A 62,200-nucleotide genomic window follows, 5' to 3' on the forward strand; every position below is an offset into this window, starting at 1 on the left:
ACTTGTGTCACAGCCACTTGTTTATGAGTGTAAGTGCATTATAGGCAACATGCTGAATTCTCTATATTGTAACATGGAAAAGGCAGGATTATGGAATAAATATGAAATTTGTGTGAAATCACAACATAAACATGAAGCTGGAACACATGAAGTGTTGAACACACATTTGTCACAGAGGTACTTTAGTGTCCTGTTACACACTTCCTTCTTTTCTTTATTTGGACTGTAGATAAGATAGATGAAGACTGGGTTGTGCAGACCTGAACAAAATATTAGAAATGAATGCATTTTTAAAATATCATGAAAAACAAATTTAGTGATGAGATTGGCTTAAAATATCAAATTATTTCGAAAACAGTTTTTCAAGTCCTGATTATTTATGAGTAACAATTACAGTTTAGTTGCCATTAAGATTAAGGTTTAACATGTCATAAGACTCATGTGGTCTGTTTTTTTCACAAACTGCAGCCACCCGTGTCTCTTTGGCTTTCAACATCGATATGACAGACCCTGATGTCTACACTGGTGAACAAAAAGATTTCTTTGGATACAAAGTGGTTCAGTTCATGTCTGGTAAAGAGAAAGGGTAAGTTTGCATTTACAACTTGGTGGTTCGGTTGATATTTAATATTGCTGTGTCAAAATCCTTATTACCCATCAGCCCAGTAGCTAAAATTTTTCATCAGTTAGGCAAGATTTCCTTTTGCGTGTAGCATGGATGTTACGTACTTGTGTCAGCCTGGCCACTGAAATGGTTAAGATTAGTGTCATCTTGGTTGTTCATCCCCAGGATAATTGTTACAGCACCTCTGCAGCGAAATGGATCTGGGGGAATATGCAAACCTGTTCATGTCAAAGACACCCAGTGCTTCAACCCTAAAGGTATAAGTGCAGTTTTTGAAGTAAACACTACACAATGAATCCCACTATTAAAAAGAGGAACAGTACAATTTCCAACAATGCAGAAAGATGACATCTAAAATGAAAAAATGTCATATTGCAGCCTAAAAACTTTGTGTATTTTAAATCAAATGCTACTCTTGCAGAAATTTCTCTTGGCAACACAACAATACCAGTCAAGTACCTTGGCCTGTCAATAGCTAAAGACACCAGTCGCTCCCAATTCACTGTAAGATAAAATCTAAAATACACTTTCTCTGTGACATTTTTTTCAAAGTTCTGAGCAAAACAATTTCATATGATCAAGTTAATTTCACCTCTTATGTTCTGATCTAGGTTTGCAGTCCAAGTGTAGCCCATGAATGTGATGAGAACTCCTATCTGAACAGTGTGTGTTACACGGTGACAAGTGATCTTCAGCAGATCTCCCGTTCAACACCTGCTTTCCAAGGTAAAAACATTTAGAGAGCATACACGTCTCCAACTCACTGTGGTCATAGCACTTGGTCCTGGCAGTAAGATATTATATTCAGTGTTTTGATCCTGACTAAACCTTCCTTACAAACGTTTCCTCTATTATTCTTTTCAGAATGCACAAAAAAGACAGTGGACCTTGTCTTTCTATTTGATGGATCACAGAGTATGACTGACGGGGAGTTCCACAAGAATAAAGAATTCATAGTGGATATAATGAAGAGCCTCAATCAAACATCAGTCAAGGTCACTGCACTACTGCAACATTACAGCATATATAGCATTTGTTTGTTAAATTGAAAAACAATGTTACGTGTCTCCTTTTTTCAGTTTGCAGCAGTTCAGTTCTCCTTTAGTGTCAGAAAAGTTTTTGACTTCAATGACTATCAAGCTGGTACTGCTCTTGAAAATCTAATGAAAGAAATCCATATGAAGAGTCTTACCAACACACACAAAGCCCTCAAATTTGTGATGTAAGTTCAGTTACATCACACAAACAGCTCTCAAACTCTCAAACAACTTAATAACTTTAAACAAACTGCCAAAGTACAACTGTAAAATTATAAGCATCTTCTTTGTTAATATATTCATATTTATACATAAAGTTTTATTCTGAGCATTACAGTTTCACCTGTTACATTTGTTTCAGGGATGAAATCTTTGAAAACCCTGGTGCAGGCGCCTCTCCTGATGCAACTAAAGTTCTGGTGCTGATCACAGATGGAGATCCTAGTGATGGTGACAGCGGCATTATTAAAAGATATGATGACAAAAACATTATTCGTTTTGTCATTGCGGTAAGCTGTCTTTGATATAACATGTTTCATTTTTCTATCTTATTTGTCCAACAGATCAAGTAATCACATGAGGTATACCTCAGAGATGTAAAAAGTTAGATAATGTTGCTTTAAGTAACAATTGTGCCAGAGCTCAGCTTAAATAGTGCAACTTGTACTGATTCAACATTTGAGTCCAGTATTGTACAAAACTGTCTTGTTAAAACTGTCTTGTTGACATCAGATGTCGAGGTACTTCATTATTTCAAGCAGCATTCTGGTTTCAGGTCAAAGACGTTCAGCTGGACAAATTTGAGAACATTGCTTCGGAACCAAAAAAAAAAAATATCTTCAAAATTGAGAACTACAATGGACTCACAGGAATACTGGAAAACTTTCAAAATAAGATATTTTATATGGAAGGTGATGTTGAATTGTATGGTTTTCTTTTCCCTCCTTGTAAAATAATATTTTGACAAAAAACAATTTTATCTAAATGGCATGCCCCTGCAATAGTAACATGAAATATTACTGCAAATTTTTATATAGGCTCCAGACAGGCTCTAGCCGGAGAGCTCACCAATGAAATGTCTCAGAGTGGATTCAGTGCCGTCTTCTACAAGGTGAGTAAAATCAGAAAGTCAAATGTTGACACATTTAAAAACTACATCTTTTTTCTTCACACATTTCTAAAAGCTGCAAAATTGGATCTTTAATTTTAGCACCAACATTTGGCCTGTCACTGTGGTGTCAGTTGTGTGGGATATTTACATTAAAACACACTATCCAGGTAAATCTATAAATTAGTTTAAATATTAACCCAAAAAAAAAAGAAAAAAAATTGGCAGTAACTGTGAATGATTTTTATAAAATAAAACAGGTCCCAGAGTCCCATATAAAATCACACATGTATTGGTAGCACACGTGCCTTTAGCAGCTACACAGAAATGTCAGATAAGCAACAGAAAATGGCAACTTGTGTATGTTTGCAGCAAAGTGTAAGCTAGGTAGGAAAGGCGAACTTCACCAGTAAGAATGAAGCTAGACGTAATCAGCACAGTGGAGACAATTCAAGTGATGAGGTTGAATCTTTGAAAAATGATCTTGAATTTCAGAAGATCATAGTATTTGGTTCGTCCCCCTGTTGCTTTAATGACAGGATGCACTCATGCTTGCATGGCCTCCACAAGTTTGGCAAAACATAATGACTCATCTTATCCCATAATGATTTATTTAAAAAAAAACAAAAAGAAAGAAAGAAAAAGAAAAAAAATGCACTACAGTTAACCAAACCACACCTTTAGGCTGTGTTCAGACCAAATCTGGTGGTGCAGCGAAACGCCACAGGGTTGTGTGACAGTTTACTGTCACTCCAAGGCCACGTGTGTCACACGTTGTGAACTTTAACCGACCTCCGGATCAGTTTGGTAATAATAATAGTAATAAAATTAGCTTGGCTTTGTATAGCGCCTTTCACAGGACCCAAGGATGCTATACACAGTAGGATCAATGGTACACAAACAGACAAACAAACAAACAAACAAACAGAAACAAGTAACAAGGATTAGAGTCTGACAGGGAAGCAGAACTGAGAGAGGTTGTAGACTGTAGTGAACAGGTGGTGTCTGAGGAGTTTTTTTTTACACATGTAGAGATCCAGATATCCACATCCAGAGATGAAGCGTTACAGTACAGCACTTATGCTACTAGCACTAGCAGTTGTCCTACTTGTGATCATTTGTCCACAATGTTTGATTAAAAGTAACAGTGAATAACCAGGACGCGAGGTATATTGTTGTGTTGTGTTTCAAACTGGGGCACCAAAGACCAAGACCTAACTGAGTGATCACAGGTGAACATCGTGCTACACAGAGAAGTGTCTGTTGTTTTCCGTCAGTTGCATTTAGCCAGACTTAACATTCACAGTCTAACATCATCGGCATCAACAGATGAAAAGTGCACAATGCCAAACTGAGTGAAAACACATGACACATTACGTTACACTCAACTGTGGTTTCAGTCATTCATGCCGTTAGTCTGATCGCCAGTTTATGTGATTGGCCAAACCACGCAACATGGCGTCGGGCTTGAGTCTGTTTCAACTTTTTTGCCACAGCTGTTTTTGTTGTTCAGAAGCCCCTGGGCTCAAAACCAAAATGGACTACCTTCATTAAAATTAATGGGAAGACATGAGTTTTCACCAGATTGACGGATTTGGTGTGAATGTAGCCTTAAGGTGCTGACCCCGCCCTGTCTCACTGGACCAAGCTCACTGGATAAAGTAATCTGACTGCTGCTAGTCAGACTAGGCAGTTGATCTGTCACCTCCCAACATAACTACTGTTGTTGGCTGCATTACCCTTTGTTCACTGACCAGTCCTGCACATTTCTGTCAACAGGATACCATGATTCTGGGTTCAGTGGGAACCAACACATGGCGTGGTTCTCTCCAAGAACTTCATGAACAAAAAGAAACACAAATTCAAGATCCTCTCATGAAGAACGACTCCTACATGGGTAGTAAATTTATTTATTTAGTTTCATGTTTTCTGCTTCTTTAGTAACAGAATTTCTTGTTTGACTTGAGATACTAATGTTTTATTTTTAAATGATGCTTGGCAAAAAAACATACACGGATCAGCCACAACATTAAAACCACTAACAAGTGAAGCGAATAACGTTGATCGTAGAGGTACAATGCAATGTTCGACTGGATAACCTTGGCTCTTGGGATGCCACTTGACACAAATGACACACAGATGATGATCACACATGATCACTGCCATCAGGGAGCGCCATTGCCAATGTGGGGGCGTGATTGTTCTTTGACGATCAAAATGGATCCCAGGACCCAAGTTTTCCCAGCACAACATTGCATTGAAACAAGATAATCTAAATCATTCACTTACATGTTAGTGATTTTATTGCTGTGTGCTTAAGTCTTATTAAATCAGTTTCCAACCTCAATTATGGGTTAAAAATAGCTTTGTACTGAAAAAGTAGCAAATACATAAGAGGGGATCATAAACTGAGTCAATGTTCATCTACAACCCCTTCAAAATTAGAAAAAACAGCATTAGGTTTCATGAAAATTAACATAACAGTGAATTTATGAAGTGAAGTTATTTGTAACTTACTCTGTTGCAGGATACTCTACTTCTGTTGGAGAGAAGAATGAAGCTCTTCTGTATTTCACTGGTGCACCAAGATTTGAACACATAGGACAGGTCGTACTTTTTAGACATGATGGCAAGAGCTGGACCACAGCCCAAAGAATAAATGGGGAGCAGGTTGGTAACTCTCTTGAGAAAGAAAATGGCTTTACATATGCTTAACAGAAATTATTTTTGTAAGTTTGCCTTAAAGCAACATTACGTGGAAATTGGCAATTTGCGTGATTTGGTACCCCAATCCACAGTTTCTGAGTGCAACACCACTGTCATAAATACAAACGCTAGGCCTGTAACAATTTGTGACAATGACATAATGTAGATGCTAAGGACAAACAAAACTCATTACGTCATAACAATGTTGAGTCTTGAAAACTTGTATCTTGAAGTAAACATGAATGAAACGTTGTGATCCTACCCTCTCACTGAAGTTACATAGGAGGCAGGTTTACTTTTATTTTTGGGATCACTTTCCTTAGTAATACCTAGAAACCCCTCACATTTACATCTTAGACTTGGCCGAGGAGGAAATATCTTTTCATAGCACTGTACATGTTAGACAGACAGCACATAGAAAAGACAGTAATCAAAAACAGTACACACACTGGAACACAAAAGAAATGCCATTCCACAGATAAACTAAGTTAACCTGCATCTTGGAAAAAGCAGCTGGACCCTGATTCCCAGATTGTATCTTTGTCTTGAAGAAATCTAGCTGCCTTCTTTGATCAAATCTGCTGCTTTACTTTCTCTACATTTAGAGATGCAAAGTGCATGTTGCACCTTTATGAAAATGTGCAAAGGCACATCGTTTCTGTGGTTGCAGGGAGGAAACCAAAGAACTTCCTTGTGCTGGCACCATTTTGTAAGTTAAATGATATAAACTTCACTTTTCAGATTGGTTCCTACTTTGGTGCAGAGCTGTGCTCAGTAGATATTGACTCAGATGGGAACACCGATTTTCTGCTGGTGGGAGCTCCCCTGTTTTACCAGGAGAGGGAGAAGAGAGAGGGCCATATATACGTCTACACACTGACTGATGAGGTGGGATCAGATTTAAATGAGATTACATTGAGATATTGAATGCGTTTATTGATTGTCTTAGTCAATGAACTGGTGTTCTTATATTCACAGATACGGCTGAAAAGAGAACAGAATATGACTGCACCATCCATGGGGAGATTTGGCACCACTATATCCAGTCTTGCAGATCTGAATGGAGATGGACTCCGAGACGTTGCTGTTGGAGCCCCCCTTGAGGATGATAACAGAGGGGTTGTGTACATCTTCCTTGGTGACAAACATAGAGGGATACGCAGCACTTTCAGCCAGGTGAGACAGAAAAAACAGAAAAGAAACACAATATCCTGCATTGTTGTTTTGTTTTTAAAAAAGGTAACCCTCTATATGAAGAGAAGAGCAACTGACTGGTTGAGTGATTACTATGCAAGGAGCAGACGAAACTTCTTCTTCTATATCAATCAGTAGTGCATCACGTCAGCCCTGTGGCTAAGGGATTAAGGGCCCTGACACACCAGGCCAATATCGGGCTGTTCGTGAGCGTAAACAGCGCCTTGTTGTCCCGTGTTGGCTTTTTGGCTGACCGAGCATGTTGAGTTGGCAGCAAAGCCCATTGGTAAGAGAAATGACTGTTTGGCCGCTAAGCAAGCCAATCAAAAAAGTTCACTGTAGAGAAATGGAAAAAGAAAGGGAAAGCCCCTGGAGCCCATCACTAGAATCGATCGATTATTTAACTAAGTTAGTGCGCTTTCTTTTTATTTTTTGCCTCTGCACCAGTGCCATTTGCAACTTTTTATCAGACGTATTTGATAAAAAGTCATCGCTGCTTTGTCATAACAACAGTTATTTGTAGTTCTGAGTCTTCCAGTTTCCCTTTTTGATGAATAAAGACTCTCTTGTGGTATGGAGAGTTATTTCCTTTTACGCAGGCGCAGAAGGCACAAGGTAGCTGGCAGTGGGCTGCAGTCTTTGGGTTATGTCAAGTGCAGCCTTTTGGCTGAGACACAGGCAACACAACAGCCAGTCTCTTGTCACTGCTTGCTCTTTGTTGTCAGTTTGGTGTGTCTGGGCCATTAAGGTGTTGACCCTAAACAACAATGTGTTGTTAGGTCGTTGGGTCAAGTCATGCTGGAGACGCATCAAATGTCTCCCAACATACTTTTTTTTATAGTGCATCATCATCAGGAGGGTTAGGCAAATGTGCTTGTTTGCCAAAACATCGGTCTAAAACTGGCATTTGAATAAAATTAAAAAGTCATCCATGGAATTATATAACTGATTACGGAATATGATTATCGTCAGGGTTTTTTATGATTTTGGTATTTACCTTCAAAACCTTTATTTGTCTCACCTGGATAAATCACATACTGTTTCAGTTGTCATATCTCTATCTATGTTATTCCAGAGAATCTTGGGGAAGGAAATACAGCCTGGGCTGAGATTCTTTGGACAGGCAATCTATGGGGAAATAGACCTTGGAGAGGATGGACTCCCAGACATTGTGGTCGGATCACAAGGCATGGCTGTTGTCTTGAGGTATGGATACTGTGTACATTAAGTAGGTCAAATTACTAACTCTCAGGCTGGAGATATACTTCATCTTAACAAGTCGCATGCACATGATGACTGTCTCGTGTTTGGAGCGTTGCTTGTGTGCATCATCAAATAATAAACATACGTGTAAATGTCATGAAATATGCAGCTTGTCTATGTCAAAGCATGGTTAAAAAGCAAGTCTACCGCTGGCCTTAGCCTCTCAACGCCGAATACATCTCAGAGTTCAGTTTTCAACAAGAGTGGCACACATTACCAGAGAATCTACCTGCCTTCACTCATCATGTACAATAAACAGTACACAATGAGTGAATGCAGCATTGCAAACTGTACAATAAACTAAGACATAATACATTTTCTGACTGGGACAGATTTGATGATTCAAGGGCAGCAGCCATATTTTCTATATGTTGAAAATCAACGCAAATCACCCCATCCAGCAGTGTTTTCAACAAGTCAAATGTGAAGAAGAACTTTGTGTGAATGTGGGAGGGAACTGTCAATTATCTCACATACAAACTCTCCCATACAACCCAAGGATAAAGTAGTTTGAAGTCATTTTGGCTTTTAGCTTTGCCAGAGCAGAGTTGCAGAGGGTAGTGATATCGTGGACTGGTGTCTTGATTACCTAGCTTGCCTGCTTAAGTATACAATCATCCTAGAGAAAAGATCCTGTGCAAAGTATAATAATGCCTTTTTAATTATTATTTAATTTGACGAATGTCTTTCAGGTCCAGGCCAGTATTTAATGTCACGGCTCATCTGTTTTTTCAACCTGAGAAGATAAGCACTGAAAAAATCGGCTGCGTGGGCAACACAAACGAAAATTTACCAATGGTTAACTTGACAGCCTGCTTTGAAATGGTAGAAACAACAAAGAGCAAAGCAGGTAAGGACTTGTCTCAATAATGTATGCATTAACAGCTGCTGATGCTGTTCACCCTATCAATGTGTTATTTTAACCCTTCTGGATGCCTTTACAGGGGCGATGCACTCTGGACTAAACATCTCGTACACGCTCCATGTGGATCCAACAAGAAAAATCATTCGAGGTTTCTTCAGTCAAAATGACAGGACAGCTAAAAATGTTACTTCCACCTTTGAGCTGAGGGATAAACACACCTGCTTGAACTACCCCATCTACATGCCAGTATGGAGACCAATGAATAATATTAACCATACTTATAATACTACTACTACTACTACTAATAATAATAATAATAATAATAATAATAATAATAATAATAATAATAATAATAATAATAATAATACATTTTATTTGTATAGGGCTTTTCAAGAGACTCAAAGACACTTTGCATGTCATCTAAACCATCACATACTGTTTAACTATCTGTACTGTATATGAGCATATCTCTACATCTGGAAATATTGTCCATGTGTCTGTATATAAGCTAGTACACCTCAAATTTAAGATAGTTTCATAAAGCATGTCAAGTATATTGATCAACTTTTGTTGGTTATTATGATGAACAATTATAGACTATAGCCCAAAATGTGTGCTTTGGGCTCCTCTTCTTTTTTTCTGCATTGTCTGAACATTTCTTAAACAATGTCCAGATGACTCTTTTTTTTTCTTGCAGAAATGTGTGACAGACACCTTATCACCCATCAGCATCAGAGTGAACTTTGGCCAAACTGACAGTGCAGGTGCCACCCTGAACGTGGACAGCAGAAGGACGGCTGTTGTTGAGGTACACATTTGCATCTATACAGTTTTGTCTTTTACATGTTTTGATAAAGGAAGTGATCAGCGCTCTGCACACTACTAGGCAGACATAATATATGAAATGCAATTCTGTTTAAGGATGTGATGATGACTTTGTGAATTTGTCTTTTGTAACACTCTTTCCTAGAGGGAACCTTTACCTTTGACACAGATAGCAAAGACTGCCTTTAGGACATATTTGTCACTAAAGATCAAAATGAGCTGAAACAGTGACTTTCTAAAATCTATGGGATGAGTGGGAACTAGTGGGCCAGCGGAAGAAACACTACTGTGTATATTCATACCCATACGTCTTGCTGCAGTGGCACATCATCTAGAGATTTGGTTTTCGCCTATTGTTATCTGTGTGTTTCTTGAAAACTCCATGTAAAAAGATAGGGCAGGCAGGAGCTTCGCTGCAGCATCAACGCTGCCTGTCTGGACACACTATACACGAGTGAGCTGCAGCAGCTCAGCAACACAGCCGCCACACATTACACAAGCAGGCTGTGTGGACCACGGGTTACTGGCTGCAATCTGCGAGTGGCTCACTTCAAAAGGAGGGGGATCCCCGATAGGGGTATCTACAACAAGGCATAAACAACTAATGTAACAACAGCAAATAACACTTAACTAGAGTGCAGTCAATGCAACAACTACTATCCCTAGCTGAGACAACTGCAGCAGCAAGGTGAACAGGATGCGTGCCTTCAGCGTAGGCAATCAAGAGAGAGCTGAGATGACAACTATGCGCCTTCATAAAATGACCTCCTGCAGCGATTGGCTAATGAGAACTGAGTAGATGAGAAAGCAGAAAAATACAGGCCACTTTACAAACAGGGATACACCATACATCATGGCCCACATATATCATTCTGCTACACTAACATGCTGTTTAGCAGGTATATTGTTTACCATGTTCACAATCCTCTATTATCCAGTGTTGTCCAAATGGTTAAAGCTGCTAGTGGTGATGTAATGGTGTCGGTAAGATTTTTTTTGCCGCACATTGTACCAACTGACTGTGTAGCATTAAACTGCTACAGTAGGGGTGGGTAGAAAAAAATCAATTCACATAAGAATTGCGATTCTTATCTCCCACAATTCAGAATCTATTCACAAATGTCAAAAATCTATTTTCAAAGTGTTTGTCAAGTGCCCTCACTGTTGAAAGGTATTGGTGCAGAACTCCCCACTTGAAAGGTAGCTAATCTCGGGAGGATTTCACAGGATTCCACTCATCACACCTTTGCTCTTTTTACTTCTTTCTTTTTATTTATGGAAGTTGGTTGCAATTGTGAATAGTGGTCAGGTGAAAAACCTTTAAACACAAACAAACACCATGTTAAGAAAATGAAACAAGATAAACATACAAATTCTTTATATAACCAGAAATAAACCCTGTAAATAAGCAGCAAATAATTAATCCCAAATAAATAAGTTAAACCGTGTACAGCTATCACCTTCAAACATTTGATTTAACCTTATGATTCTAAGATTTTAACTTTGCAATAAATCAGCTCTCCAGGATAAATCCAAATATGTGATACTTTAAACTGCATTTAACCATAAAATATTTTAATTTCATTCATTTAACGTGATCCCAACCATATCACCCAAGTGCTCACCACCATTAAGTGGACACCAGCAGTGCAACAAGCTCACCGGCTGCATCTCCCCCGAAAGCCCAGCTCTGCACAAACAAATCTTGGTAATCTGGTCCAAATCTCAGTCACCTCTCATGCTGCGTGCTCCCACTGCTGCTCTGTAGTGATTGTGAGTGTGTGTGTGACTCCAAACCCAGCTAATTAACCAACCACCCTCACCTGGTGCACTCAGCCTGCTGCATTCAGCTGCGAGAGGCACTCAACCTGGTGTATCCAGGCTGGAGGGGCGTGGCCCACAGTTCAGCTCCACAGTGTTAATTAGTGTCGTGATGTTGAAAGGTGGAACTAGACTGTGAGGCTAGTGCAGCACGCAGACAATTTACAGCATGCAAATGCTAGTGTTATGTTGCAGTTTATCTTCAAACAAGGCAGCAGTTGCAGGCTTTAATCTTATTTATTGACTGGATAATTACCTTTGGAAGACAAATGTTAACACGTTTGTGAACACTTTTCATTTTGTCATAAGATGTCTGACGTAACGTTAAAGAGCGGAGGAGTGGACAGCTGTAACAAAACAGACCAGCTTGACAACTGCTAACAAGCTAACAAACACACAGCATTCAACATGTTAAACAAACTCTGTGGTGTAGAAAATACCTCTGCTTCTGCTCAGCGTCCTGTACAATGATGGATCCCCCGGAGCTAACAGTGCAGCAGAGTGGCTGGTCTCACTATTGGACTATAGTTAATAATGCAGCAGAGAACTACACCTTATTTTGTTGTCCACATACACACATGCATGCTTTCACATTAATTAGCATTTTAAAATAAAAAGGCTGCAGATCGTTTATCTTAATTTCCAGTTGTCTCATATTGTATTTCAGCAGATTATGGACCTCAATGGTTCCTAATGGTTTAGCACACAATAAACTCGAGCAAAAGACTTTCTATTCAATCAATAATTGAATCGGATAACCAAAAAACGAAATCAAATTGAATTATGAGAGTGACAAAGATTTACACCCCTCTGCTAAAGCCTACTGAAGTATTTCTGCTGACCATTACTAATATGCTGATTAGCAGGCATAATGTTGACCATGATCACAATCTTCTATTAGCATGTGTGTAAGCATGCTAACATTCAATTATTAGCACTATTAACAAAGTGCAACAAAGACTGATGGGAATGTCATTAGTTCTGCAGATATTTGGTTGTAAACCAAAGTATTGGGGAAACTTGGATTGAATGATGGCACGAGATGAAAAGTCAGGAGATCAAAGTTATTACAGTTAATATGGGGACAAAATGAAGATCTATACCAAATTTCAAGCACTCTTCTTCATTTTTGTAGTTGCCTGGTCACAAAAACTATAATGTTGTTTTGTTGTGTTCCAGGAATCCTGTTTTGATTTTCTGGCTTTCTCTGTTTTTTCAAGCATGACATTAACTTTTTTTTTCTTTTTTTCCGTCTACAGGTTCCCTTTGAAAAGCAATGTAGAAAAAATGACTCCTGTATTGCTGAACTTGAGCTCGATTTCAACTTCACGTATGTATATCTGACAACCACAGCGTGGCAAAAGTAACATCATTTGACCAAATCTAAGAAATACTCTCTTTCTCTTAGGACCCCAACATTATTAGTGGCAGAAAAGAAATACTTCACCCTGTTCGTAAAACTGTCCAATCATGGTGATGACTCATACAACACCAGCCTTTCAGTGGAACATCCTCTAGGCCTCTCCTTCTCTTGGATGACTTTGGAAGAGGTGACTTTAAAATCAAACTTCTATATCATGTCACCTTCAGTGGCCACTTTGTACCTCAGTACCTGCTTTTGTTAAAGGGGCACACCGCAGACTTTACACATCAAAGTATGCTCACAGTCACAACTGAATACGTGAAAAAGGTTCTATTAAGCCTTTTGTGGCCCCAGAGGGAACTGCATGAAGTCTGATAAATAACCTCAAATGATATCACTTGAGTCTGGGTCTGCTAGGCCTACAATAGTGAGAATGATACAAATCTGGTGTGAGGAGTTAGAAAGAAGTCCTCAACTCTGCTTGAGGCTAGTGGCTCAAGGGGACATTAGCCGCTACGAGCATGAAACATCTAAATTTCCAAACTGTTGGTGGCTGAGTTGCATTTGAGTAATGTTGGTGCCATGTTCTGACAAGGAAGAGCAATGATTGGAATGAAAAGGACAGTATTTCTAGTTCTGCTGCACTGATTTTGATCCTTTTTTAAAATCTGTCCATCATGAATCAGACAATGTTACAGTAGGGCTTTGCTAAATTGGTGGGGTGGTGGAGAATGCAAACTATTTGGCGTAAACAACACAAATAAATGGATCCATCCATTGTCCCAATGGTTACAGCTGCTCGTGATGATGAATGGTGTCAGAAAGATTTTCTGGCACATATTCCACCAACTGACTGTTTAGCATTTAACTCCTGCAGGCTACTTAAGTATTGTTGCTGAATATATGCACTAGGGGTGGGGCATCTCAGTTCAAGTCAAATTCTGTGAACCTGACACCACAATGCAGTGAATAAATACACAAAATCCCAACATTCCAGAAAATGTCCCATTTGACCCAAAGCCCATTTGTGCAACAGCCCGTTAAACAAAAAAACGAATCTGAATCCCTAAAGGAAAGACTTGATCAATTAGTCTCTGTTGAACTGTCCATCCATTTTAAGTGTGTATCCACTACAACGCTTTCTTTCACACTTTGTGTGCTACTCAAACAGTAAAGGAAACTGAATGTGGATGTGTGGGGTGTCAGAGGCGGAACTGTTCTCAATCACAATAAATGACTCTGAGAACTAATGCTGTTTGAAATCTCTCTCTTTATAATTACTGAATATTTAAACTTAAACACACAAATGGCTTAAACACAACCATGTACGCACACACATCGCAGCATTCGAATTGAACTAAAAGCTTTTGTTCTAGAGGGTCTCAGTTCACATGTGTTTGTGCGCATTCTTCTCTTAAAACAGGCAACAAGACCAACGCTCCACAGCTGTGACCACACTCTTGATAAAACTACATGCGGCATCAGCCTTCCTGTGTATCGCAGCCGATCAACTGTGAGTTTCATAAACCAATAGCTATGACCAACTGCCTGAGCCTTCTCTAATTGTCCCTTTCTCTGTGAGCAAAATCTAACATAACTGTCTTTTTCCTGTGAAGGCAACATTTAAAACTTCTTTCCACATCAATACTGAATATGAGTGGAATGACACTGTTTCGATGACCATTATTGGAAAAAGGTACACAGCTCCTCTTTTTTTGTATGATTAAAATATGATTTACTCTCATTACATATTTCATGTTTGATATTCACTACAAATGCTTTTTACATCCTCAGTGACAATACAAACTCCTCCAGGAACAATTCCCTGACCAAAAGCATCCCAGTACAATATGAAATTAAAATGGTAGTAACAGTGTAAGTGACAATTCACATAAATCATATTTCTATAACTGCAGATCTTAGATGTACATTTTGACCATCCTGCTTTCTTTCCAGGAACGACGACACCATCACCTATCTGAACTTCTCAACAGAGGATGCAGCACCTAAAAAAATGGTTGCTATATACAAGGTGAGGCTGTAAATTATTTTGCAACAAGCAACCATCCAGTCCCATAGCAAATTTTAACTAATCATGAACAACTAATCAATCTGTAAAGATCTGCATTAACTGATTTCTTGGCTACTTGGGGGCAGCTGATCAAGCACCAAACACAACACTGACACATTAGCATCTCATAAAAACTCTAAGGTGAACTTGTTAGCTAACAATTACCTATTTACACATAGCAGACACATAGCAAAATTAGTATTCATTTGCAGTCATGTCCCTGCAGATCTTTATCACTCTACTTTTTGCTCTGTTTTCATCCTCACCAACTTGGCCTAAAAGGTGATTTATCGGGCCCATTAGTTGCTAAAGGCTCCACTGTGTTTACTAGCAAGTTGCCAACTTTGCTTGTCAGATGTTTGCTAGAGAACAGTTTGTGTGCAGTCGAAAAACTGAAGTGTAACACATACTTTTATGAGGGTTTGGTATGGACAAAGGAATGAGACAGGATATAACATAACTCCAGAAAAAGCCATTAGAAAGTCAAGAGCTTAACATAAAGGCTGGAAGAAGAATGGAAATGGCTAATCTGGCTCTGTCCAAAGGTTAAACAAAAACAGTCTACTAGCAGAAAATAGTCTGACACATTACCACCTTAAAACCAAAACGTAGTTTTATATTTACCATATAAACAGGAAAGTGGTGTCAATCTTCTCATCGAACTCTCAGCAAGAAAGTGAATCGTTGTATTTTACAAAATGTTGAACCTCTATGAAATGGACCAACTGTCTCCCACTGTTTGCAGATAAGAAACACTGGTTTCAAGGCTTATCCTATCAATGTGTCCCTGTTCTTTCCAACTAAACTGGAACATAACTTTGAAATGGAGAACTATCAAGTCTTTGTCCAGCAGGTAAGCAGAAACAGGACTTATACATACATACAAACTGCTGTTTTGAATAAAAAATCCTTAATTCTTACCAATTACTTTCTTCTTTTTTTTTTTTTTAGAACAAAACCCAATGCACAAGCATTACTGACAAAAAGTCTGAAGTAAGTACAACATATTTAGTATCAAAATATTCTCATTGAACATGTCGTGAAATTACAAATCCCAAATAAACTGTTGCTGTGTTACAGTACTGCTCCCCAGAAAAATACTGCAAAAACATAGCGTGTGGTAGTTTCATCCTGGACAAAGAATCAAGCACGGAGATTAGATTGTCAGGAGACGTACAATTTAAGGATCTCAAACAGCATGCAGCGGTACGTAGCAGACAGGATACACACCACATGTACCATTGACAGTGGTAAATATATCAGTAATTTACATACTCTTTTACAGAATATTGCCTTTCTTAAGCGATACACTGGAGAGGGTGCGGAGGTCAAATTTAAAAGTTTTATACATGTCAGCTATGACGATCAACGATATGTGCTGGATTCTAAAAAAAAACAGGTATGTTGTTGTATGTAAGACCAAAGTAATGCCATTTAAAAAATAATGCTTTTTAATGTTATTCAGTATACGCAATTTATCATGTTTGTCAACCACAGAATAAAGGGGGTTTTAAACAGAAGTCTGCTGAAACTGGCTTGTGGAAAGACAACGATCCAACAATGAAATGGGTACATACCAGTCTACACATAAACAGCCAAAACCATTTTGTCTACAAGAAATGTTAGATCCTCGTTCAAATAAGCAAAGGTCCCACAAACCTTTTATTCTCTCTGCCAACAGACTGAAGTTCAGGTTGAGTTCATAATACCCCCGGATGAACTGCTGATCATTTTAACTGGAACTATTCTGGGATTTTTGCTTCTGATCATAATTACAGTCATCATGTTTAAGGTGAGAGTCAAAACATCTTTCTACATAAAATACAAATAGAAGACAAATTTCTGTCTTCATATGTAGAACTGTTGCCTGAATGTTGAACTGAATTAAAAACATATACATGATTTTTTTTTTCTCCTGTAAAATGGGTCTCCTTGTCTTTTCTTAAAATAACTTTTCTTCTTTCTTCTGTCACAAGTTGGGTTGCTTTAAGCGGAAAACGCTTGAGTATTATCAAGAACAGGAGGAAAGAGCTTCTCTTCAGGCTTGTGCCGACATGGCTTGTGCCCCTGCCCTCACGGAGGGGATAGCCAGCCAATCACAGACTAATGGCAAATCTGATGAGGAAGAAACGCGTCTTGATGATGGTGAGGCAGACGGTGCCACCCGGCCGGCTGATACAAAGGAACAACTGGATTAAAGTATGAATTTACCACTATCAAAATAGGCTATGGCCGTTTATCAAGATATGATTAGCTTAGCTTACCATAAAGACTGGACACCATGGGACAACAAGCTAATAAAATCCACCTGCCAGCACCTCCAAAGCTCTAAAGTGGGCAGATATATTTTCCCTTTAACAGAGCCAGTCTAGCCATTTCATCTCTTCTTCTAGTGTTTATGTTAAGCTGTCTCCTCGCTCCAGATTCATGTCAACTGGTCATCGGCAAGGAGACACTGGCTTCTCATGTTAATGGCTTCTTTTACCAGTTGTCCAAAGAGACAGGGCTAACAATCTTCTGTTGTCATGTGATGGATGTTCATTACATACAGTCGGTCACGTGATGACACCTGAGCATACTCCATATGCTAAGGAAGACATTGAAGCTGAGTCACATGAAACAAACGTGGTGAAGCCTTTTTCTTCTTTTTTCTCTTTTTAAAAAGTTTTCTATGTAAAAGGCACTCTGATAGAGCAGGTGCAAACTTCTCCCTCAACATTGTAAATACCTGAGCTGTAAATCCTAGTAATGTTACATCTGGTTTAGTGTGACCCTATCGACCAGCCCAGTCACCAGGATAAAATGTTTGCATACGTTATAGCATAACGTTCACATTTGTGTGTGTCATAGGCAACGTACCATATAGACTTTTCCACAAATCGTGTCATATCACATTCACATGACACATTTATAACCTGACTTCCATGTAGGGAGGTGGAGTGGAGGGTGGTGGTGTTACAGGTGAGAAGGCTGTCAAGCCAGTGACCGCTGTTGGAGACTTTGTTTCAACATTTGTCAGTGTGAAGCAACCTCCGGACAATTTCCAGCCATGTTTGCTAACGGCATCTACTGCAGGTAATACAATGACTAGGGATAAGTGCCTCATACAACCCCACACCAAAATACCTGAACTATCCCTTTAAGCCAGAAAGTGATCTTTTCCGAACCCTAACCTAAGCCTAGCTAGGGGATAAGTACAGCATTGTTGCAAGATTAAACTGAAAATTAAACCTCAAGAAACAGTAAGTTGCATCATTAAGGAAATTACAAGTTTCAGTATATCCATGGTTCGCAGAAACATATTGCCACAGTTTGTTATGTTCGGTGGTTTTAGACTCAGGAGCAGAGACCAGAATGAGTGAAAAAATAAGAAGGTTTATTGTAGAAATGACAAAACGTGATGATCCAGGGGAAGGAGGCGTGGGGGTGGTCGTGAGGGGGAGAGAGCTGTGGGTGGTTTCCTCGGGAAGGCACTGGAAAAAAGACATAAGAGGGCATGTGAGAAACAAACACAAAATACATCCAAAACACTCAGAGATAAAGTTCAGATCTTTTCTCTAGAGTAACACGAAGGGCCTGGAGCTGAATTACCAACGGTGTGTAGTAAACAAGACTCTGGCACAGTAGAGAGCGTCTCCAGGCCTCTTGTAGGAAGATCAGATTGGATGATAAGACACAGGTGTGGCTCTCTGCTGCGCCGTGACAAGGGAAAACTCAAAACAGGTGTGTTAGTGAAGTTGACCAAAATGCACGGGGGGAAACACAGGAAGTGAGGAACCAAACGGGAAGTCCAACCAAAATAAAACCAAAATAAAACCAAACAAAGACCAAAACACCACACAGTTTATCCTGCTGATTGGGTTTTCTCCACAGAACTGGTTCTTTGTTGGTGTAAAGCTGTCCAAGTTTTACATCCTTTTGCTAGCATCTCCTACATTTATCCATTAGTATTATTAATGAATATATTATTTGCATTGTAATATACTGTACAGTACTACTAGTAAGTCTTTAGCTATTTTTAATCATTAGCATGGTATTGAATGGGGGATTCACATTCCTCTTAGCTGACTGCTTGTTAAAGGTGGGCTGAGTAGGATTTGTTAGTAGCAGATTATTTGTGTATTAGCCATTGTTTTATAGGAAAATCCTCCTGATTGTGCCTTTAAAATGTATAGCTTCTTAATTATGATCATCTGAGTAAATGCAGTGGTACATTAAATGCATTGTTTATTGATAGTAATCTTGCAAAACATTGTCTTTGTAGACAGCATTCTGTGGGTTGGTAACACTTTACAATAAGGTGCACAAAATTGTGAGTAGCACCTAAGGAATGAGTAAGAAACAAATGGATAGTAGAGCTCCTGGAGCCTGTCCCGAGGAGGAGACTCCGTAAGGGTTTCCTCAAACCTGAAATGCATTTACCTTATCGCCTGAACCAGTGCTCTTACAATATTTCAGCCTCACCTGGCACAGTCGACATTTGACATTTTTTGTATATTAAAAAAAAGCACATGCGCTTTTTATCAGTAACTCTGATGACACTTAATTAAGATACTGATGTACTTGTAACATGGGTGAATTATTAAAGGCAGGAGGAAAAAACAAGCACACTTTTTAAAAAGCCATTATGTAATACAGTATGGTCAGCAAGTACACGTTCCCCTGAGGTCTTATTTAAATCTGACTGTCTGTTGGCAATCAAGTGGGAATAAGGAATCCTAAAACATTGGTGATGCAGGCATATGTTGTGGTTTCCCATTGTTTGTTTGTGTATATATACAGTATATTTCTTTTTGCTCACAATAACTTTTTATTCTCTTTATCAATAAAAACATGTTGCCCCTTGTGTCCAAATGAGTGCTTGGATTTTATTTCTCAGTATTATCTTGCCTTTCTTATCATGAATTATTATGATTACTATGTTGTGTTGCTTTATTTTGCCACCTTAAACACAGAAAGGCAATCCACATTTTACCTGCAAGAAACAAAAAAAATAAACAAACAGTGACAACCTTTCCAGAAAAATGGTTTTGCCAAAAAAGGATGAATAGTGGTAGTGTGGGGCTATTGATTTAAAGGACCACTTTGTAGCTTTGGAGAAGAAATACAAATGTATAAGAAAACACGCAAACATACGCAAATAAAAAAAACACAAGCAAATTAGCACATTAATGGTCACAGAGGAATTTTACGATTTCCATTATAGCTCCTAAAATAGTAGCTGAGCTAATCAAAAACGCAATGACATTTTTCAAGTTGCTTAAAGTAGGAGGCAGTGCAAGTTTTTCTTAACATCCTCTTTTTTGGTTGTTAGTCACAAGAGGGTGACTGTTTTTTGATTTTTCCAAAAAAACATTTGTAGAATAGGTTTTTTATGAATTTAACATCTTCATACATTTTTATTTACACAGTCTGGACTTCACATTTTGCAGACCTTATGTTATGTAGTATTCCTATGGGAATTTCAGTACAAAGTATACAAGTTTTAGTATAAGTACAAGTATAAATAAAATGTCTTTTAAATCTTCATTTTTCATCCTAGTTCAATATTTCTGTTCATTATTAAATTATGTACTAAAATGAATATTTTTCTGTCTGCAGTGTTTTCAATGGGAGAGGGCAAGAAAATACTGTTCAATAGAAGACATTTACAACTTTTAGAAATTTTAAGTTAGTTGTACTCAGAGGCAGCGAGTTGCCACACAAATTTCAAGTCACATGCGTTTGAGTTTCAATAAGTCAATGTGATTGTCTTGTGTGTAATTAAAACAATTACCAAAGAGAGTAATAAATATTGAGTTTAGTTAACATAAAATAGTGTGCTTGTGTACTTATTTTTTAAAAGTTCAGTTAGCTTAATCCTATGGATGGAAAACTGTAAATTTAAAGCACTTTAATTTAACTGTAATGACATGGTGCATGTAGCATGTGATCCAAATATTTAAGTTTTGAAAACTGACTTTCAAGTACGTCGACTTAAAAAAATTTAAGGCAAGTGATTGCCTTACATTTTGGGAGTTTTGCCAACTTATTTTGATTTACAGTGATTTACATATTCTGTGTTTTATACATTATGTTGCAGTTTTATTTTACTTGGGGAAACCACAATCTTTCAGGAAATCAGTGTAGACAGGACAATTCCATAAAATAACTACTAATACCCTTAATTAGCAGAGACTGGCCTTAAATGTAGCCATTTTTTTAATGTATTTTTGATGTATTCTGCTTGTTTTTGCACTATCCAATAAACATTTTTAAATCAAATAATTCTCTAAAATGACAGATTACTACTGTAAATGTGCAGACATTTGTCTTTGGTTTTATGAACTCTCCGTTTTTATACACTATTTCCTTGATATTGTACATGAAAAAACGGTAATTTCTGTAGATGGACTGAGCTGTTTCATAAAGTAGTTCATAACTGTCTAAAAAGCACACATTGCCGGTATATATTTACTACTTTGATAGAATATTATTTTGAAAAAAACATTCTTTCAAAACAATAAATATCCTGTCCGAATTAAACATTCAACTTTCAGTAAAATACTTGTCCCTTCAACATTACTTGACAAGAGATCAAAGGTCACAGATAGTAGTTTTCCTTTTAACAATATTTTTAAGTATACATTGTATACTTAAAAATATTGTTAAAAGGAAAACTACTATCTGTGACCATTGATTATGTAACATTTCTTATTTAGTTTCTTTAAATGCTGCAAACAAACCAACTACAGGCAGGAGATACATCCCTGTTTGTTTTCTAGGCTGTGAAAGCTGCCCGGTCAGTGTGCGGCTTCAGCAGTAAGATTGAGGTGGAGTGCTGCTCTGCAGAGGAGGGCAGAGAGGCGGCCAGAGCAGGAGCAGACATTGTTATGCTGGACAACTTTCAACCTTAGGTAGAGAATATTAAAAGATCACACGCCTAGGTTACCTCTCATTTTCATTGTCTGGTTTCCACTGTACATGAAATAATGCACCCCTCCTCCACCTTATCTCACCGCTCTAGGAGCTCCATGTTGCAGCTCAAGCGCTGAAGGAGGAGTTCCCTACTCTCTTAATAGAGGCCAGCGGAGGAGTGACTCCTGAGAACATGGCTACATATTTCTCCCCACTTGTGGACATCATCTCCCTGGGCTGCATAACACAGGGCTGCCCAGTTGTGGACTTTTCTCTGAAGGTTCAAAAGCCTGTTGCTCACTCAAGCCTCCAAGAATGATGATGACCACCACAAACAGGATGTACAGACAGTCCCACACTGACTAAATGATAAAGTGTTAGATTTCATTCAGATGAATATACAACACTTTTTTAGTGTGTTCATTTAGTTCCCAGAAGAACTGTCTTTAAAGCTGTCTGATGGTGCTAAAGATTGAGAAAGAATTCAAAGTAAGTTGAGAATTTAAGTTTCATTATATTGCTACTTAACATTTGTTGAGATTCGGTTTTCAATTTAAGACTTGCCACAACACTGTGTGTATGCTCTGGTTAGGTTAAGGAACAAAAACCACATGGTTAAGTTAGTAAAAGACCATGTTTTGGCTTAAAATATCTGTTCAGTCACAAACCCGGCTGGAGATGGTCCAACTTCCTGTTAAAAATGTTTGTGGTTTTTTGTTGCCACAAACATCCTTTAAAATGTACCAGGCACGTGCACACATAGGGCCCAAGGGGTGCTTGAGCCCCTGCCCTTTTTGCCTTGTATTAAAAAGTGCCCTTTTGTGTGTGTTTTTAATGAATAAATAAATTCCTGCTGTGCATAGGGATGTAAAAAAAAACGGCGGTATAAAAACGCCACGGTTATCTACCGTACGCATTTCCTTGTAATACGGTGTTGTGTGTATGTTGAGCCTAAAGCCGCTTCTCTGTCCGCTGTGGCTCCGCTCTGTCTCTCACAGACTCCACCACGCACATAGATGAGACGTGACAGTGGAGCGACTTGAACCTTTGTGAGTTATAAACCATTAACATAACTTCCTTGTGGGGGCTAACAAGTCGCCTTCCACTTATTCAATGTGCTTAAATATGAGTCATATTTCAGAAAACCCTCATTTGTGCTTGTTAAGCTAACTGCTTGTTAATGAGAGTTGTGAATAATCTAATATGACAGCTGTCTGTGTAGGCTGTGTATCTTGCCACAAATCTTAAACTTAACTTTACATTAATCTACATATTGTATTATTAAGGCCTGAAAAAAAAATTGGCGCACGCTCTGCACGCGCACATACTGCCCTTTTCTGACTGTGAGCCCCTGCTCCTCTATAATCATGTGCACGTCCCTGACAAGTACATATACGTACAAATTTGAACGTATCCGTGGTTTGTGAAAACCTTAACTGCTAACATTTTATCCAGGCAAATGGGCTGAGATATCACAGAAATCCAGAATAAAAGGAAAATTAAGGTAATATCATAGGTTGACTGGCAACTTAGAAGTTACTGACCACCTGATGAATACGAGTCGAATATTCATTTGCCTTTTTGCTCTGTAGAAATATCTTTTTTGGTAAATGCTCCACTACACTCAGTGGCCTTTTCATTAGGTACACACGTATGATCTAGGCCCTGCCATAACATCGACCTTCAAGTAGCTCATGATTTTCAAAGTTTTTGTTGACTCCTGAGATGTGTTAATTCAATTATATGTTAGTGAGGTCACTGTTTGTGTTTGTGTGTTACTGGACTCAGAGGTGTTAATAAACTGTCCACTTCCACAGGACAAAATCTTTGAAACTCTGTCGTAAAGCTTATAAAATAAGATGTATTGTTACTTATTGCTCTACCCAGTACATAGACAAGTTAAAAGTTACTCCACCTTGACAACATGATGTTGCTCACACGTTATTCCAGTAATGAATGACACAATTCTGTGTAATTAGTACTTCAAGTACATTTTACTGCTAATAATTAAGTACTTTTCTCAAGTATCTGAATGCAGAATTTTAACTTGTAATGTTGTGTTTTTATACTCTGGTATTGCTGTACTTGAGTAAAAGATCTCAATACATTTGGAGGTAAAACATTCTTATTGTACCACGTTTATGAGATGAAATAAGTAACAGACTGAAGTTTCTCACTTTAATATCAGTGACTGTCGAATTACCAGTATATTAATAACTGTGAATCCTTCATATAATACTGTTTACATTTGAAACACAAAATGTGTGGGGCCTTTTCTGGAGCTTCACAGCAAAACAGTGTTGCAGCATTCTCACAAACAACACAAGTAAATGAGGCTTGTTATAAAACATTAAACATCAACTGAAAAAAAAAGGCTCCATACAGCTCGTGCAACATAATCCGAGTCTCCGGAAGCCCTAAGATCCCAAATGGATTTGAAAAGACGTTATTTACACCCTTAATGTACGGTCAAGCTCACAAACCCACTTCAGAAGGGAGGGAGTTTTGGATGAACATATCTTTTAATTGTAAGACGTTAAACTAATGTGATACAAAGTAACATAACAACAAACAAACAAATATTAGGGAAAACAGTGAATGGGATCCTGCCACTAATAAGCTTGAATCTGCTTAAAATCATTATGTTGACCCTTGTTCAGTATGATCTCCTTCTGCTGACTCACAGACTGTAACTACAAAAATGTCTGCAGCCCTGTGTGTTTGCTCCAATGTTTGAGTCATTATGAGGCATCTGTGCTAATAATACCTTTAATTCAGTTCTGAGAGCAGGGTGGGGCTGTCCTTCAATGACCACAGTATCTATATAGTGCAGCCTCCTTTTGCCTTTGTAAAAATGTCAATATATTTTTTAAGAAATGAAGGGTTTAGGGATTACTACAGAAAAGGGAAGCATGAGGGGAAATAAACTGAGAGCATTGCTGTGGGTGTCACAACCACCTGGTACGGAAACGCCCTTGCTTAAGAAGCACACAGGAAGTATTGCACACACGAAATGCATCTCGAGCAACACCAGTAGCCCTGTTGCTGTAGAAGAGAGTGGTGTGAAAGATGCGTGGGCCGATTCGCATCTTCCTTCTCACCTACATGGTGCTGAATGTTGGTAAGATCTAAAGTTTTTATACATGTTGACTCTTTTATTCATCTAGGAAAGGAAAGATAGGGACAGTGAATGGGATTTTGCGGCCAAAACCCTCGAGATGTTAAACAACAAATTATGGCCTTTTATTTTAAAGCCTTGTACCATATGTTTTTATTTGAATTTTCACTATTTTACTTCATTGAGTTATTTATAAGTTTTAATCATAAGTTTATGTAAAGAAACTGTGCTGAGACCCAATGCTCAGTAAATGTATCGCAATGAGAAAAAATGAGAGTTTAACCACAAGCTCATGCGAGTTTTTAAGTTCCTTTATGCAAGTCCAACAGTTCCCCTAGAAACTACTTTTTTAAAGAAGTAATGGAAGCAGAAGAAACTGAAAGGTCTGGATTATCCAGAGGAACTGGATTACTGTTGTTAAAGAAAAAAAGTGCATTGATTTATACATTTTTCTCTTTAAGCAGCAAGAAACTTTCATTTGCATCAGATGAGGCAGCGTGGTAGAAAATAGGTGGATTTCATGTAACTAGTCGGTGGTGGAGGAAGCATTCAGATCCGTTGCTCAAGTTAAAGTGATCATACCACACTGTAAAAATACACCATTACAAGTAAAAGATCTGTACTGAAAATGTTAGAGTAAATGTGTAAGTATAGTCTAGAAAATGTACTTAAAGTACTCCGTGCTGAATAATGTCCCCTGTGACAGTGTATTTCATCTCATCAGATTATTATTGCTAATGCATTAATGTAAAAGCAGGGTTTTACTGCTGTAGTTGGTAGAGGTGCAGCTGAGTTTGCACTACAAGTAATGATTATTTTCATCATGGATTAATCTGCTGATTATTTTCTGAATTAAATGGTTGTTTGGTTTGTATAGCTTCTGAAAAAGAATTAGAAGGAAAAGCAGTAAATTCTCACATTTTTGAGGCTGGAACCATTAAATGTTTTTGTGTGAAAAATTATTATCAAAATAACTGAAAATCAATTTTCTGTCAATTAATACACTGTTGAGTAGTTCAATTTATAACAAAACATCACATTTTATAAGCCCCTCATATATTTTGCGTGTCAAAAATCACAATTTGTAAAGTAGTTAGGGCTGTCAAATAATTGTAGTAATGTACAATTTTTCTGAGGGAGCTGAACACACTGCCTATTGTTCTGCATTAACAGGCTGTAAACACGACACTGACATAGAATAAAATCACCGCATACAAAGTTGTTATAGCTAAAGTTTTAATAATATTGCCCATTTAAAAAATGACAGGAAACAGGATGAGAGAGAAGAGGGGATGACATGCAGGAAAGGGCCACAGATCAGACTCAAACCCTGGGCAGCTGCAGTGAGAACTCAGCCTCTGTACATGGGATGCACGCTCTACCAACTGAGCTATTGTGGCACCTGAGTAAGGCTGGATTTATTAGGATTTTTACCTGTTTGAATACTTTTTCACTGCTGAGGTATAGTAGGTGAGACTATGTAGTACACTGAGCGGTTTTACACAAAACTAAATGATACTTAACTATTTTCACCACAGTTGCAACTTTATTGACTTGCAAAATGATCTTTCAAATTGACAAACATGTGTAATTCTTTCCACAATTCAAACAGGATCAAACATTTATGTGTCCCTTCCATTGACTACTGTACAAATTTTTTTTTTCTAATTAAGAAGAATGGAGGCACTTAAGCATCTTTTCTTAACCTTAAACGCCAAAGGGTTTGTTATACAGAACCATCCATACTACATACATGTCCTGTGCATGTGCCATAACTAGGAATTAATTTAAGCCTTTCCTATCATATTGTGTACCACTATCAGGGGGCAATGTTAGCTAGGAAGTGGTTATATGTTAACATAAGCTGTTAATGGGCTATCAAATATGCTGTTTTACCTTAAAATACGGCCTGAAATCCCTCCAGATTTTCACAATCCATTGTCTTTTCAATTGCTGGTCAATCAGGAAGCGGCAAAATGATAACAGTTTGACAGATTCCCTGCATTTATATGACTTACAGCCTGGAAAACAAATGACAGCATTTGAATTTCCCACCCTAGACAGATTTAATCATCAAAGTATGTTTAGGGTGTTGGGGAGTACTGCTGCATATTTGAGAAATGTATAAAGCCAGAGGGAGCGATGCATGTTCAAACAAATTACTTCACTTCAGTCAGTGAGTCAGCATCAGCTGGGGCTAAAGACCACAATTTTGAAAATACTACTAGCATAAAACATACGCATCTCTGACTGAACTTTCGGCTCTAGAGTTGCACTGTGGGCAATGTAGGCACTGAGTTTTTATGCTAGGTTCTGCTGCATCAGTCTCTATGACCTTTTTGATTGTCCAAATAGTCCGACAATGTTACAGGAGTTTAATGCTTAATTGATGGATTGTTCCTTTAACAGTAACACAATTGTAACACCCTTGTGTGTTGCAATGTTTAGTTCTGTTTAAGCTCTGTAAATTCCCACGGAATATATTCTCTCACCCTGGGTCTATTTGGCCCTGATCTGCCTCCTAGTGCATATACTTATTAATCTAATAGGTACACAGAAACTATGCAGGCAAGTATGTGAAGAATGACACTTCACACGGAGGTATTTTAGTGTCCTGTTACACACTTCCTTCTTTTCTTTATTTGGACTGTAGATAAGATAGATGAAGACTGGGTTGTGCAGACCTGAACAAAATATTAGAAATGAATGCATTTTTAAAATATCATGAAAAACAAATTTAGTGGTGAGATTGACTTAAAATATCAAATTATTTCGAAAACAGTTTTTCAAGTCCTGATTATCTACGAGTAACAATTTCAGTTTAGTTGCGATTGAGATTAAGGTTTAACATGTGACAAGACTCTGACAAGAGGTATGTTTTTTTTTTACCACAAATTGCAGCCATCCGTGTCTCTTTGGCTTTCAACATCGATATGACAGCTCCTGATGTCTACAATGGTGAACAAAAAGATTTCTTTGGATACAAAGTGGTTCAGTTCATGTCTGGTAAAGAGAAAGGGTAAGTTTGCATTTACAACTTGGTGGTTCGGTTGATATTTAATATTGCTGTGACTGTCAAAATCCTTATTACCCATCAGCCCAGTCACTAAAATTTCCATCAGTTAGGCAAGATTTCCTTTGGCATGTAGCATGGATGTTAGATAATTCTAGTTAGTTCTGCAGTAACACTTGGTGGTTTATCACTTTGAATGTCATTGCAACCTGTCGCTTCCTGTGGCATCACTGCTTGCAACAGGCAGATGAGATCCTTTTAGATAAATGGTGCTGCTCGTGTCAGCCTGGCCACTGAAATGGCTAAGATTAGTGTCATCTTGGTTGTTCATCCCCAGGATAATTGTTACAGCACCTCTGCAGCGAAATGGATCTGGGGGAATATGCAAACCTGTTCATGTCAAAGACACCCAGTGCTTCAACCCTAAAGGTATAAGTGCAGTTTTTGAAGTAAACACTACACAATGAATCCCACTATTAAAAAGAGGAACAGTACAATTTCCAACAATGCAGAAAGATGACATCTTAAATGAAAAAATGTCATATTGCAGCATAAAAACTTTGTGTATTTTAAATCAAATGCTACTCTTGCAGAAATTTCTCTTGACAACACAACAATACCAGTCAAGTACCTTGGCCTGTCAATAGCTAAAGACACCAGTCGCTCCCAATTCACTGTAAGATAAAATCTAAAATACACTTTCTCTGTGACATTTTTTTCAAAGTTCTGAGCAAAACAATTTCATATGATCAAGTTAATTTCACCTCTTATGTTCTGATCTAGGTTTGCAGTCCAAGTGTAGCCCATGAATGTGATGAGAACTCCTATCTGAACAGTGTGTGTTACACGGTGACAAGTGATCTTCAGCAGATCTCCCGTTCAACACCTGCTTTCCAAGGTAAAAACATTTAAAGAGCATACACGTCTCCAACTCACTGTGGTCATAGCACTTGGTCCTGGCAGTAAGATATTATACTCAATGTTATGTTCTTGACTAAACCATCCTTACAAACATTCCCTCTGTTATACTTTTCAGAATGCACAAAAAAGACAGTGGACCTTGTCTTTCTATTTGATGGATCACAGAGTATGACTGACGGGGAGTTCCACAAGAATAAAGAATTCATAGTGGATATAATGAAGAGCCTCAATCAAACATCAGTCAAGGTCACTGCACTACTGCAACATTACAGCATATATAGCATTTGTTTGTTAAATGTTATATGAATACTTGTCTCCTTTTTTCAGTTTGCAGCAGTTCAGTTCTCCTTTGGTTTAAGAAAGGTTTTTGACTTCAATGACTATCAAGCTGGTAGTGCTCTTAAAAAACTAATGGCAGAAGTCCATATGAAGAGTCTTACCAACACACACAAAGCCCTCAAATTTGTGATGTAAGTTCAGTTACATCACACAAACAGCTCTTAAACTCTCAAACAACTTAATAACTTTAAACAAACTGCCAAAGTACAACTGTAAAATTATAAGCATCTTCTTTGTTAATTTATTCATATTTATACATAACGTTTTATTCTGAGCATTACAGTTTCACCTGTTACATTTGTTTCAGGGATGAAATCTTTGAAAACCCTGGTGCAGGCGCCTCTCCTGATGCAACTAAAGTTCTGGTGCTGATCACAGATGGAGATCCTAGTGATGATGATGACGGCATTATTAAAAGATATGATGACAAAAACATTATTCGTTTTGTCATTGCGGTAAGCTGTCTTTGATATAACATGTTTCATTTTTCTATCTTATTTGTCCAACAGATCAAGTAATCACATGAGGTATACCTCAGAGATGTAAAAAGTTAGATAATGTTGCTTTAAGTAACAATTGTGCCAGAGCTCAGCTTAAATAGTGCAACTTGTACTGATTCAACATTTGAGTCCAGTATTGTACAAAACTGTCTTGTTAAAACTGTCTTGTTGACATCAGACGTCGAGGTACTTCATAATTTCAAGCAGCATTCTGGTTTCAGGTCAAAGACGTTCAGCTGGACAAATTTGAGAACATTGCTTCGGAACCAAAAAAAAAAAATATCTTCAAAATTGAGAACTACAATGGACTCACAGGAATACTGGAAAACTTTCAAAATAAGATCTTTAGTATGGAAGGTGATGTTGAATTGTATAGTCTTCTTTTCCTTCTTTGTAAAATAATATTTTGACAAAAAACAATTTTATCTAAATGGCATGCCCCTGCAATAGTAACATGAAATATTACTGCAACTTTTTATATAGGCTCCAGACAGGCTCTAGCCGGAGAGCTGACCAATGAAATGTCTCAGAGTGGATTCAGTGCCGTCTTCTACAAGGTGAGTAAAATCAGAAAGTCAAATGTTGACACATTTAAAATCTACATCTTTTTTCTTCACACATTTCTAAAAGCTGCAAAATTGGATCTTTAATTTTAGCACCAACATTTGGCCTGTCACTGTGGTGTCAGTTGTGTGGGATATTTACATTAAAACACACTATCCAGGTAAATCTATAAATTAGTTTAAATATTAACCAAAAGAGAAAAGAAAAGTAAATTGGCAGTAACCGTGAATGATTTTTATAAAATAAAAAAGGTCCCAGAGTCCCATATAAAATCACACATGTATTGCACACGTGCCTTTAGCAGCTACACAGAAATGTCAGATAAGCAACAGAAAATGGCAACTTGTGTATGTTTGCAGCAGAGTGTAAGCTAGGTAGGAAAGGCGTTAAGAATAAAGCTAGACGTAAGACCACTCATCAAAATACTTCTATTTTGCATTTGTTTTGGATGTAATTCCATTTTGTTTCATTACAAATGTTAGTATAAGCTTAAAAATTCAAGTGATGAGGTTGAATCTTTGAAAAATGACCATGAATTTCAGAAGATCATAGTATTTGGTTTGGCCCCTGTTGCTCAACTTATCCCATTAGGATTTGTTCCACACAAAAAAAAAGAAAGAAAGAAAAAGAAAAGAAATGCACTACAGTTAACAGTTACAGTTTGTTCAGACCAAATCTGGCGGTGCGGCGAAACGCTGCAGGGTTGTGCAATGGTTTGCTGTCACTCCATGGCCACGTGTGTGACACGTTGTGAACTTTAACCAACCCCCCAATCAGTTTGCTGAAAGGAGAAGCTGCTTTGTTGTTATGATAATAATAGTAATAATAATAGCTTGGATTTATATAGCGCCTTTCACAGGACCCAAGAAGCTTTACACAGTAGGATCAATGCTACACAAACAGACAAACAAACAAACAGAAACAAGTAACAAGGATTAGAGTCTGACAGGGAAGCAGAACTGAGAGAGGTTGTAGACTGTAGTGAACAGGTGGTGTTTGAGGAGTTTTTTTACACATGTCCAGAGATGAAGCGTTATGGTACAGCACTTATGCTACTAGCACTAGCAGTTGTCCTACTTGTGATCGTTTGTCCACAATGTTTGATTAAAAGTAACAGTGAATAACCAGGACGCGAGCTATATCATTGCGTTGTGTTTCAAACTGGGGCACCAAAGACCAAGACCTAACTGAGTCATCACAGGTGAACATCGCTTGAGTCTGTTTTTTTCCTTTTATTTGCCACAGCTGTTTTTGTTGTTCAGAAGCCCCTGGGCTCAAAACCAAAATGGACTACCTTCATTAAAATTAATGGGAAGACATGAGTTTTCACCAGATTGACGGATTTGGTGTGAATGTAGCCTTAAGGTGCTGACCCCGCCCTGTCTCACTGGACCAAACTCACTGGACAAAGTAATCTGACTGCTGCTAGACAGACTAGGCAGTTGATCTGTCACCTCCCAACATAACTACTGTTGTTGGCTCCACTCCCCTTTGTTCACTGACCAGTCCTGCACATTTCTGTCAACAGGATACCATGATTCTGGGTTCAGTGGGAACCAACACATGGCGTGGTTCTCTCCAAGAACTTCATGAACAAAAAGAAACACAAATTCAAGATCCTCTCATGAAGAACGACTCCTACATGGGTAGTAAAGTTATTTATTTAGTTTCATGTTTTCTGCTTCTTTATTAACAGAATTTCTTGTTTGACTTGAGATACTAATGTTTTATTTTTAAATGATGCTTGGCAAAAAAACATACACAGATCAGCCACAACATTAAAACCACTAACAAGTGAAGCGAATAACGTTGATCGTAGAGGTACAATGCAATGTTCGACTGGGTAACCTTGGCTCTTGGATGCCACTTGACACAAATGACACACAGATGATCACTGCCATCAGGGAGCGCCATTGCCAATGTGGGGGGCGTGATTGTTCTTTGACAATCAAAATGGATCCCAGGACCCAAGTTTTCCCAGCACAACATTGCATTGAAACAAGATAATCTAAATCATTCACTTACATGTTAGTGGTTTTATTGCTGTATGCTTAAGTCTTATTAAATCAGTTTCCAACCTCAATTATGGGTTAAAAATAGCTTTGTACTGAAAAAGAAGCAAATACATAAGAGGGGATCATAAACTGAGTCAATGTTCATCTACAACCCCTTCAAAATTAGAAAAAATAGCATTAGGTTTCATGAAAATTAACATAACACAGTGAATTTATGAAGTGAAGTTATTTGTAACTTACTCTGTTGCAGGATACTCTACTTCTGTTGGAGAGAAGAATAAAGCTCGTCTGTATTTCACTGGTGCACCAAGATTTGAACACATAGGACAGGTCGTACTTTTTAGACATGATGGCAAGAGCTGGACCACAGCCCAAAGAATAAATGGGGAGCAGGTTGGTAACTCTCTTGAGAAAGAAAATGGCTTTACATATGCTTAACAGAAATTATTTTTGTAAGTTTGCCTTAAAGCAACATTACGTGGAAATTGGCAATTTGCGTGATTTGGCACCCCAATCCACAGTTTCTGAGTGCAACACCACTGTCATAAATACAAACGCTAGGCCTGTAACAATTTGTCACAATGACATGTAGATGCTAAGGACAAACAAAACTCATTACGTCATAACAATGTTGAGTCTTGAAAACTTGTATCTTGAAGTAAACATGAATGAAACGTTGTGATCCTACCCTCTCACTGAAGTTACATAGTGCAGAAACAAGTGATGGAGGGCAGAGTGGCTGTTACAGAGACACCACTTGAATAACAAAAGACTGTCCAAGAGGCAGGTTTACTTTTATTTTTGGGATCACTTTCCTTAGTAATACCTAGAAACCCCTCACATTTACATCTTAGACTTGGCTGAGGGGGAAATATCTTTTCATAGCACTGTACATGTTAGACAGACAGCACATAGAAAAGACAGTAATCAAAAACAGTACACACACTGGAACACAAAAGAAATATGCCATTCCACAGATAAACTAAGTTAACCTGCATCTTGGAAAAAGCAGCTGGACCCTGATTCCCAGATTGTATCTTTGTCTTGAAGAAATCTAGCTGCCTTCTTTGATCAAATCTGCTGCTTTACTTTCTCTACATTTAGAGATGCAAAATGCATGTTGCACCTTTATGAAAATGTGCAAAGGCACATCGTTTCTGTGGTTGCAGGGAGGAAACCAAAGAACTTCCTTGTGCTGTCACCATTTTGTAAGTTAAATGATATAAACTTCACTTTTCAGATTGGTTCCTACTTTGGTGCAGAGCTGTGCTCAGTAGATATTGACTCAGATGGGAACACCGATTTTCTGCTGGTGGGAGCTCCCCTGTTTTACCAGGAGAGGGAGAAGAGAGAGGGCCATATATACGTCTACACACTGACTGATGAGGTGGGATCAGATTTAAATGAGATTACATTGAGATATTGAATGCGTTTATTGATTGTCTTAGTCAATAAACTGGTGTTCTTATATTCACAGATACGGCTGAATAGAGAACAGAATATGACTGCACCATCCATGGGGAGATTTGGCACCACTATATCCAGTCTTGCAGATCTGAATGGAGATGGACTCCGAGACGTTGCTGTTGGAGCCCCCCTTGAGGATGATAACAGAGGGGCTGTGTACATCTTCCTTGGTGACAAACACAGAGGGATACGCAGCACTTTCAGCCAGGTGAGACAGAAAAAACAGAAAAGAAACACAATATCCTCCATTGTTGTTTTGTTTTTAAAAAAGGTAACCCTCTATATGAAGATAACAGCAACTGACTGGTTGAGTGATCACTATGCAAGGAGCAGACGAAACTTCTTCTTCTATATCAATCAGTAGTGCATCACGTCAGCCCTGTGGCTAGGGGATTAAGGGCCCTGACACACCAGGCCAATGTCAGGTTGTTTGTCATTTGAATAAAATTAAAAAGTCATCCATGGAATGATATATATATATATATGGGTTTTTTATGATTTTGGTATTTACCTTCAAAAGCTTTATTTGTCTCACCTGGATAAATCACATACTGTTTCAGTTGTCATATCTCTATCTATGTTATTCCAGAGAATCTTGGGGAAGGAAATACAGCCTGGGCTGAGATTCTTTGGACAGGCAATCTATGGGGAAATAGACCTTGGAGAGGATGGACTCCCAGACATTGTGGTCGGATCACAAGGCATGGCTGTTGTCTTGAGGTATGGATACTGTGTACATTAAGTAGGTCAAATTACTAACTCTCAGGCTGGAGATATACTTCATCTTAACAAGTCGCATGCACATGATGACTGTCTCGTGTTTGGAGCGTTGCTTGTGTGCATCATCAAATAATAAACATACGTGTAAATGTCATGAAATATGCAGCTTGTCTATGTCAAAGCATGGTTAAAAAGCAAGTCTACCGCTGGCCTTAGCCTCTCAACGCCGAATACATCTCAGAGTTCAGTTTTCAACAAGAGTGGCACACATTACCAGAGAATCTACCTGCCTTCACTCATCATGTACAATAAACAGTACACAATGAGTGAATGCAGCATTGCAAACTGTACAATAAACTAAGACATAATACATTTTCTGACTGGGACAGATTTGATGATTCAAGGGCAGCAGCCATATTTTCTATATGTTGAAAATCAACGCAAATCACCCCATCCAGCAGTGTTTTCAACAAGTCAAATGTGAAGAAGAACTTTGTGTGAATGTGGGAGGGAACTGTCAATTATCTCACATACAAACTCTCCCATACAACCCAAGGATAAAGTAGTTTGAAGTCATTTTGGCTTTTAGCTTTGCCAGAGCAGAGTTGCAGAGGGTAGTGATATCGTGGACTGGTGTCTTGATTACCTAGCTTGCCTGCTTAAGTATACAATCATCCTAGAGAAAAGATCCTGTGCAAAGTATAATAATGCCTTTTTAATTATTATTTAATTTGACGAATGTCTTTCAGGTCCAGGCCAGTATTTAATGTCACGGCTCATCTGTCTTTTCAACCTGAGAAGATAAGCACTGAAAAAATCGGCTGCGTGGGCAACACAAACGAAAATTTACCAATGGTTAACTTGACAGCCTGCTTTGAAATGGTAGAAACAACAAAGAGCAAAGCAGGTAAGGACTTGTCTCAATAATGTATGCATTAACAGCTGCTGATGCTGTTCACCCTATCAATGTGTTATTTTAACCCTTCTGGATGCCTTTACAGGGGCGATGCACTCTGGACTAAACATCTCGTACACGCTCCATGTGGATCCAACAAGAAAAATCATTCGAGGTTTCTTCAGTCAAAATGACAGGACAGCTAAAAATGTTACTTCCACCTTTGAGCTGAGGGATAAACACACCTGCTTCAACTACCCCATCTACATGCCAGTATGGAGACCAATGAATAATATTAACCATACTTATAATACTACTACTACTACTACTAATAATAATAATAATAATAATAGCAATAATAATAATACATTTTATTTGTATAGGGCTTTTCAAGAGACTCAAAGACACTTTGCATGTCATCTAAACCATCACATACTGTTTAACTATCTGTACTGTATATGAGCATATCTCTACATCTAGAAATATTGTCCATGTGTCTGTTTATAAACTAGTACACCTTAAATTAAAGATAGTTTTATAAAGCATCTCAAGTATATTGATTAAGTTTTGTAAATGTAAATTTCTTAAACAATGTCCAGATGACTCTTTTTTTTTTTTTGCAGAAATGTGTGACAGACACCTTATCACCCATCAGCATCAGATTGAACTTTGGCCAAATTGACAGTGCAGGTGCCACCCTGAACGTAGACAGCAAAAGGAAGGCTGTTGTTGAGGTACACATTTGCATCTATACAGTTTTGTCTTTTACATGTTTTGATAAAGGAAGTGATCAGCGCTCTGCACACTACTAGGCAGACATAATATATGAAATGCAATTCTGTTTAAGGATGTGATGATGACTTTGTGAATTTGTCTTTTGTAACACTCTTTCCAAGTGGGAACCTTTACCTTTGACACAGATAGCAAAGACTGCCTTTAGGACATATTTGTCACTAAAGATCAAAATGAGCTAAAACAGTGACTTTCTAAAATCTATGGGATGAGTGGGAACTAGTGGGCCAGCGGAAGAAACACTACTGTGTATATTCATACCCATACGTCTTGCTGCAGTGGCACATCATCTAGAGATTTGGTTTCCCCCTTTGTTTCCTGTGCATGCATGCGGTTCTCAAAAACTCCATGTAAAAAGATAGGGCAGGCAGGAGCCGCGCTGCAGCAGCTCAGCAACACAGCCGTCACGCATTACGCAAACAGGCTGTGTGGACCACGGGTTACCGGCAGCAATCTGCGAGTGACTCAGTTCAAAAGGCCCCCTCCTTTTGAATTGAGTCACTCGCAGATTGCTCCCCGATAGGGTTATCTATAAAAAGGCATAAACAACTAATGTAGCAACAGCAAATACCTCTAAACTAGAGCACAATCAATCACATAAGAATTGCAATTCTTGTCTCCCACAATTCAGAATCTATTCATCTATTTTCTAAGTGTTAATTAGTGTCGTGATGTTGACAGAACAAAAAAGGTGGAACTAGACTATGAGGCTAGTGCAGCACGCAGACAATTTACAGCATGCAAATGCTAGTGTTATCTTGAAGTTTATCTTCAAACAAGGCAGCAGTTGCAGGCTTTAATCTTATTTATTGACTGGATAATTACCTTTGTGAGACAAATGTTAAGCAGGCCACATGTTTGTGAACAAGATGTCTGACGTAACGTTAAAGGTGCGGAGCAGTGGACAGCAGTAACAAAACAGACCAGCTTGACAACTGCTAACAAGCTAACAAACACACAGCATTCAACACGTTAAACAAACTGTGGTGTAGAAAATACCTCTGCTTCTGCTCAGCGTCCTGTACAATGATGGATCCCCCGGAGCTAACAGTGCAGCAGAGTGGCTGGTCTCACTACTGGACTATAGTTAATAATGCAGCAGAGCACAACCCCTTATTTTGTTGTCCACATACACACATGCATGCTTTCACGTTAATTAATTAATTAATTAATTAATTAATTAATTAATTAATGCTGTGAGCATTTTAAAATAAAAAGGCTGCAGATCGTTTATCTTAATTTCCAGTTGTCTCATATTGTATTTCAGCAGATTATGGACCTCAATGGTTCCTAATGGTTTAGCACACAATAAACTCGAGCAAAAGACTTTCTATTCAATCAATAATTGAATCGGATAACCAAAAAACGAAATCAAATTGAATTATGAGAGTGACAAAGATTTACACCCCTCTGCTAAAGCCTACTGAAGTATTTCTGCTGACCATTACTAATATGCTGATTAGCAGGCATAATGTTGACCATGATCACAACCTTCTATTAGCATGTGTGTAAGCATGCTAACATTCAATTATTAGCACTATTAACAAAGTGCAACAAAGACTGATGGGAATGTCATTAGTTCTGCAGATATTTGGTTGTAAACCAAAGTATTGGGGAAACTTGGATTGAATGATGGCACGAGATGAAAAGTCAGGAGATCAAAGTTATTACAGTTAATATGGGGACAAAATGAAGATCTATACCAAATTTCAAGCACTCTTCTTCATTTTTGTAGTTGCCTGGTCACAAAAACTATGTTGTTGTTTTGTTGTGTTCCAGGAATCCTGTTTTGATTTTCTGGCTTTCTCTGTTTTTTCAAGCATGACATTAACTTTTTTTTTTCTTTTTTTTCGTCTACAGGTTCCCTTTGAAAAGCAATGTAGAAAAAATGACTCCTGTATTGCTGAACTTGAGCTCGATTTCAACTTCACGTATGTATATCTGACAACCACAGCGTGGCAAAAGTAACATCATTTGACCAAATCTAAGAAATATTCTCTTTTCTTAGGACCCCAACATTATTAGTGGCAGAAAAGAAATACTTCACCCTGTTCGTAAAACTGTCCAATCATGGTGATGACTCATACAACACCAGCCTTTCAGTGGAACATCCTCTAGGCCTCTCCTTCTCTCGGATGACTTTGGAAGAGGTGACTTTAAAATCAAACTTCTATATCATGTCACCTTCAGTGGCCACTTTGTACCTCAGTACCTGCTTTTGCTAAAGGGGCACACCGCAGACTTTACACATCAAAGTATGCTCACAGTCACAACTGAATACGTGAAAAAGGTTCTATTAAGCCTTTTGTGGCCCCAGAGGGAACTGCATGAAGTCTGATAAATAACCTCAAATGATATCACTTGAGTCTGGGTCTGCTAGGCCTACAATAGTGAGAATGATACAAATCTGGTGTGAGGAGTTAGAAAGAAGTCCTCAACTCTGCTTGAGGCTGGTGGCTCAAGGGGACATTAGCCGCTACGAGCATGAAACATCTAAATTTCCAAACTGTTGGTGGCTGAGTTGCATTGTGAGTAATGTTGGTGCCATGTTCTGACAAGGAAGAGCAATGATTGGAATAATCAGGACAATATTTCTAGTTCTGCTGCATCAATTTTGATCCTTTTTTTTTTTAAATCTGTCCATCATGAATCAGACAATGTTATAGTAGGGCTTTGCTAAATTGGAGGAGTGTTGGAGAATGCAAAAAAATATGCCAGTCATATAACATCAACTTAATGCATAAAAGCCCGCAGGCATTGCCAAAAGGTCTGCTCGTTCAAATTAAACATCAGAAGAGTGAAGAACGGTGATTTAAGTGACTCTGACTGGGAAGTAATGGTTGGAAATTCAATGTCACCTGTTCTGACAAACAATTTGGCGTAAACAACATGAATCCATGGATTCATCCATTGTCCCAATGGTTACAGCTGCTCGTGATGATGAATGGTGTCAGAAAGATTTTCTGGCACATATTCCACCAACTGACTGTTTAGCATTTAACTCCTGCAGGCTACTTAAGTATTGTTGCTGAATATATGCACTAGGGGTGGGGCATCTCAGTTCAAGTCAAATTCTGTGAACCTGACACCACAATGCAGTGAGTAAATACACAAAACCCCAACATTCCAGAAAATGTCCCATTTGACCCAAAGCCCATTTGTGCAACAGCCCGTTAAACAAAAAACAAAAAACAAATCTGAATCCCTAAAGGAAAGACTTGATCATTTAGTCTCTGTTGAACTGTCCATCCATTTTAAGTGTTTATCCACTGCAACGCTTTCTTTCACACTTCGTGTGCTACTCAAAGAGTAAAGGAAATGGAACAGAAAATCTATGGTGGATTTGAAACCTACACAGGATGTGTGGGGTGTCAGAGGCGGAACTGTTCTCAATCACAATAAATGACTCTGAGAACTAATGCTGTTTGAAATCTCTCTCTTTATAATTACTGAATATTTAAACTTAAACACATAAATGGTTTAAACACAACCATGTACACGCACACATCACAGCATTCGAATTTAACTAAAAGCTTTTGTTCTAGAAGGTCCCAGTTCACGTGTTTGTGCGCATTCTTCTCTTAAAACAGGCAACAAGACCAACGCTCCACAGCTGTGACCACACTCTTGACAAAACTACATGCGGCATCAGCCTTCCTGTGTATCGCAGTCGATCAACTGTGAGTCATACTGCACCCTGACATCCTCAGAGCAGACAGAAGTGAAGTTTCGTAAACCAAGAGCTATGACCAACTGCCTGAACCTTTGACTTTTACAAACATGGCAACTTCTCTAATTGTCCCTTTCTCTGTGAGCAAAATCTAACATAACTGTCTTTTTCCTGTGAAGGCAACATTTAAAACTTCTTTCCACATCAATACTGAATATGAGTGGAATGACACTGTTTCGATGACCATTATTGGAAAAAGGTACACAGCTCCTCTTTTTTTGTATGATTAAAATATGATTTACTCTCATTACATATTTCATGTTTGATATTCACAACAAATGCTTTTTACATCCTCAGTGACAATACAAACTCCTCCAGGAACAATTCCCTGACCAAAAGCATGCCAGTACAATATGAAATTAAAATGGTAGTAACAGTGTAAGTGACAATTCACATAAATCATATTTCTATAACTGCAGATCTTAGATGTACATTTTGACCATCCTGCTTTCTTTCCAGGAACGATGACACCATCACCTATCTGAACTTCTCAACAGAGGATGCAGCACCTAAAAAAATTGTTGCTATATACAAGGTGAGGTTGTAAATTATTTTGCAACAAGCAACCATCCAGTCCCATAGCAAATTTTAACTAATCATGAACAACTAATCAATCTGTAAAGATCTGCATTAACGGATTTCTTGGCTACTTGGGGGCAGCTGATCAAGCACCAAACACAACACTGACACATTAGCATCTCATAAAAACGCTATGATGAACTTGTTAGCAAACAATTACCTATTTACACATAGCAGACACATAGCAAAATTAGTATTCATTTGCAGTCATGTCCCTGCAGATCTTTATCACTCTACTTTTTGCTCTGTTTTCATCCTCACCAACTTGGCCTAAAAGGTGATTTATCGGGCCCATTAGTTGCTACAGGCTCCACTGTGTTTACTAGCAAGTTGCCAACTTTGCTTGCCAGATGTTTGCTAGAGAACAGTTTGTGTGCAGTCGAAAAACCGAAGTGTAACACATACTTTTATGAGGGTTTGGTATGGACAAAGGAATGAGACATGATATAACATAACTCCAGAAAAAGCCATCAGTAAGTCAAGAATTTCTCTCTGTCAGACTAGTATACAGCATGGGAATAACATGATAAGATATGACTCTTGAGCTAGAAGACAGTTAGCTTAGCTTAACATAAAGGCTGGAAGAAGAATGGAAATGGCTAATCTGGCTCTGTCCAAAGGTTAAAAAAAAACAGTCTACTAGCAGAAAATAGTCTGACACATTACCACCTTAAAACCAAAACGTGTAACTTGACTTGTTTTTCGTTTGAATTAAACAAACAAGATATAATGTGTTAATTAGTGAGCATTAAAGGGACTTGGGGCAGTATTAAGAAATAAGACTCAATAGTGACACGATGGCCGTTGCGGCCGTTAGGGTAACTGCAGCCATCAGCCGAGCTGGTGCAGGAGCGCGCGTGAACTCTTCACAGCAGTGCAGCTGATGCCTTATCCCCTACACACATGAAGCAGCGGGGAAGCCGGCTCGCTGTGTGTAGCGACACACAAGCGCGGCGATTTACCACTACGGTTGATGCAGTCTGACAGGCACAGGTGAAAGCAAAGATGGCATAGTGAGGGACAGAAATATCGTCTCTGGTACGGGATTGCTGTGTGTTAGCGGCTAATGTTGCTACACAGACACAAACAAACCGTTAGCCTGTGGCTACATCCAGCTGCTCACATCACCTCCCAGATAACAGGTTGGGCTTTCGGTCCCATATATAAAGGGACATATTTCTAACTATTCGGTTTCAGACTAAAGGACCGTGGAAAATGCGCAGTCTGTAACTATTCAGTGTTACACAGCGGTGGACTAAGTTACATGTTTGCAGCTAACGCTACTTTGCACGTTAGGTCACTCCGAGTCCTCGGTGATCTCATATGATTTTCAAATCAAGCTCTAAACATGACCTGTAATGTTTTCTTACCTGGTTACTAGGAAATGAGCCATGTCAGCATCTGTTTTCAGTCCCAAATAAAGTTGAAGCTGCCTCCATGAGCCGAACGCATATCCGATGTGTACTCGGGTGCCAGCCCGGCTTTGGTCGTAATTTCGTTTGGACTCACGACATGCCGCTGATAAAACCTTTGTTTTCTTCTTAGTATGACTTTTTAGTGGACTTTGTGTGGTGGTGGGTCGTTTGCTGGCCGTAGCAGAATCCATTACTACCCAGACACTAGTTTGGGTCCACCGCACTTGTCTTCTTCGCGTATCCAAGTCGAAAGCCGTCAAGGACGCGCATTCAGCGTCATCCGACGTCACGTCCGCAGGACTGCGCGGGAAATTCGGACACCGAATTGCAGTACATTAAGCAGCACACAGCCTGTTCAAGGCAATGGAGAGATACGTGGGCGGGCTCATTCTTTTTGGTTTTGAACGCTTCATCACCCATTAGCATTAAAAAACTTAAAATGCATGTTTATTTTTTCACAAATCCTGCCCCAAGTTCCTTTAAAGGTGCTGCTTTGAAGACTTTTTTTCAGCCTTGGACAGAGCCAGCGTTTATGCTAAGCTAAGCTCACTGGCTGCTGGCTTTAGTTTTATATTTGCCATATAAACAGGAGAGTGGTGTCAATCTTCTCATCGAACTCTCAGCAAGAAAGTGAATCGTTGTATTTTACAAAATGTTGAACCTCTATGAAATGGACCACCTGTCTCCCACTGTTTGCAGATAAGAAACACTGGTTTCAAGGCTTATCCTATCAATGTGTCCCTGTTCTTTCCAACTAAACTGGAACATAACTTTGAAATGGAGAACTATCAAGTCTTTGTCCAGCAGGTAAGCAGAAACAGGACTTATACATACATACAAACTGCTGTTTTGAATAAAAAATCCTTAATTCTTACCAATTACTTTCTTCTTTTTTTTTTTAGAACAAAACCCAATGCACAAGCATTACTGACAAAAAGTCTGAAGTAAGTACAACATATTTAGTATCAAAATATTCTCATTGAACATGTCGTGAAATTACAAATCCCAAATAAACTGTTGCTGTGTTACAGTACTGTTCCCCAGAAAAATACTGCAAAAACATAGCGTGTGGTAGTTTCATCCTGGACAAAGAATCAAGCACGGAGATTAGATTGTCAGGAGACGTACAATTTAAGGATCTCAAACAGCATGCAGCGGTACGTAGCAGACAGGATACACACCACATGTACCATTGACAGTGGTAAATATATCAGTAATTTACATACTCTTTTACAGAATATTGCCTTTCTTAAGCGATACACTGGAGAGGGTGCGGAGGTCAAATTTAAAAGTTTTATACATGTCAGCTATGACGATCAACGATATGTGCTGGATTCTAAAAAAAAACAGGTATGTTGTTGTATGTAAGACCACAGTAATGCCATTTAAAAAATAATGCTTTTTAATGTTATTCAGTATACGCAATTTATCATGTTTGTCAACCACAGAATAAAGGGGGTTTTAAACAGAAGTCTGCTGAAACTGGCTTGTGGAAAGACAACGATCCAACAATGAAATGGGTACATACCAGTCTACACATAAACAGCCAAAACCATTTTGTCTACAAGAAATGTTAGATCCTCGTTCAAATAAGCAAAGGTCCCACAAACCTTTTATTCTCTCTGCCAACAGACTGAAGTTCAGGTTGAGTTCATAATACCCCCGGATGAACTGCTGATCATTTTAACTGGAACTATTCTGGGATTTTTGCTTCTGATCATAATTACAGTCATCATGTTTAAGGTGAGAGTCAAAACATCTTTCTACATAAAATACAAATAGAAGACAAATTTCTGTCTTCATATGTAGAACTGTTGCCTGAATGTTGAACTGAATTAAAAACATATACATGATTTTTTTTTCTCCTGTAAAATGGGTCTCCTTGTCTTTTCTTAAAATAACTTTTCTTCTTTCTTCTGTCACAAGTTGGGTTGCTTTAAGCGGAAAACGCTTGAGTATTATCAAGAACAGGAGGAAAGAGCTTCTCTTCAGGCTTGTGCCGACATGGCTTGTGCCCCTGCCCTCACGGAGGGGATAGCCAGCCAATCACAGACTAATGGCAAATCTGATGAGGAAAAAATGCTTCTGGATGATGGTGAGGCAGACGGTGCCACCCGGCCGGCTGATACAAAGGAACAACTGGATTAAAGTATGAATTTACCACTATCAAAATGGGCTATGGCCGTTTATCAGGATATGATTAGCTTAGCTTACCATAAAGACTGGACACTATGGGACAACAAGCTAATAAAATCCACCTGCCAGCCCCTCCAAAGCTCTAAAGTGGGCAGATATATTTTCCCTTTAACAGAGCCAGTCTAGCCATTTCATCTCTTCTTCTAGTGTTTATGTTAAGCTGTCTCCTCGCTCCAGATTCATGTCAACTGGTCATCGGCAAGGAGACACTGGCTTCTCATGTTAATGGCTTCTTTTACCAGTTGTCCAAAGAGACAGGGCTAACAATCTTCTGTTGTCATGTGATGGATGTTCATTACATACAGTCGGTCACGTGATGACACCTGAGCATACTCCATATGCTAAGGAAGACATTGAAGCTGAGTCACATGAAACAAACGTGGTGAAGCCTTTTTCTTCTTTTTTCTCTTTTTAAAAAGTTTTCTATGTAAAAGGCACTCTGATAGAGCAGGTGCAAACTTCTCCCTCAACATTGTAAATACCTGAGCTGTAAATCCTAGTAATGTTACATCTGGTTTAGTGTGACCCTATCGACCAGCCCAGTCACCAGGATAAAATGTTTGCATACGTTATAGCATAACGTTCACATTTGTGTGTGTCATAGGCAACGTACCATATAGACTTTTCCACAAATCGTGTCATATCACATTCACATGACACATTTATAACCTGACTTCCATGTAGGGAGGTGGAGTGGAGGGTGGTGGTGTTACAGGTGAGAAGGCTGTCAAGCCAGTGACCGCTGTTGGAGACTTTGTTTCAACATTTGTCAGTGTGAAGCAACCTCCGGACAATTTCCAGCCATGTTTGCTAACGGCATCTACTGCAGGTAATACAATGACTAGGGATAAGTGCCTCATACAACCCCACACCAAAATACCTGAACTATCCCTTTAAGCCAGAAAGCGATCTTTTCCGAACCCTAACCTAAGCCTAGCTAGAGGATAAGTACAGCATTGTTGCAAGATTAAACTGAAAATTAAACCTCAAGAAACAGTAAGTTGCATCATTAAGGAAATTACAAGTTTCAGTATATCCATGGTTCGCAGAAACATATTGCCACAGTTTATCCTGCTGATTGGGTTTTCTCCACAGAACTGGTTCTTTGTTGGTGTAAAGCTGTCCAAGTTTTACATCCTTTTGCTAGCATCTCCTACATTTATCCATTAGTATTATTAATGAATATATTTTTTGCATTGTAATATACTGTACAGTACTACTAGTAAGTCTTTAGCTATTTTCAATTGTCTGCATGGTATTGAATGGGGGATTCACATTCCTCTTAGCTGACTGCTTGTTAAAGGTGGGCTGAGTAGGATTTGTTAGTAGCAGATTATTTGTGTATTAGCCATTGTTTTATAGGAAAATCCTCCTGATTGTGCCTTTAAAATGTATAGCTTCTTAATTATGATCATCTGAGTAAATGCAGTGGTACATTAAATGTATTGTTTATTGATAGTAATCTTGCAAAACATTGTCTTTGTAAACAGCATTCTGTGGGTTGGTAACACTTTACAATAAGGTGCACAAAATTGTGAGTAGTACCTAAGGAATGAGTAAGAAACAAATGGATAGTAGAGCTCCTGGAGTCTGTCCCAAGAGGGGACTCCTTAAGGGTTTCCTCAAACCTGAAATGCATTTACCTTATCGCCTGAACCAGTGCTCTTACAATATTTCAGCCTCACCTGGCACAGTCGACATTTGACATTTTTTGTATTTAAAGGTGACATATTATGCTCATTTCTGCTTGTTGACATGGTTCCTTGATGTCTAAATGGAATGATAGTAACATGCTTTGGTCGAAAAAACCGAAGGACTGAGCACAGCAGGGGTGTTTACACGCCAGTTTCACAGCCCTGCTCTAAGCGGCCGGTTTGAGTGCCTTTCCCTTTAATGCTAATGAGCTACTGTGTGCGCCGCCCACCTCTTCCTGCCGGGCGGAAGACGTGAGGACGGCATCGCGTGACCATGGCAACGAGCTATACACATTTGCGAAGCAACTTTTCTGTGTCCATGCCTGCATATAACTGATAGTAGCACAGCAGACATGTAGCAGTTAACCCCTGTCTCCGGCTCCAAAACAAAGTAGTGATTGCTTTACTGCAGGTAACGTGCAGGTCACTGTCCTTTAGCACAACATGCTAATGAATTAACGTAGCTCACCATCCGCGAACAACCGAGACATTTCACACCGTCTGTGGGTTGGTAACACTTAACCACCTCTGCGTGGTCACGGCGGAACAGTAGCTCACCGTCCGCTAACAACCGAGACATTTCACCCCGTCTCCTCTGCGTGTTCACGGCCGAGCAGTGATTCACCGGCCGGTTAGAAGCGATAAAATCTCAATATCCTAATTCATTTTCTCAATTCACTGTCATGTTTTAAAAGAGTGTTGATATGACAAATTAACGTTTGGTAACATTAACATTATCGTGAATACTACGGCCAGTAAGCCCAACGTTGATAACTTCACGTTAGTTCAGCCTCATATTTACATCGACGGTTAGCGTTAGCTCATGTGCTAACACAAACTACACTGTTTTTTAAATACTTACAGTTCCATCATTGACAGTGGGTATGGATCCATCTTTTAAGGGACAATCTTGTTGCCAGTCCAGCGTCCAGTCCTGACCCTGGTTGCTGAAGCAGTCCGGCGTGAAGTGACTGGCACAGACGTAACGCTTTTGCTCACTGAAGCTGGGACGTTTCCCTGATAAATAAAATGTAGCAGCTTCGCTCTGATATCCTCTTTGGTAGGGAGGCGATGTAGCGAAACAGGAGGATCCGTGCATCCGACGACAGAGCAGCAGTGCTCGGCTGTCGTGTTGTACATGGTAGCGATCAGGCTGTCGCGTACAAGTTAAGCGAGAACGAGAAAATGGCGGATCCTCGTTCAGGTAGCTGGCGAAGTGTGGGAGGAGATAGCCAGCGCGAGGGCTGGAGTATGCAAAAGACCGGATTGTGACGTCACAATCAGGTCGAAATCCAAACGGCTCGTTTAGAGACCCAATCCCTGACTCCGGTAGTTTACGAAACATTGACTTAGTTGTCGAAAAATCATGCTTAAGGGGTGGGGAGGCACTCCGGATACGCAAATATACATACTAAAGCAAGGAAAAAGTGAGTTTTGCATAATATGTCCCCTTTAAAAAAAAAAATTTTTTCCATTCTGCCCACTGTTTTTCCTGTAAATATGTGAGCACATGCTCTATTTTTATCAGTTGTCAGTTACTCTGATGACACTTAATTAAGAAATTGATGTACTTGTAACATGGGTGGATTATTAAAGAAAGGAGGAAAAAATGTATTTAAATCTGACTGTCTGTTGACAATCAAGTGGGAATAAGGAATCCTAAAACATTGGTGATGCAGGCATATGTTGTGGTTTCCCATTGTTTGTTTGTGTATATATACAGTATATTTCTTTTTGCTCACAATAACTTTTTATTCTCTTTATCAATAAAAACATGTTGCCCCTTGTGTCCAAATGAGTGCTTGGATTTTATTTCTCAGTATTATCTTGCCTTTCTTATCATGAATTATTCTATGTTGTGTTGCTTTATTCTGCCACCTTAAACACAGAAAGGCAATCCACATTTTACCTGCAAGAAACAAAAAAAATTAACAAACAATGACAACCTGTCCACTATTGATTTAAAGGACCACTTTGTAGCTTTGGAGAAGAAATACAAACTCAGAGATATTTATTTTTTCCATAACTCAGTAAACAAGCTGTTCTCAGAAGGAAATAAGGTCCCCACAAAAATGTTTGAAAATAGAAGGATGGCAGGGTCCGTCAAACATAAATAGGTAATGTAAAAACAGTAAAGTTAAATGTATAAAATATATTCATAAAAGTATAAAATATATTTATACAAAAATAAAACTGTTGTTCTTTAAGGTCAGTTTGTTTATTAATTTTTTTCAATCATGAAAACAAAGAGCTTGTTTATTTTGTTTGTTTAGCATAAAAGAAAAGTCAATGAAGCTTTTTAAATATGTCATCACTCTTTGTACTTTTCATGATGTCTCTGAGAAGTCAACTGTGTTCAATACATTTTGTACCCATTCCCTATGCATACCCTGAGAGTTCAACTAACTGCAGCTTAAGAAAACACGCAACCATATGCAAACAGAAAAAAACCTAAGCAAATTAGCCCATTAATGGTCACTTTATCATCATTATAGCTCCTAAAATAGTAGCTGAGCGAATCACAAATGCAATGGAATTTTTCAAGTCACTTAAAGTAGGAGGCAGTGCAAGTTTTTCTTAACATCCTCTTTTTTGGTTGTTAGTCACAAGAGGGTGACTGTCAACTGCCCATACTTCTACTGCTTTCGTTGGACCCTGCATAAATTTACTGTTTGTATTCATCTAGTGCAGTAACTGGACCTTGGCATAATGCTAACTGTTTCCTTTCTTCCCTCTTTGCTACGTCACCATTGCTGGAGATCAGAGGAATTCAGCTGCCGAGGACAGCCTGATGTGCCTGGCTTGTGTCCTGTCTGTCATGTTGCTGATTCCACTGTTCCTACGCTAACTTATGACCTGTTCCGCGAGACCTACGCAGCCTCTACTGTTGACTTATCCTCAGATTGTCTCCCCTTCTTATTCATCTTTGTTCCAAGTTTTTTAAATAAATGTTTGACTTATTAAGTGGGTGAATGTTTTATCAATTTAAATATTGGGTTCTACATGAAATCCTTGGAATATAAAAGGGTTCCCCTTACAACTCCCTTGATGGGTTCTGGATGAAACCCTTGTAATATAAACAGGTTTCTCGGTAGAACTTCCTGGGTGGGTTCTTATTAGCACCCTGTGAAGGTGAGAAGGTTCTGGGTAGAACTCCCAGAGAGATTTCTGGATGGAACCATTACACCATAAAAAGGTTTCTCTGTAGAACCTCTGTAGAGGGTGTCTGGGTGAAACCTTACAGATGGTTCTAGGTATTACCCTTTACGTTGGATTCTAAGTAGAACCCTCTAAAATGGTTACAGGTGGAACCTTTGTAAAAGGTTTGACTGAGAACCAAAAAGGGTTTCCTATGGGGACATTCCGGAGAACACTTTATGGCTCTAGTCCTTTTATTTCTAAAAGTGAAACTATAACCATAACCACTACTTGCCTAACAAGCCCTCACCCAAGCCTCATTGTTGGTTAACTCTTACCTAACAGCTGACCCCAAAACACCAGTGTTTTCTAGTTAGCACACAGCTTTTGCAACCAATTACACTGAAAGGTCACTGAAAGTAGCCTAAATGAAACACACACACACACACACACACACAGAGGGAGAGAATACAGCCTGAAGCCAGATGCTTGTTATCAAACATCTCGGCCACAGTCAGTTTTGCTTAAAGGCACAGGTGCTATTAGTGAGATATGGCTAATTGTTGAAAAAAAGATTCATGAGGTGATTGAATTGGTAACATCAGCTAACATTGAGAGGGCATCCATTTTCATTTAGTTAGATTGTGAAAGTGGCAACAGTGCAAGGACAGTGTATATGAGGAGATGGTTGGAAGTCTAAACAGCTCTTATGAATTATAAATTTAAATGCTTGAAAAGAGAAGTGAAGGGATGGGAATTCACTCAAGGTAGAGTGCTCTGGTGTTGTGTTAAAGTCCGTTACCCTGCAGATATGTGTTTCCTCTTACCAATGGGATGTGAGATGGTTCAAAACCGATATAGAGTGGTGTAGTTTATAGTCCTAAAAGCCGAAAATCAGTTAGCATTTTTGAACATCCGGTTCCCTCTTCTCAAAGTCCGGGATTTTTTTAAGTGGTTTTCGGTTAAATGCCTGAAATGAGGTCTGAAGTCACCACAGGCTTAGGATATTGACACACTTTTCTTCTATGACATAAAATACATCATTAAATGTCCCAAAAGTTAATTATGAAGTGGTTACATGTGACTAAATGAGAATACAAGTTGTCACACATTAATGTCATCACACCAAACACAGGCGTCTTCTCCGTTACAAACTATTCTAAGGGCACTTTCACACCGCTAGTTCGATTATTTGGTCGGCACCAGGCAGTAAAATTGTTACATTGTAGCATACAGACTGCGGTTTGGTCCGCGTTCACACATGCAAACGGACCAAAATTGGTCTGAATGACGTTTCGTCATCTTCCGGTAGAAATAAGCACCAATTTGGACTTTCACAATGGAGCAACAAGTTCATACACTGTTACTTGCGCTGGTCCTTGCTTTTTATATTGTCAATATCAGCCATTTCTGGCAAAATATCCAATTTCAGAATGAGTCGCGGCTGCGGCTGGAGAACAATCTGCGGATGTACTGGATTCGCCGAAGACGTATAGCGCGTCATTTCAGGGAGAGGAGACGCGCTATTTTCACAAGTGCTGTCATGGTGATGATGAGACAAGCACCTTTCCAAAGACCCACAAGGTAGGCTATAGCCTGACAAGCCAGACCGCTAGGGTCTAGATTTCTAGGCTGTAGAATCTGTTATGCTGTTTATACATTTCGTTTATACCTGAGTTGGTCCAGGTTCGCGTTCTCACCAGAGGGACCGCACCAAAGGTTGGCATTTGGTGCGGAATCAAGCGGACCACCCCTTTTTGGAGGTCTCGGTCCGCTTGATTTAGTGCGCACCCAAGTGCGATTGATGCTTTCACACCGACGAAAACAAATCGAACTAAGAGCTTTTGGTTCGAATGGACTGTTTAGTGCGCACCAACTGCTGTTGGTGTGAATGCGCCCTAACTCACCTCAAGATTTAGGTCACCACAAATCCTGCTTTACAAAACAGGTGTGACAAATCAATGGTGATTACTTTGGTGTCTCTACAGTTGGAGTACCTACCCTTGATTCCATTAGATTTCCTTTTTAGATTTCCTTGAATACTGTGTAATGTACCTGGGCTTGAACTTAAAGCAAAAGTATAATTATTACAAGTTGCAGTATTTTTTGTATTGGTTTTAAAAAAGATATTTGTGAAATTTGCACAGTAAAAGTTTGTATTTTGACTGCAATTGTCTTTGCATTCTGATTCCTCACTTTATTAGAATCATAAGTGGCTCTTCTTTGTAAACAGCATCATTTTCTGGGGCCATGCAAACCTGTATTACTACTAGTATGGAATTATTTTACAATATTCACTCATCATGACAGTAAAATAGACCATCCTAAGTTAATCTACTGCAGTAATTCCTCTCTCAACCAGTAGAAAATGCTGTGAACACCTGATTATGCATGAAAAAAAAATACCGTCATATACCGTGAAACCGTTTTTGGTCATACCGCCCAGCACTACCTGTTCACACATTGTGTGATCACCTGTAGCCTACATCTGTGTAGGAATTTATAATAGTAGCTGGATTGAATTGACAGAATATGAAAAACTTCAGAGAATGAAGGTAAGCTAAATCTCATATTTTATTTCAGCCAGCTTAGTCTAATTAAGGATTCTCACTAGTCCATCTTTACAGGCATCTTTTCAGTTACAAACTCTTTTAACTCTAACCCTGCAGATTGATCAGTTTAAAGAAAACGTGTATAGTAATTGTGTAGTGAGATGCTTAGCGGTGGTTACATTTAGGTTGCGTGTAACTCCTGTAACCCGAGAGAGGGGGTAATCTATCCATCAAAAGCCAATGGCATCAATCCTGGCCCTAATATTCTTGGTATCAGTAGGGTTCCGCAAAATACATTGGACTCAAAACTTAGGGGTTGATTTGGCTACAAGGTTTCTTTTATTCACTAGGTTGTTAAGGAGATTGACAGTAGCAGATTCTATGAAGAGCAATAAGACCTCCAGCCCACACAAAACACATACAACACCGGTTTATGGAAGATAGGAAAATATTTCTATATTGACAAGAGGTTCTGTTCAGTTTTGCTTCCTTGTATACATAATCCTTAAAGCATATACCCTTTAACCCTCTGAAGTCGACGGACGCGCTGGCACGTCCAAATCACATGACCATATTTAGGATGACGTAGCAGCAAGATGTTTCAACTTGTGTCGAAAGTGCGGACTTCAAACTATATACCAGTTTTTAAATTTGTTGATAGGCCAAGTAAAACCAGACTTATGATAAATAATTTACACCATCCTTTTTCCTGAATATTGTCGTCACGGTTGGTGCACGTTTGGTGCTATTCTAAGGAAAGTGCTCGCAAGCAGAAAGTGCTTGCAAGCAAAAAAACATGGTTACCCCCTTTCCTATTGGTGGAAAAATGCACCACATCAACCAATCAAAATATTATATGGCAACGCACGGCATTTGGTTGCTGAGGAAGAGGAGAAAGTCGGTCTGCAGTGACAGCAGCGAAAGAGAGACAGCGATAACGATAGCAATAGCGAGTTTTGAGAGATTTGTGACATTTAGCGTGTTTGGAGTGTATAATTAGTGTGAAGTGTAGTGTAGTGTAGTGTGTTTAGTCGTTTTTTTGTTTTGTGTGTCAGAACAATGAGGTGACTACTGAATGTGGAGCAGGCAGTGCAGCTCTTCTTTGAGCTGGGAGGAGCTGAGGGAGATGCGGAGCCTGAGGCATTGCCTGCATTTTAATAACCTTGATCATTTCAAAAACTTATGTACAAATTTAGCAAACAAGAATTTATATTTGCAGTCTAAGTTTTAAAAATGGTTCGTTAAACATGTTTGTGGTTTTCACAGTAAAAAAATCAAACTTTTCCTACTCAGATTTTATGTTTTTTGTGTGATTTTAGGTCCAATGTGTTAATACAGTACGTCAAAATAAAAAGATATCTGTATAGTCACACATGTGAGGCTGTGCTGAAAAAAAATGAAACCAAACAAGGGAAGGTAAACAGTTTTTAAGGTGAAATATAAAGGTGAAATCAAAAGTAGTCAAAAAATGGCCAATTATACCCTTGACCTCAGAGAGTTAACTTGAGTCAGTGCCGGCCCTGACCAATTTGGTGCCCTAGGCAAGATTTTGGCTGGCGCCCCCTTGCATCGCAGTCAATTTTATTTTTATTTTATTTTTTTTTTTTTAAGTCAAAAATATCACACCAAATAAAAACTGAAGAAAAAAACAAGTGATAAATTAAAAATACAATATAAATAAGGTATTGCACAAACATATTAAAGAATATTCTATTTACATACAAAATAAAAACAGTCTGTATTCTTTGAGAGGAAACCTTTTGCAGCAGAAGCAGTGCAAGCTATCTTTCTTTTTTGAGTACATCAGCCAGCTTCTTTTGATTTTTTCCCCACTGACTAAGACTCTGGTAAAAAAAAGTCATGTGGACACTTTCTCCCATCTTTGTTTTGGGGAAACGTGTAACTGTTTTTTATTTGAAATGGTCCTCTGTGAACTAACTCCTTTCTTACTTTGTCAGTTAGAAGAGATGGCCAGTCAGCAGGTCTATTGGTGCAGCCTTTAGTCCTGATGCTGTGTCACTCTGGTGTGCTGAGTTAGAGGACAGGAGCACCTGATGCTGTGTCACTGGGGGTGGTGGTGAAATATTTTAAAAGTGCATCTGAAGAGAGAAGAGAAGTGTATGTGACCACTGGATGTTACATTTTAATAAAAAAACAGATGCTTGGTGTGTGCTATACATAAGATATAATAAGACTAATAATGAAAATACGATGAGATTCATTCAACTCTATCGTCATTGCAATGCAATTCAGTATAACCAGAGTGCAAAAAGCAGTAAAGTGCAGTGACATTTATATATATGTATGTGTGTGTATATATATATATATATATATATATATATATATATGTATATATATATATATATATATATATATATATGTATGTAGCCTATGAATGATATGGCAAAGCTAAGGTATGGTGTATTAACAGTAATACACTTTAACTGCACTTTAACACTGATGTAAACTTTAACAAATATAAACTGTGACACAATAAACCAAAGACTTACAACTGCCCTATTACTTATAAAGGGGATGGAAAACTAATAGCATTTTAACTGACATACAAGCAGGAAAACACAGCCAACAGGTTAAAATAACACCTGAACAGGCCTGACGTTAACTTTCCAAATGTCCCTGATGAATTTAAGGTGGAGTAACATTAACTTACGTCTTAAGTTACGTCTTACTCAGCTATTTACTGATTATTAAACAATGCTACTATCGTCCGAAGTCAGCGAGCAAGTTAACACTCTGCTCCAACAACGGTAACTACGATGCATTAAACTATTAGTTTCATTCACTTCATCGCATTGACGTTACTGTACCTCTTTCTTTTTCACGTTTTTCTTCCTCTTCTTTCCTTCTTTTCCTTCCCTGGGCGCCGGATGGTTTCAGTCTTTTGGACATTGTGGTTCCGCTACAGTATCAATAAATGTCTCTCTTGGTCTTGGGGTCACGGTCCGGTCAGATTCAGGCAGCTCGCCTCTCGACCCCGCCCCCCACCCTCACAGAGGGCAGGTACAGTGCAACGAGCCAGGAACCCAGAAGAAAGGCCTCTCCATTGTTTAATAGGCTTTGCTATGAAGTTATGTTGCTGTGGGCTTATATAATATTTCGAAATAATATTAGTAATAGCACTGGTAAAAAATAGTATTATTATTATTATTTTTTTTTTTTCTCCCCCCGTTTGCAGCACCCCCCGTGGATGACGGCGTGCCTATGCCCAGGGCGGGCCCTGACTTAAGTACCTCTATTTAACCCAATTTCCAGCTCCAATGTGCAAATAGGACAAATTCAACTCCAACAAAACATTGAAAACTGATTAGCTCAATTAAATTGTCCATACAACAGAATTAAATGTACTTCTCAGATGTTTCTGTTTACAGTCTCCGCCCCTTTAAAGTTTGCAGTTTTTCCAGTTGAGTTCCTTTAATGTCAAAAATCTCCTTCAACTTAATTGTTCCCTTTTAAGTTGCTTTGCAGCATTAGTTTGTGTTCCTTTAAACGGGGTATCAGTTCTTTAAGTCAGTTTTGGGCCCATAAAAAAAATTAAATAACTGAGATCTCAGAAAAAAAAGTGAAAATAAAATTAGAAATCACTCAAATTCCGGGTCACGTGCTTCCTACCGCCAAATTGGAACTCACACATCGGCATCCAGGTGAGGCCACAGCACCCACGAGCAGCGAAGGTCTTGACAGCAGTTGAATTGTCCCTAAAAAAATACCAGTCTGCACACAAATGTGCAGAGCAGTTACTCTTCAGTTCACTTAATAATGGAAATGAAATGATATCTTACAATAACTACGATAAACATTTCTGAGGTTAATTGTCTTCAGTGTCTTTCTTCCAACTCTCAACCTTCTCAATTTCAAAATAACACACATTTACATTTTATAGTGCATACATACCAGCTTTAAACATGGCAAATACACACGATAACCTCATGAGCTTTACCTGAGCTACAGCAGTGGCTATGAATGTAGCACTTAGCTTCTAGGAAGCAATTAAGCCGACAACATGGGCGGCTAAAGAGCACATCAATATCAACCACAGCATACTCACTACCTCACTTACACACACTATCCTGACTGATTTTGCTCTATGACTCTCAGAAATAAAAGTAACACACTATTGAACAGTTTCACAACGAAATGTTCATGCTAGTCAGCTAACTCGTGAAGCTAACTCACCAGGATATCCAGTTAATTGGAGACGAGCCCAGATGCCGTTTCTCTCCGCTGCCTCCTCTCTCTCTCTCTCTCTCTCTCTCTCTTGGCAACACTACCAGCTCCTCTCAGTTTCACCTCAACTTTCCGAACTTATTCATGAAGTTGTTTTGCTTCCTACACGTCTAACTTTTCCAATACCATTCACCTGTCTTAGCTGCATGCTCTGGCAGCCATGGTGGTTTATGTTTTTTTAATGAAAAAACTCCCTATGTGCAGCCGCTTAATTTTCAAGTGATGCATTTAAGGAACATTCATAACTCTGTAAACTGCAGAAAATAACCTGGTTTATACGTGCAACCGCAGTGTAGTCTGTTTACAGACTCGTATTAGCTTTGTACTTCTCGTGATTTAATTTAAGCTTGGGAAATCACAAAAGTGGTGTTCAGCTGTGAAGATTATCTTGCTGAACAGAATGTGAAATTATAATGAACTTGTGTTTCCCACAGACATTATTTTCGAAAATAATCCAAAAATCCAATTTAAAAATCCCACAGGCTATTTGTTGAGGGAACCAGGGCAATGCTAACTTCCGGGCTGACTTACAAAAATACCTCATTCTTACAGCACGCTGTTCTCCCTTCTAGATAATTAAAAAGACCTGCCTACTTATTATTACAACCAGGTATTTTTCAGGTGTCATTTCACAGCACTGAGATCAGAGTTTCTAGGTCCAATTGGGATTCTTGTGTTTTGTTTTGGACAGTTGCCAGGCTGCCCCCAATAGCACTGCTAGCAGTAGCCATGTTGCTAACACTGCTAACAGTAAAATATCACTGAATAATGCTAGAAATGGGAGAATTAAAGAAAAATAAATCTTATTTCCACTTTAAATAGACCTGCCTTACGCAGTGTGGTTGAAGACTCCAATCACAAATTTCATTTTATTTTAATTTTTGTCATTTTTTAAATGCATTCCCTAAGGTACAGTCCCCTCCAAAACTGTTGGAACAGCGAGGCCAATTCCTTTATTTTGGCTTCACACTGAAAACAATTGGGTTTGACATCAAAAGATTTCAGCTTTAATTTCCATGTATTTACATCTAGATCTGTTACAAAACTTAGAAGATAGCATCTTTTATAACGGAACACCAAAATTTTAGGTGAGCAAAAGTATAGGAACATGTAGACTTAAAATAGATTAGAGTGAATAATACTTAATATTTAGTTGCAAATCCTTTGCTTGCAATAACTGCATCAAGCTAGCGACCCACTGACATCACCAAACCTTTGCATTCTTCTTTTGTGATGCTTTTCCAAGCTTTCACTGAAGCCTCTTTCAGTTGTTGTTTGTTTTGGGGGGGTTTCCCTTCAGTCTCCTCTTTAGCAGATAAAATGCATGCTCAATAGGGTTTAAGTCTGGAGATTGACCTGGTCAGTCTCAAACCTTCCACTTCTTTCCCCTGCTGAACTCCTTGTTTCTTTTGGTAGTGTGTTTTGGGTCGTTGTCTTGCTGCATGATGAAGGATCTCCCGATAAGTTTGGTTTCATCTCTCTTTAACTTGGCAGACAAAATGTTTCTGTAGACTAGTTTATTTTGCCGCTGGCATCATGTGTTTCATCGTCAGTGAAGATCAATGAGCCCATCCCAGAAGAAGCCATGCAAGCCCAAGCCATGATATTACCTCCACCTTGTTTCACAGAAGAGCTTGTGTGTTTGGGATCATGAGCAGATCCTTTGTTTCTCCACACAATAGCCTTTCCATCACTTTGGTAAAGGTTAATCTTTGTCTCATCAGCCAATAAAACTTTGTCCCAGAACTAGGGATGTAACGGTTACCGGTGTCACGGTAAACCACGGTAAAATTCCCGACGGTGAAGGTTACCGTTTAAGTTTTAATTACCATGGTAACTGCCACGGTCGATAACCACGGTGTGGAAAACTCGCGAGATACTTTATCTAAGTCTCCCTACGCAGGCGCAGTGTGCAACGTGCGCTTGTTATGTAGTGAAGAAGACATGGCGGAGGGAGGACGTGATAGTAGCGGCCCTCAAGGCATTTTTCCGCCTTCAAAGAGAACCAAATCTGAAGTCTGGCCGTATTTTGGTTATTATAAGAATGCTCAGGGACAGCTGGTCGAGGATGGCAGCCCTATCTGCAGGAGCTGCAAGAAGAAAATTGTTGCGAGGGGCAGCAACACATCCAATTTACTTACTCATTTGCACGACCATCACCCTCAACTGTTCAGCGAATGCAAGGTAAATTAACCTTAAGCTCGGGTGCATGATGTGTGTGTATGTCGAGTTTTCTCTGTCTAATTTGCTGTTGTCACTAATGTAAACTGACCAGATAGTGGTATAACTGAACAAATTGAATAACTGTTGATCCGTGATTTGGCACGTTATCTGAACCGCTTATTAAATGTAGATTTCACTTTTTAAAGTCGACCTAATAATTCCCCAAATATTGATGCAGAGCTGCAGTGAGGAGGATTTGAGACAAACACGTACTGGGTGGACTGAGTTAGTGAATGCAAACTGACTGAGATGACTGACTTTCATCTCAGCTCCGTTCACCGGAGCAGCGTCTACCTGTGGCTCAGCAGCCATTAGTACAATCAGATTGACGAGTCCATTGACAACAGACGAGCAAGCAGACAGAGACAGACAGCCAATATATATAAGTAATATCAGAAATATATAATACATGTGGATTATTTGTAGAATAGACTATATATAAAGAATAATATAAAATGGTGAATATAACAAGTGTCTAGATAGAGATAAGAGCCAAAATAGAGTATTCATAATTAATTTAACAATAATCCTTTTTGTTTTGATCTAAAAAATTATCCAACCTGTTTCTCACAAAAGTGATATGATCTAGATTGTGAGTTTTGTGATCTGTTGGTTGCAACCTTAGTATTAAATAACAATGACAGTAATAATTAATAATGACATTTTCTATTCATTTTTTTCACAGAGAGGGTCTGCTGGCCAATCGAGTGCTACTGCCAGTACATCTCATTCTACCTCTGTAGCGCAGACATGGCAGGACGCGTTTCAAAAACAGGCTGCTTATACGTTAACCCTTTTAATATATAATAAATCTATTTAAATATAAATCTTGGTGAAATTATTTCAATTTATCAGTGTATCAGTGTTTTTTCAACATTTTGAAGACATTTTAAAAATACCACGGTGTACCGATAACCGTGATCATTTTGGTCACTACTACCGTGGTGTGAAATTTTCATACCGTTACATCCCTACCCAGAACTTATGAGCCTTGTCTCTGTACTTTTTGGCTAATTCCAATCTGGCCTTCCTATTCTCATTGCTAATGAGTGGTTTGCATCTTCTGGTGTGGCCTCTGTACTTTTGTTCCCGAAGTCTTCTGCGCCCGATGGATTGTGATACCTTCACTCCTGCCCTCTGGAGGTTGTTGGTGATGTCATTGACAGTTCTTTTAGGGTTTTTCTTTACAGCTCTCACAATGTTTTGTCATCAACTGCTGATGTTTTCCTTTATCTACCGGTTCAACATCTGTTGCTGAGTACACCAGTGGTTTTCTTTCTTCTTTGGGACATTCCAAATGGTTGTACTGGATATGGCCAATGTTTGTGCAATAGCTCTGACTGATTTTGCATCTTCTCTCAGCTTCAAAATTGCTTGCTTTTCTCCCATAGACAGCTCTCTGGTCTTCATGTTGGTCACACCTTTTCAACTATAAATGCAGTCTGCAAAGGCTAAGCCCAAAGCTGAAACTGAGAGTAGACATTCGGTGCCATTTATTGTTTGAATAATCAATGTAATAGGACACACCTGGGCAGCAAAAAACACCTGTCAGTCACATGTTCCAATAACTTTGCTCACTTGAAAAATGGGTGGGTTCAAACAAAAGGTGCTATCTTCTAAGTTTTCTAACAGATCTAGATGTCAATACCTGGAAATGGATGCTGACATACTGATCTCTTGTCTCATATTCATATTTTGGTGTCAAACCCAAATGTTTTCAGTGTACAGCAAAAAATAAAGGAATTGGCCTCACTGTTCAAGTAGTTTTGGAGGGCACTGTATCAAATAGTCAATATTTTTTAAGTCCTCATGATAACATATCAATTATTGCACAGCAGGTTACTGTATGCAACACATGATAATTCCAAACAGCCTATGCCTGGGTTCCACCATGAAAGGACACAGGGCCACAAGGATCCTTCAGACATTTGAGGAACTAACATCACTGCTACCCAGCAAAGTCCTGGAAAATGTCTCTTAGTTTGTTAAGAAGGCACTGACATCACAACACACTAAAGGTAAGGAGCGGCAGACACAAATTCCTAACATTACAGACATGTCAAAGCAACTCACTTAGAACAGAAGCTCTCACCGAGAGAAATAAGGACATCAACATCACAGCACATCTGGACATACAAGGGAAGTGGGTGAAAAACGTGTCCAACAGAGAGCTCATCCACCCGGAGAAGGATGTCCTTGCCAAAGGACTGAACTTTACAGTAGAACAGATACTGGTAGTAGATCTCATCACAGCAACACATACAGCCATCAGAAACAACAAGTTGGCAGACACAAAGGCAGAGCAGCTACAGTTGAAGGTATCATCTGCTCTTGCTAATGCGAAAGCATCTCCCTCCAACCTCACTACTGAGGAAAAGAATGCCCTGGCATCACTCAAAAGAGACTGGAACATCACCATCTTGCCAGCATATAAAGGGAGATGCACTGTGGTGTTAAACACAGTGAACTACCACACCAAATTCACTGTTCTGCTTAGTGATACTAATACCTATGAGAAACTGAGATAAAATCCTACCAGAAGCTACAAAAAGAAGGTTCACAGGATTTCAGCTCAAGCTGAGAAGCATCCCCCCAGCATGATGCTGCCACCACGATGCTTCATGGTGGGTATGGTGTGTTTGTGGTTTTTGCTGTCCGCCAAACATAGCGTCTAGTCTGATCTCATCAGACCAAAGAACCTTCTCCCGGTTGACCTTGGAGGCTCCCACATGCCTTTGGGTGACTTCTCTTGCCACTCTCCCATAAAGCTTTGACTGGTGAAGAACCCAGCAACAATTGTTGAATGCAGAGTGTGATAGACATAGAACTTCTGGGATGCTGGCTTGACAGCTCCTTTAAGGACAGAGAGTAGGGCACAGCGAGTTCAATCCCAATAAACTTTAACGATTACTTGTTGGCAAATACAGGTCATGGAAGAGTGCAAGGCATTGATGTGGTTGATTGGGTATGTAGGTAAGTGTGTGGTTCAAAAGAACACATAAGACATATATTACAGTGTTCGTCTTCAACAACATATGGTTTCATATATATATATAAATAACATTAATATTAGTCTTGACTAATTAAATATTACTACTACTAATATTTAAATTTTTTATTTACGGTTTATACATGAAAGAAACCAGTGTTATCTATGTTACAATCACTGGAAATACACTATAACTCAATTACAACAGAGCCCTCTTGTGACCAAATAGCATAACTGCAGTACTGAAAACGGTCACAATGCGAAAAACAGCGCAAAAGTAATGAAGACGAGCTTAAGTACATAATTATCAAGGAACTGCCAAGATACCAAAGGCCCTCAACATTATATCCCTGGAATATGACACTCATAACATAAACGTAGGAAAGTGAGGTATATTAGCAAGAAATATTGCACCATGTCCACATGTTATCTACTCTAATATGCAGAACAAATGTAAATGAATCAAAAGGTACAATTTCGAAATAATAATATTTGGTGGCTTAATAATATCTAAGAGGAGGTTCGATTCACATTTGTGCATGAACGCACACAACGGGCATCCACTACTGCTCACTCATGGCGAATGTGCAGGCTGGCAACAGATCTTACCATAAGGAAGTATGACATCATTAACTATGGCAAGAGGGCTAGGACCAAACATAGGAAACAGTAGACTTTCCTACACAGCATCTCTTCCATCTCAGCTGCCGAAGCTTTTAACTCCTTCAGAGTAGTCATAGGTGTCTTGGTGGCCTCCCTCACTAGTCTCCTTCTTGCACGGTCACTCAGTTTGTGAGGACGGCCTGCTCTAGGCATATTTACACATGTGCCATATTCCTTCCATTTCTTAATGATGAATTTGACTGAATTCCAGGGGATGTTCAGTGACTTTGAAATGTTTTTGTATCCATCCCCTGATTTATACTTTTCAACAGAGTTGCTTGGAGTGTTCTTTTGTCTTCGTCGGGTAACTGTAGCCAGGAATACTGATTTTTTTTAAATGTTGTCAAAATTATTCCATTTATAAAAGCAATAATAGGGTATAACATCCAAGGGGGTGAACATTTTATTAAAGGCACTTCATTTCCAAGAAACGTGTTTGCATGGAGAGAAGGTTCAGAGCACAGCACACTACAATAATATGAAACGTCTTTCATAGGTACCCTTTCAACAGTAAAGGTGAGAAAAGGATACCTGAATTGCTGAACTTGAGATGGAGTTTAAGTATGCACATCTAACAAAGAGCACAGAGAGAAGTATGCTTGGAGGAATGAGTCAGTTGGACTGAAATTACTCTGATAAAACCTCAATTGTGTTTAC

General features: G+C 38.8%; 2 protein-coding genes and 1 long non-coding RNA gene across 3 annotated transcripts; all 3 read left to right on the forward strand.

Annotated features, from left to right (window-relative positions):
* Positions 1–531: 531 nt before the first annotated feature.
* LOC141005289 (integrin alpha-L-like) lies at positions 532–19,724 on the forward strand. The gene is made up of 30 exons (XM_073477107.1): positions 532–586; positions 791–882; positions 1,047–1,129; positions 1,237–1,351; positions 1,490–1,620; positions 1,705–1,847; positions 2,024–2,171; positions 2,438–2,573; positions 2,700–2,773; positions 4,550–4,667; positions 5,298–5,440; positions 6,218–6,364; positions 6,455–6,652; positions 7,746–7,876; positions 8,626–8,783; positions 8,878–9,044; positions 9,496–9,606; positions 12,704–12,774; positions 12,853–12,994; positions 14,231–14,320; positions 14,424–14,503; positions 14,602–14,682; positions 14,764–14,839; positions 15,624–15,731; positions 15,830–15,871; positions 15,959–16,084; positions 16,164–16,277; positions 16,376–16,447; positions 16,560–16,670; positions 16,855–19,724. The coding sequence occupies exons 1-30, from the start codon at positions 567–569 to the stop codon at positions 17,074–17,076; spliced, it is 3,450 nt and encodes a 1,149-aa protein (XP_073333208.1). The 5' UTR covers positions 532–566; the 3' UTR covers positions 17,077–19,724.
* A 1,813-nt stretch (positions 19,725–21,537) lies between these two features.
* Positions 21,538–22,308, forward strand: LOC140999895 (uncharacterized). Its single transcript, XR_012179500.1, has 2 exons — positions 21,538–21,774; positions 21,885–22,308. It is a non-coding gene; the product is annotated as an uncharacterized lncRNA (long non-coding RNA).
* A 2,470-nt stretch (positions 22,309–24,778) lies between these two features.
* Positions 24,779–47,520, forward strand: LOC141003426 (integrin alpha-M-like). The gene is made up of 31 exons (XM_073474763.1): positions 24,779–24,896; positions 27,795–27,912; positions 28,244–28,335; positions 28,500–28,582; positions 28,690–28,804; positions 28,943–29,073; positions 29,155–29,297; positions 29,474–29,621; positions 29,888–30,023; positions 30,150–30,223; positions 31,759–31,876; positions 32,496–32,638; positions 33,486–33,632; positions 33,723–33,920; positions 34,302–34,432; positions 35,182–35,339; positions 35,434–35,600; positions 35,951–36,061; positions 37,980–38,050; positions 38,128–38,269; positions 39,710–39,799; positions 39,969–40,048; positions 40,147–40,227; positions 40,309–40,384; positions 42,543–42,650; positions 42,746–42,787; positions 42,875–43,000; positions 43,080–43,193; positions 43,292–43,363; positions 43,476–43,586; positions 43,770–47,520. The coding sequence occupies exons 1-31, from the start codon at positions 24,845–24,847 to the stop codon at positions 43,989–43,991; spliced, it is 3,600 nt and encodes a 1,199-aa protein (XP_073330864.1). The 5' UTR covers positions 24,779–24,844; the 3' UTR covers positions 43,992–47,520.
* Positions 47,521–62,200: the final 14,680 nt, after the last annotated feature.

Source organism: Pagrus major, chromosome 1, assembly GCF_040436345.1.
Source record: "Pagrus major chromosome 1, Pma_NU_1.0".
In the NCBI taxonomy this organism is placed as follows: Eukaryota; Metazoa; Chordata; class Actinopteri; order Spariformes; family Sparidae; genus Pagrus; species Pagrus major.

Bases quoted from the DNA above. Each gene is read 5' to 3' on its own strand.
- LOC141003426 (XM_073474763.1), top strand. From the start codon at position 24,845: ATGCGTGGGCCGATTCGCATCTTCCTTCTCACCTACATGGTGCTGAAT. The intron at 35,340-35,433 runs GTAAGGACTTGT...ATGCCTTTACAG, and splicing joins AACAACAAAGAGCAAAGCAG to GGGCGATGCACTCTGGACTA. The intron at 42,651-42,745 runs GTAAGCAGAAAC...TTTTTTTTTTAG, and splicing joins ATCAAGTCTTTGTCCAGCAG to AACAAAACCCAATGCACAAG.
- LOC141005289 (XM_073477107.1), top strand. From the start codon at position 567: ATGTCTGGTAAAGAGAAAGG. The intron at 1,130-1,236 runs GTAAGATAAAAT...GTTCTGATCTAG, and splicing joins CCAGTCGCTCCCAATTCACT to GTTTGCAGTCCAAGTGTAGC. The intron at 14,321-14,423 runs GTGAGTTTCATA...TTTCCTGTGAAG, and splicing joins TGTATCGCAGCCGATCAACT to GCAACATTTAAAACTTCTTT.